The sequence below is a fragment of the Leucopleurus acutus genome (assembly GCF_964270905.1).
Source record: "Leucopleurus acutus genome assembly, chromosome: 21".
Lineage (NCBI taxonomy): Eukaryota > Metazoa > Chordata > Mammalia > Artiodactyla > Delphinidae > Leucopleurus > Leucopleurus acutus.
This window is the reverse complement of record NC_139163.1, coordinates 22,018,098-22,090,186: the sequence shown is the minus strand read 5'-3', so window position 1 is coordinate 22,090,186 and position 72,089 is coordinate 22,018,098. Positions and strand designations below refer to the sequence as shown.

Here is a 72,089-nt window from a genome sequence, read left to right as displayed (position 1 = left end):
GGATGGACCTAGAGGGTCTAAGTGAAATAAGTCAGACAAAGGCAAATACTGTATGATATCACTTATATGTGGAATCTAACAAATAAAGCAAACTGGTGAGTATAACAAGAAAGAAACAGACTCACAGATATAGAGAACAAACTAGTCGCTACCCAGTGGGGAGAGGGAAGCAGGGAGGGGCACGATAGGGGTAGGGGATCAAGAGTTACAAACTACTAAGTATAAAGTAAATAAGCTACAAGGATACCTTGTACAATAGGGAATATAGCCAATATTTTATAATAACTATAAATGGAATATAACCCTTAAAATTGTGAAGCACTACGTTGTACACCTGAAACTGATATAATATTGTACATCAGCTATGCCTCAATAAAAAAAGAAAACTGTATAAAGGAGGAGTCCAGGAGACACCACCTTAACCAAAGTGCACCTCACAAATAATGGGACATTTCTGATACATGTGCCAAAGATATACAACCTGAATCTCATCACAGGGAGCCATCAGGCAAACCCAAACTGAGGGATATTCCACAAAATAATTGGCCTGTGCTCTCCAGAGGCGTCAAGGCCATGAAAGACAAAGAAAGACGGAGGAAACATTGCAGATGAAAGGAAACTAAGGGGACAGGAAAATTAAGTTCCAGGTGAGATCCCTGATTGGATCTTGGACCAGAAAAAGAACATTAATGGGCCACGTGGCAAAGTTTGAATGTCTAAATATTAGATCTTAGTACTGTATCAAGCTTAATCTCCTGATTTTGATGGTTGTACTAACATACTCCCATAGCTGTGACTATGTCAGATGTTAAATTTGGGGACTCTGGGTGAAGGATATACAGTACGTTTTTGTATTTTTTAAACCCTGAAATTATTTCAAACTAAGAGTTTAAAAACGGGAAAAAAATGCTCCCAGCAATACTTCTCTGTGGATAAGCCATACATCCTTGCCTCTTGCCCTTTCCATGTGGTTTTGAACTTGGGAATTTGCTGGGCTGTGAGATCCCCGCACCTTACAGCAGTTATAACCATGTGTTTAGGCTCCCAGAGACTGAGTCCAGACGAAGTAATACACAGCACAGACGCAGTCTGGGACAAGCAAAATTCTTGTTTTTTTTTCCTCACTGTATTTTCTTCTTGCTTTCTGGCCACATCAGCTTTAGGCTGAAACTAAAACTAGATGAGGTCCAATCTCTTCAAAATACAGCTTGGGGGACTTCTCTGGTGGTCCAGCTGGTTAAGAGTATGCACCTCAAACGCAGGGGGCCTGGGTTCGATCCCTGGTCGGGGAACTAAGATCCCACATGCCACACGGTGTGGCCAAAATTTAAAAAAAAATTTTTTTTAAACTACAGCCTGACAAGACACTTATGGTAGTAAGTTCAGGCCACGAGCTGAGACTCCTGTGGGTGCTGGGCTGGGCTGGGGGACAGGATGTGGCTCCCAGTCACTCATCCCCCACTTGGAAAAGATTCTGCTGGCCTAAAGTCTGTATTCGGACAGATAAACGCTCAGGTGTTCTGTGACAGGAGACCAAGCATCTGCTTTCATTACAGGATAAAACTAATTCTCGTTCCTGGGCAGGTGCTCACCTCCATGGAGGCTTCAAAGACAGGAAAGGGTGCCTTCTCCCTCCGAGGGCGTCTGGTTACCGTCCACATTGTCCTGCAAGACTGCATTTCTGCTGGGATTTAGAGGTTTCCGAAGTTTATACTTTATATTCTCATTCCTCAGAGACAGAAGGCCTGGTCTTTCATTCCATTTAAATGAAAATAGTTTCCCTTAAACCCAATAGTTGCTTTTTCTTGATATGGGTTGTTTGGTTGTGGGCTCCTTTTGTACTAAACCTAATAGATTTAGTCTAATATCCTTGCCTACATGAAAAAAATGCAGTGTACATTAATTCCTCCCTGAATCATTGAGAGACTGTGGGTATGATGATGTATGGTAATTACCATACAGGTAACATTAGGAATAGTCATGTCTCATAAATGGGAAATAAGCAACCATGGATCACAGTGCCTATTTCTTGCATTTTTAATACACGCCAGAGCTGCAAAGTGGGTCTGGCGGAAGAAATCGCTGCTGGATTCGTTTTCTGCTGCAGATATGGAAAATCATTTGATTTTTGCTGGAGCAAGACATCCTATTTTCTGTGTAGACCTTCAGACACTGTGTGTGTGCCTGGATTCCCAAGTAAGTGAGGCCACGAGAGGGCTGCCCTAACCATCCAGGCACTTCGGCTCAGGCTTTCTACAACCTCCCAAGAAAAATATGCAAGACTCTTGAGAGATGCTAATGGAATGCCATTTGCACCGACTTTGAAATTATCTTGGAGGTGAGGAGTCACGATGGAAATTGGTGACTGTACATTTTAATTCTGAATCCTGCCCCTACCAACACTAAACCTTTCCTAGGGACAAGCTGCTTGGTCATCTGCATGTATGGCAAGTTCCCGCCTCCTGTTGCCAGTTCCTGCTTGCTGCCGGCTGAAAAATGTGTTTAAAATTGAACTTTTTCTTTTAAGAAAAGAGAAAAACCTAAGACCCCAAAATAGGGTACTTTTTCCTTCTGGGAAAAATTTGCTCAAATGGAGAGTTTTTAATGAATACTGATAAGTCTGAATATGAAATGAATGATTAACAGCTCTGTAAGCCAGTGACAGATGTTCAACCCAATAAAACACAGCCTTGTATGCCATCGGCCGCCCTCCCAACAGAATTAAAGTACAGTTCTAATTAATACAGAAAACATCTCCTGTCTTTCTTCCACTTGGTTTCCTCAATACCAGACGGGTTGTTTTAAACACTCGTTATAATTTGTTGCCTTGGCACGGGCTTTATGGTGAGGAGTGTGATTGTTAAATTTCATTCATACAAATCTCATTACTTTTTAATTATTTTGCAGCGAAAACAAAAATTGAAGATAGCGCTAAAATACACAGGCAATTCTAACTTATATTCTAGCATATAGAACAATAACAGAAACCCATAGAGAGAGCATTTTTACAGGTTGGACTCATCTAAATCAGGCAACATGTATACAAATGAGACAAATTCGAGATAAGCAGACACGGAAGGTAAATGCTTTGCTGGTGTTCACCGATCCGTAGGAAAACCCAGATCAGAAGTGGGAGTTCCAGAAAACCAGGCCAGAACAAAGGACACAGGGTGGGGAACAGTGGAACAAGTTGTTCTTTCCATGGTGAAATCACAAAACTCTTTGTAAGTCCACAGTTTAGATGTTGGTTGATTTTATCTCTCATCTCTTCTTGCCAATGTTATTTCAGAAAATTAACATCATGAATTTGAATGGAGCTATGTCAAATATAAACCTTTTTTTTAAACTGTCTTGAACCGTAATTTTATACATATATCAAAAAAATTTTTTTAAATGACGATCCTGTGACTTTTAAAACATGGCCTACTTTGAAGATTCCCAAAATGCAAGAAAGGTACTAAGTAGGAGTGGTTAGGGAGGAGGACTGTTTATCTGCAACACCACAGAAACCGCTCCCTTAGGCATCTTCTTGCTTGTTCTCTGATCATTAGTTACTTGAACTTGAGTTAGGGAACTCTTGGTCTGGAGGAACAATGGGAAAGTAAGTAGAGAATCAGAAAACCAAAGGGGTAAGCAAATTAGGATTTCAGTGATTTCTAGCTTGACTATTAATCTTATACCATGTTAATTGCTTTGTGGCATTTATCAAAATCTGTTATTCTTCAATTCATTTACTAGTCGGTTTATAACCCTCCTCTCAAATGCAAGCCCTGTGAAGTCAGAGAGCTTCCTTGCCTTGTTCAGCGCTCTAATTAATGCCAGAGCTTCATCCACAGTCTGACACATGGCAGGTAGAATTCAGGGAGGATTTTTGAATGAATAAGTACAGGAATGAATGAAATTCATAATCAATAAATCAATACAGAATCAACAAGGAATCATTAACAAATAGTGGGTTGGCCAAAAACTGCCTTCGGTTTTTTGGTGGGTTTTTTAAACATTTTTATTGGAGTCTAATTGCTTTACGGTGGTGTGTTAGTTTCTGCTTTATAACAAAGTGAATCAGTTATAGCCTTCGGTTTTTAAGTAAAAATTAAAAATACATTTTTCATTTTCACCAAGAACTTTATTGAACAACGTATTCACCTTTTTGTTCCACTAACTTCTGCCATTTTTCAGGCAACTTCATAATTCCATCTTCCCAAAACTTTTCATCTTTTTGAGCAAAGAACTGTTCCAGGTGCCTTTTACAGTCTTCCAGGGAATTGAAATTTTTTCTGTTAAGAGAATTTTGTAAAGACAGAAATAAATGGAAATGCGAAGGTGCAATGTCTGGTGGATACAGGGGATGAATCAGAACTTCCCAGCCAAGCTGTAACAGTTTTTGTCCGGTCATCAAAGAAACATGGGGTCTTGAGTTATCCTGATGGAAGATTATGTGTTTTTTGTTGACGGATTCTGGACGCTTTTCGTCGAGTGCTGCTTTCAGTTGGTCTAACTGGGAGCAGTACTTGTTGGAATTAATCGTTTGGTTTTCTGGAAGGAGCTCATAACAGAGGACTCCCTTGCAATCCCACTATATACACAACATCACCTTCTTTGGATGAAGACCGGCCTTTGGTGTGGTTGGCGGTGGTTCATTTCACTTGCCCCACGATCTCTTCCATTCCACATTGTTGCACAGTATCCACTTTTCATTGCCTGTCACAATGTTTTTAAAATGGAATGCTTTCATTACGTTTAAGTAGAGAATCGCATGTGGAAATACGGTCAAGAAGGTTTTTTTCACTTAACTTATGTGGAACCCAAACATCAAAGCGATGAACATAACCAAGCTGGTGCAAATGATTTTCAGTGCTTGATCTGGATATTTTGAGTATGTCGGCTATCTCCCGCCTGGTATAACATTGGTTGTTCTCAGTTAATGTCCTGATTCGATCGCTATCAACTTCAACTGGTCTACCCGACCGTGGAGCATCCTCCAGCGAGAAATCTCCAGCACAAAACTTCACAAACCACTTTTGAGACATTTGATCCGTCACAGCACCTTCTCCATACACTGCACAAATCTTTTTTTGCATTTTTACCTTTCTTGAAATAATAAAGCATAACAGGCCAAAAATGTTGCTTTTTTTCTTCCATCTTCAATATTAAAATGGCTACACAAAAATTCACCGATTTTGATAAGCCTCTTTAAATGCACGCTGATACGACAGCTGTCACAACCTAACAAAATTGTTTCGAATGAAGTTAAAGACAACTAAGTGTTACTAGAGCCACCTTACGGGAAAAAACTGAACGAAACTCTTGGCCAACCCAATACATTAATGGAAAAAAAGATTGCTTTAAAAATGTATGCTCTGTCATTGCAAGCACTCCCATCATATAAAGGCTGAGTGGTCTCTAATATTCCATGACTGAGAAGGGACACACTCCTGAGTCTCTCCCATGGATCATGGTACCCATGACATAGCTACACCCATCACCAACTTTACTGGCATCTTTAAAGATGTTGGTTCTGACTGTTTTCAGTTTTGACTACTATGGAATGATCCTGCAGACTTTTTTATATGTTGTCATTTTTCTGAAACTTTCATCTGAATTACAAAAGTTTCTAAACTAACACTTTGGAATGAGTCATGGAGATAGTGAGTGACAACATTTTATATACCTTCTTATTCTCAATTTGCTGAGGAAGCATTTCTTAAAACTCTGTGAGGGGGGAAAAAGCCCTACTCCTCAAAACCAGCTGGAACTGAAGAAAAGTTGTTTAAGGAAAGTATTGGTTGTCAGCAAAAGATAGAAGTTATTGAGGGTAAGTTTAAGTTTTCATAGTATTATCGTAACCTCATTTTACAAGTAGGGACTTGCAAAGGAATGTGAATAAGGACACTGGGGCAGCGTGTATCTTTAGGGCTCCTCTGATACCAGTCACTGTGAGGTCAGTACTGGACTATGCTGAACTCTGATTCAGTCATTCTGAGCCATTTCCTAAAACAAAGCTCCAGCCTCCACCTGCATCAAGAAGAATCAAGTCATCTTGGCCCCAGAGGCCGGGAGGTGCCAGAGTGTCTTTGGAGTCCTGGTAGGAGAAGCCAAGGGTGGGCTGTGTCAACACTGCCTGTTCTCTGTTACCAGAGCTCCAAGTAAAGAGAGGCATTCCAGGGGTGATAAACTTGGGAATAGAGAGAAAAATTAGTGCAATCCTGGAATGCTCAGGCTAGAAGGGACCTTCATTTAATAAATGAGTAAGTGGGACCCAGAGAGGTAAAGTGACTTATAAAAGATGAAATCATGGTAGAAAAACAGATGGCAGGCAGGATACAGGTCCTAAGTGGATAGAAACAGAAGGTCAAGTTTGATGGTGAGCACAGACTTGTCAAATCCTTCTGTCCAATGGAATAGATTCTCCAGGAAGCCCTCATCCTAAAAGTTGTTCTCTTTTATTGGTGGGAGTGGGCGGGGGGTTGTCAAAGAGAAAGGAGACAAAAAGAGACTCATATTGCAGCAAATACACAGGAGAAGTTCCAGCAATGGCACAGGGCTGAGTAGGCATAATTAGGGAAGGCAGTCCCTAGAGTCATTGAAATATAGTTAATGAAACCAGGACATTAAATTCTAAACTTGATGCCGCTGCGCTCAGAGGAACGGAAGCTTTTGCAAATAGTAGGAAAGCTCTGATCTGTCAATGAGAGCATTCTGATTCTGACCTGCAGGGGACAGAGAGGAGGGGTGGCAGTGACAGAAAACCATGACAAGGGAGTGAAGGTCCCGATGGGACATGACAGAGACATTGCCTTCAGCCACTGTGGGCTAAGGGTTTCCCAGTGGTACCCAGAGCCTGAAGCTATCACCGGACTACAGCGAATCCCAGGGAGCTTTGGTGGGCATTGGTTATCCACCCAGGACTGGTCAAGGGGATTGGTGAACTGTACGTACATCATTCCAAACTGGGGCTTCTGTCATTCTCAACTCATCCCTTTAGAGAGTCCCTCATAGCTAAAGAAGTGTTAAAGGTAAGCCTTAAACTTTCCTAGTTTGCCAACATTAAATCTTACCAGCTCACAAGATTGGGGAACCCAAAGTGGACATCCACTGGAGAAGCTCACTGCACAGAGATGTGTCTGAAGAAGGTCCCCTCCAGCCTAGGTGTGCTGCACAGGACTCATGCTTCTCTGAAGCTCCAGAAAGAGTCAGGGAACCTAGGGAAGGGCAGAAGTTTACAACCAGAAAGAGCATGAGTGTGGAGGTGGGCAGAGCTGGGCAGAACCCTGGGCTTTACATCTGAGTGACCCTGGCCTTTGTGTTCAGTGACCTTCTATTTCCTTACCTGTGTAATTGGGACAGGGTCATTTAAAGACTAAAATAATAAACTGAAAAAGTAGATAAGGTCTTAACACAGTGCCTGGCCAAATCAGAGGTACACATGTTCATTTTCTGTCCTTTATCTGGACAATAAACCTGTGTTCACTTCCCCAAAACTTTTTTTAATTGTGGTAAAAAACCCCACATAACATAAAATGTACCATCTTAACCATTTTTAAGTGTACATTTCAGTAGTGTTAAGTATATTCACATTGTTGTACAATCAATCTCCAGAACTATTTTCATCTTGGAAAACTGAACCCCTATAGCAATGAAACAACTTCCCATTTTCTCCCTTCCCCCCAATTTTTAATTGAAAAGAACATCAATCACTACTTTGAACAGCTGCCTTAGCAGGTTTTTCTGATGAACTAAATTTCCGATTAAAAAACCAAAAACAGAAGCGAAGACATCAGAGTTGTTTAACAACTCGAAGTTCATAAAGGAGCGAGCAGTGAATTAAACGTGTCAAGAAGACTGATCTGGTAAAACTCCATTTTAAAAAAATCACAAGGGCTCAAAATCGCCATGTTATGTTCACGCTGCCAAACAGAAGTGTGCAGCTTCTTTACAAAGACAACATGCAAATATTTCGCAGGTCTGTGTGATTGGGGTGGGAGAGAGAACAGGAAGGTCGAGTATACAATAAAGCAGTGTTTTCCGGGCTTCTCTGATGATAAGAATCACCCAAGATACTTGTTAAAACTACCAATTCCTGGGCCCCATCCCAGATTCACTGAATCAGAATCTCCAGGTTGGATTCCAAGTATGAAGTTCTAAAACAATGATCTTCTAGAGGGTAAGCGATCTGTATCTAAGCACATGTCCATCTTCCAAACAAGCTGCCTGGTCATGCTGATGACAATATAAAACAAGAAACTGAGTACAGCAGCTCCAATCTGTCAGCCCCTGAAAAGTGAACTGAAATGTTTATTCCAAGCACTGAGCTGCAATTAGCCACAAATGCAGCTAATTGTTAGGGAACACTGTTAGGGGCACTTGGAACAGAATCAGGGACACAGTGCCTGTAGGATTCGGGTAGAAATGAACTAACAGCACAGGTTCTAAATATAACATGGGGAGGGGAACACCCCCCATGCACACCCATGTCCCAGTCACCCTTCAAACTTCCAGAAGAAAAAAGTGTAACTTTTCAAAACATGTTAGAACATGGAACCTGTCTATAACACATGGCTCTAGGTGTTCTTTGATAGTGAAAACATTACTAGCTTTTCATCAAGAGGTGACTGAAAACAAAGAAAAGCTAAGCACCACCTCCTAGAAAGACCTGCCACTCCCACCTGGGGCAGCTGGTCCCGGGCGCCGGACCCGCTGCACGCAACCAAGCCAATAAGAAGGGACGATCCTGTGGGTACCAGCGGGAACTGGGCATGGGCACTGAAATGTAAAACCAAACCACACGAAGAAGTTAACTCTGATTCCGAGCTGGGGCGTAGCTCTGTGGTTTTGTGCCTATAAAGCCCCCAGCCCTGTGCCCCCAGCCTAGCTCCCATTAGGATGGATTCTAAGAGAACCACCCCCCATAGGCTTCTACCCTGATTATTCCACACTCAGTTACAAGAAAGACTTTTTTTTTTTTTTTTTTTTTTTTTTTTGCTGTACGCGGGCCTCTCACTGTTGTGGCCTCTCCCGTTGCAGAGAACAGGCTCCGGACACGCAGGCTCAGCGGCCATGGCTCACGGGCCTAGCTGCTCCGCGGCATGTGGGATCTTCCCGGACCGGGGCACGAACCCGTGTCCCCTGCATCAGCAGGCGGACTCCCAACCACTGCGCCACCACGGAAGCCCCAAGTAAGACTTTTAATGCCACCATCCATAACCATCATCCTTGCTCAATGTTTTTAATTTATTCTCTTGATTTCAATACCTCTGACATTTATCAAAAAAGAAGAATACAAAAGAAACACTTCCTTGCAAAGTTCAATCAATGCTCTCAATTTGCTGAAAGGGTTTTTTTAAATTTCTGGACATGTCTTTCACTTCCAGCAGTCCAAGCATTGACTCATATTCAATTCATCTTGCCAGATTTTCCATTGCTTTCCTTTCTTCTTGTTGAAGGAACAGTAGACTGTGCTTAACCGAAGTCATTTAGAAGGCCATGGCGTGGATGGAGGAGAAAGTGAGGATTGTATCAAACCACGTGCGCCACATTTAAAGAAATCCCGTGTGTGTCTAAATTCTAGACAGAGCCACCTGGCCTCAGATAAAACTGCCTGTTTCAGTTCCTGCTTCCTCCAGATCTGCATTACTGAATTTTGGTGTATCCTTATGAATGAATGCTGTTCAAGTCACTGATAAAGAGCACAAACCAGGGTTTCCCTGGTGGTGCAGTGGTTGAGAATCTGCCTGCCAATGCAGGGGACACGGGTTCGAGCCCTGGTCTGGGAAGATCCCACATGCCGCGGAGCAGCTAGGCCCGTGAGCCACAACTACTGGGCCTGCGCGTCTGGAGCCTGTGCTCCGCAACAAGAGAGGCCGCAATCGTGAGAGGCCCGCGCACTGCGATGAAGAGTGGCCCCTGCTTGCCGCAACTAGAGAAAGCCCTCGCACAGAAACAAGGACCCAACACAGCCATAAATAAATAAATAAACAAAGGAATTCCTTTAAAAAAAAAAAAAGACACTGACATCCTTAAAGAGTAAAGCTCACTGTGTTGCTGCACGTATCTGATTAAAAAATTAAAAAAAGCACAAACCATTGTAAATCCCTTTTGCTATTGCAACATTTCATACATCTGCTGCTGCTGGATCGTGGGTCAACTGTAAAGGAAGAACTATTCAAGGTCAGAGTATGCAGGGCCGGGAAATCCAGAAAGCGTTGAATATGTCTTTGAGGGTCCTTAAGTTCTGAATACAATTCGATTCTCAAAACTGCTCACACTTACAGCATGTTTGCAGTTCCTTAAAATGTACATACTTGATTAAAAATTGTGCCACATTTTCCACAAATACATAGGAAGTGGTCTCTCCAGAATAAAGTAGAGTTTTAAGAGTGCTGCACTTCTCTGATAGGACGATCTTAGAAATCACTTGCGGTAGAAGTAAAAAATTAAAGGAACACATTTAAAGCCCAAATTAACCTTTCAAACAACCTAAAAGTAACATTTGTACTTGGGGGAGGGAAGGCAGATACAGGTATAACTCTATCCTTAGTGCCAAGGAGAAAAGTGATGACAAAAATAATTTTAAACAGCAGAAAGTACGTTATTTTTCCAAGCCTTCCCAGTTGTTCTAATTATTCATTGGTCATTGTGTCAAAACAATAGAGATAGAAACCCATAGTATTCATCAGGATAGAACTACATATACCAATATTTTATCTGGATTCCACACAGGAAATGCCTAGGTACAATAATACGAGAGAAAATACTGGGGAAATATGAACCTAAATCAGTAACTCCTAGAAACAGGGGGAAAAGCTAAGCCAGTGCAAGCATCTGCTCCCGAATTAATCCCATGGAAATTTCCTAAGCTGATATTATGGGAACTTCGACTCCCCAGAGAGGGCTGCAGTGACTGGGAAAGTTGTGAGCTGGCCCTAGGGGCAAGGAGCCTGGTGACTCACAGGGTCCCTGGAGCTCCGAAGGGATAAAGACAATGAGAATTCAGCAATGAATATTTATAAAACTTTGCTACATTCCAGGCACTACGCTAAAAGTTTAACCTACATCATCTAACTTAATCCACAATATTCCAATGAGGTACATACCATTAGTATCCCATTTTACAGACTAAGAAACCAGGTTTTACGAGGTAGAGAGAGTTGTTCAAGTTCACACAGCTAGTTAGTAGCACTTCCGTTCATGGTAGAACTTGCTGGGTCTTCTTAACATTACACAGCGTCCACTATCTTGTATACTCTAGATTACCCACAAGGACGTACTATATAGCACAGGGAGCTATACTCAATATCCTGTACACACTCCAGAGCGCCAGAGCTCTGTGCTTCTACCATTTTGAACTTCATGTTCCTGTCAAACAGGAGTGTTGCTCCCGGGTTCAGAAGACCCTTCCCCCAACCCTTCCCCCCAGGTTGCTACCCAACCTCTACCTACATTTCAATCTCAGCTCTAATGCCTCCTCCTCTGGGAGGCTTCTCTCCCTAGTATTCCCATGGTATCTTAACTGTTCTCAGTCACGGGACTTAACTCCCAGTAAACTGAGCGCCTGATGACTTGTCATTTTACCCCAGAAGGTATGACTTGTCATTCATACCCCAGGCATGAATCAATGGTGCTCACTCTTGTACCCCTGGTGCTTAGCACGGTGTCTGATACACAGCAGGTGCTCAAAAAATATCCCTTGAATGAATGAATCACCTAACTACTCCATTTACTGTTGAGGAGACAAAAATTCAGAAGGGTCTGTAGCTTGCCCCATGCAACATAGGATGCTGGAGCACAGACGTGGAGTACAGGTGAAAAGCCAGGTCTCCTAACCCCTGGCTGGGGCTCCTTCTACTTTGCTGCTGCCACCCTCTTACCCAGAATGTCTCAGTTCCCCCTTCACCATCTCAGTCCTCCCATCCTTGGGGCCCCAGCTCTGTCCCCTCCTTGCTGACACTGACCTCGGAAGGCCTGTTCAAGGTCACATTTTTCAGATAATTGATCACAGGCTACTTTGCGTTAGAAATTCCGCTGTGGTTACCAATTGCTTCTAAACCTCTTCTACCCAGAGCTAGTTCTCGTCTGCCCTGCTAGATGCACCTCCACTTCACTTGTAGCCTGTAACAGGGCTCAGGTCAATGTTAATTTGATTTTGCAGCACCAGGCAAAACACAGACAACACTTCCTCTTTCCAAGGGTAATAACAGTGAAACAATAAATGGAGAGCTCTCCACCCACAAGACGGCCTGGGACGGCGACATGGATTCTCATTCCCTCTTCTTGCCTCAGTTCTAAGAATGGCAACACTTAATACCCAGCAACATTAGTCCTAGCGGCCCCGTGTTTCCTGACACCTCCCTCACTGTATATATTGATTTAAGGAGGGGCCTCCGCCATCTCTGTTATTCATACCCATCACTTCCCTTGCCTGTTAGCTATTCTCCAAATTGAGCTATTCAAGCCAATTCATCAGATAACCTCCGGAAACACTGCAGGCTGGTCAAGGGATGAGAACAAATAACAGAGATTTCAAAGCCATTACCAAGTGATCTGCTAAAGGAAGGAAACTGAACAAAAAGGAGAGGAAGAACTTCAACGAAGCCATTGAAACGTCCCCAGGAGTAATGTAACACAGATGCCAGCAGACAGGAAAGGGCACAGAAAGCCAAGTAGCCGAGGTTGGTGACCCTGTTCATGAGTTGTCCCTCTGACCCTAAGTCAAGAAAAATAAAAGAGTAAAGCACAGTCTGCCATATATACATTGTCCCAAAGAAGAGGAAATATTAAAATATATTATTGGAGGGTAAAAAAGCCTGGTTTCAGGAGAAAAATCTTGGCCCATTTCATTCCTCTGTTACATGGTAAATACGTTCATTCATCATCTAGCCACCCTATCTCTTTGAAATTCCATGAAACACTGCCTACTTCATCTTCAAATATCTGTGCTTGGAGCAGAATGTGCAGTTTAAGCACAAAAGCTTTAAAATGCCACAGGAGTAATATCAAAAATCAGCTTAAGGACTTAATGCAATCGGAAAAAAGACCAATAAATCTCAGGTCTGAGTGCATGTGCATTTTAATAAGAGAATTCTTGCGTACAGTATTACAGTTTTGCTTGCCAAACATAAGACACAGTCCCGTGTCCTATGCTCATAATTGTAATAAAAGGTCTTACTGTAAACGGTACAGGCAGGAGCAGAAGGGGCATTTCGGATTAAGGAGTTTTATGAAGGAGGCTGACTTACGGTTGCCAGGAAAACTTACCATTGATTTTCCAGCTCAAATCCTGGATTTGAAGCTAGGCAGGTGAGTCTCACTTTCTTATATTTTTTTTTCAAACAGTTTTTGGTTTTTTAAAATGTTTATTACATGGAAAGATGTTCTCATCTTTTACTCCCCTGCCCTTATTTTTTACTTGTTCGGAGACGTGGTATTTACATTGATATTCATCCACACAATTATCTCAAAGTGCTTAGGACAGCTCAGATGGTCTTTTCAGGGTTGGAGAAAATAACATTTTCTTCCAAACCGTCACTTCAAAAATAACATTTTCTTCCAAACCGTCACTTCAAAAACACATTCCCATTCGACATTGCAGCAGGTGATGGGAAAACACTGTAGCATCTTGGATCCTGGAGGCGTGGAAGAAGGCAGACTGCCCTTGGCTCCCAAGGTCAAAGGCAAGCTGAAAGCAGGGCATTGGGCCAGGAGGCTCTTCTGGGATAGGAGTTGGCTCTCCTGCATCCCCACGTGGATGGGACAGGGGCAGAGCAAAAGTTATTTACATACCATTGCAACTGAAATGTCCTATCAGATGGCAACATGGTCCATGGACAGAGGAGGGAAATAGACAAAGGATTTTCTGCTCCTGATCATGAGCAAATGACCTTTACTTTAGGAGGAAGTCAAGGTGAGTTACTTAGTGTCTACTTTCTGTGATTGGAAAAGCACACAGGTACACACACACACACACACACACACACACACACACACACACACACACACACTCTTAACTGTTAAAAGAATAAAACAGTACTTCGAACACTTGCCTTCCACCCCTAGAAAGTCCAGGCAACATGGCCATCACAGGCACCCAGGGCAAAGCACTGGGAAAGTCACACTATTGAAACCTTGCATAGGTCCCTAGGATGTCATTAAAGGCAGAAAGTTTGAAATGGAATCAGAACCTTATACAGGAGAGGGGAATAAGGTCCAGCACCCCATGGGCTGAGGAGTTAGCCCCAGTGACCCTGCCCAAGGGCCTGAGTGGCAGTTTTGAAATAAATAAAACTCGTCTTCTTTCACATCATCACTGTTGGTGTGTGGGTATGGGGAGCGCGGGTGGTGTATGTTGAGAGAACACAATACTTCCTATCAATCCCCTCTGGACTCATAAGCAAGCCGCTTTTTACAGGAAAAGAAAAAGTGGCTTTTTAAAATCACCTTCTATTGACAAAATGAAACATACAAAGTATATATCATTGATCAACTGTCTGACAGCTCAAAGTCAAAAGGGGAAAACCAGAGAGGAGAAGAACACTGGCTGGGGAAAAGCCAGCAGAATTGGCCAAAATGCCAAGTGCTAAGTCATTATCTCTTCTGATCCCCAGAGGTGAGGGAGCAGAATCCCATTTGTTAGCTCTATTGCATTGATTTCCAGACCCATAGAAGTTTGTCTCCAGAAGGACCCTGAACAGTGCCAAGTCCCTCCCTCTCATTTATTATTGAGAAAGCTGAGCCCCAGTAGGTCTTGGAGTTTTAGGAATTTCTCAGTCTTAAGGTGGTACCGAAGCGACAGAGCCCCAGGTTCCTGGCTCTACGTCTGTGATATGTGACAACAGCGAGAGCTGGGGTGTGAGGGCAAGAACCCACTCCCAGTCTTGTCCTGTGGAAGTTATGGAGATATGTCCTGTCTCTATTTAGTGGTGAACAACACTGCTGTAGGACTTTGACCTTTTTTTGTTTTTGCGGTACGCGGGCCTCTCACTGTTGTGGCCTCTCCCTTTGTGGAGCACAGGCTCCGGACGCGCAGGCTCAGCGGCCATGGCTCATGGGCCCAGCCGCTCTGCGGCATGTGGGATCCTCCCGGACCGGGGCACGAACCCGTGTCCCCTGCATTGGCAGGCGGACTCTCAACCACTGCGCCACCAGGGAAGCCCCCTGACCTTTTAATACTTTTGATAACCTGCATCCTTATTTTAGAGATGCAGAAACTGCATTCAAGAGCTGACGTGACTCATCACAGTCACCTGACTCATAAGTGACACTAAATTTTACTCTGCTGCTTCCTCTTTCTGCCTTGTCAAATGCTTGAAAAATAGACCCAAGGCACAGGTCTGCTCACTACACAGACACGTAAACCTTACAAAGATAGAAACATACAGAAAGCTCCTTATAACCCTTGACAAGCTGTAGTGAGGCTGACCCACCACACACACACACACACACACACACACACACACACACACACACACACACCACACTTCACTATTAAAACAATTGAACAGTACTCAGAATGCTTCTCTTACATCAATTTTCTATGTGAAGGCCAACATTTATTCTTGCAGTGCAAATTGAATTAAAATTGAAGTTCTTCAAAGAACTACATGACGCCATTCTGATTCACAGACTATTGTTACTGCCATGGGTTTCTTTAACTTTTAGGAAAGTCTGAAACTCACACTCCTTAGTGGAAAAGGAAGATGAAGTAGCTATCATTACAGTCTACTGGCAAGTGTCCATAATTTAACGTTCCCATTAAGTCATGACTCATCTCTATTTCCCTGGCATTTCTTGGTTGAAAATGCGTCTGACCCCAGGTAAGCACCAAGCCCTTGTCCGCACGCTTGTAGCCTTTCTGCTCCAAGCAGAGGATTCAAGGTCCGCTCCCAGATGCCAGCTGGGACAGCGGCAGTAACCCCCACCAGGGCCTCTGGTCTCCAAGCTGTGCTCAGAGCTGATTTATATCATGTAAATGGATGTTTCAATAAAGAGATTGGTACATTAGCCAAAACTCAGGGACACGTAAAACATATTAGGTGATTTATCGTCCAACAAGTTTCTTGTGGCGAAGGCAGCTAGAGAAACACTTCCAAAATAAATGTCATTTCAATTCTTAATCTGAAAAGAATCATCATAACCACCACTAGTTTTCCCCTTTACAATTCTGCATTAGCATCTCTAATGGAGCAGGACACTCTAAAACTGGAACGACCTCTGCCCTTGCCAATACCAGTTTTAGGGAAAGTTCTGCACTGTTCAGCATTACAGTCACATCTCTCAAAGGTACAAAAGTCCCATCAATTCCCTGGAATTACAGAAACCTGAATATTTGGCATTATTGTATTAGTACACTTTCAGTCAATAATAATTGCCATTGCTAAAAACGATATTTAATGGGGGTATATTTTTTGTCACGTTTAAAGTACCCATGACATTGCATTTTGGAAATAAAAGGGAATGGAAAAATCTCTCATTCCCTGCAGAACCATGATTCTGAGTAACTAGCTCTAGGGGAAAAAATGGTGCAATCGAATTAGTAGTAAAAAAATCAATTGCAGTAATATGAACTTTTAATTTTTTTCATTTGAAAAAAGAGGTACAGATGTTCATGCAGGTGATAGAAAGTTCTGCTGGGAGCAATTGCCAATAGCAGATAATACTTGAGAACTTTCTGTATTCAATTCAGCAGAGTATTATCTACCATCAAGGCTGCCGCTGGCCTCTTGCAGCCTTTGTGCTAATTAGAAAAAGATGTTCTCTGTTTGTTGGAAGATTTTAAATCACAATTTCAATTTCAGTGCTTGTGATCGGTCTGTTCATATTTTCTATGTACCAAAATGTTCATTGCAGCTCTATTTACAATAGCCAGGAGATGGAAGCAACCTAAGTGTCCATCATCGGATGAATGGATAAAGAAGATGTGGCACATATATACAATGGAGTATCACTCAGCCATAAAAAGAAACGAAATTGAGTTATTTGTAGTGAGGTGGATGGACCTAGAGTCTGTCATACAGAGTGAAGTAAGTCAGAAAGAGAAAGACAAATACCATATGCTAACACATATATATGGAATCTAAGAAAAAAAAAAAGGTCATGAAAAACCCAGGGGTAAGACGGGAATAAAGACACAGACCTACTAGAGAATGGACTTGAGGATATGGGGAGGGGGAAGGGTAAGCTGTGACAAAGTGAGAGAGTGGCACGGACATATATACACTACCAAACATAAAATAGCTAGCTAGTGGGAAGCAGCCGCATAGCACAGGGAGATCATCTCGGTGCTTTGTGACCACCTAGAGGGGTGGGATAGGGAGGGTGGGAGGGAGGGAGACGCAAGAGGGAGGAGATATGGGGATATATGTATATGTGCAACTGATTCACTTTGTTAAAAAGCAGAAACTAACACACCATTGTAAAGCAATTATACTCCAATAAAGATATTTTTAAATATTAATTAATTAATTAAAAAAAAAGAAAAAAGATGTTCTCTGGCCTCATTCCCCCTCCTCCACCCGACCCTGCAGTCTGTGCAGGTACACGCCCTCGGGAGCTGAAGGCTAGCTGGATTCTGGCCTCCCCCAACCTCAGACAGAAACCCTGGTGCAAAACCAAAATGTATACTCCTCTATCAAGGCCTTGGCCCTAGAAGTAAAAAAATTAAGGAACAGATCAATCAATTATGGTCTATCCATATGATGGAATATTAGGAAGTCATCAAAATGGTGTTTTAATATTTAAATATTCAAACTATTCTTTATTGATATATCAGGGTAATATTTATGATACAATGTTAAGTTAGAAAAAAATGCAATAGGATATCAACTTAATGAACAAATTATCAGATGTAAATAAGATGAGGTATACACCAAAATGTTAATAATTATTACCTCCAATTATGGCTACCTAATTATTTTTGTATTAATAAATTTCTGCATTTGAAAGATTTTCTTCAATGAGCATGAATGGCTTCTTCAGTAGAAACCAATTGGAAATAACAAAGAAATATCTATAATCCCATCTGCTTTTCAATCCAGGAAATAATACCATCTAGTTACTTATTTTGATTCAAAACCTTTCAAATTAAGGACACATAGGGATGTTGAAGTAACAAGACAGCAATTGATTGTTTCTCCAAGGCTATGATCCCCCTTAAGGATAGAGAAGAAATCTATAGTGGTTTAAAAAAGAAGAAAAGTGCAGTTTAAACCAGGGGATAAAGGTTTGAATCCTACCTTCAGTAGCCATTACTATATGACCTTGGAAAAATTATTTAACCTCTTTGATTTTGTTTCTCCTTTTATATGATGGGGTTAATCATTTCTACCTTGAAGACTGCTCTGAGCATAAAATTAGCTGATGGTATAGTGAGCTGGTACTTAATAGATACATGTTATTTAGGTCTTGTTACAATGATCTCATATACCTCACCTGTCCCCTACCCCACAGCCCTGCACATAGTAGGAGCTCAGTAAATGCTACAATCAATGTGTTGCACTAGGTTTAAAAGAAGCCTGATCGTCTCGGAGAGGAAATCTCAAATGTTATATGGCTGGGTGAGACCTATAGGAATTGCCTTGATAGAACAGACCTTAGGCTGTGTTGCCAAGAACAGAGATTCTCTGAAAGACCACCACCTCCACTCCTGACCATTTGTTTGGACTGTTTGTTCTGTGTGTTAATATATGGTGTCAGCCTCTGGGGCTCTGCACCCTTCGTGGATGGACATTTAAAAGCATAGTTCTCACTTCGTAGGAAAGAAAACTCAGAGCCGATGGATGAATGTGGAATCCACTGAAAGCCCTTTTTATGAATCACTAAGCCCCGCCACCCTTGGACTATTAGTAAGAATAATGACAAACACATGTACTTCCTAGGTGCCGGGCACTGTTACAAGCACCTCACTTATACCAGACCATTTAATACCTGCGGATCTCAGCAGAAACTCACCTGAAGGGACAGAACCTCTGTAAAGTTTAAATCCATAGATGTTCTGAGTTCTAACAGGAAAAGGAATTTGCAGTGATGCCAGGAAAGGACAAGACAGCAGGCCAACTCCTCCCTCAGACCACGGAGTTAGGGGCTACTCATCACGTAGGTTCAGGCAGCCCAGGGGACAAGACATTAAAAGTTAGATAAGCTCTTTGGGGCCATAATGTAGCTTTTGTAGTTTAAGAGGTTTCAGGGCTAATTTTAAACTCCTCCCATGCTTCAACTCCTCTATGTACATTTAGACTTTTAACTTAGAATCCTAACCATTTTCACGTCATCTTAGTTTTCTCTAACTCTTCCTGGCATTTTTGCTTATGTTCACTTTGAAAATACCAGCCTATCTGCGGGGAAGTGTTCAGGGCTAAGGGCCAGGACCAGGCATGTTCTCCCACCCGACCCTGACCCCCTGTCACTTGGGGCAAATTAGGGAAGAGAAGGTCACCTCCCCCCGGGCAGAGCTGCGGAGGTGACAGCCAGGGAAGCGTTCGCTGTGAAACTAATGAAATTAAGTGGGAGGCCCTCACTTGCCTGGGGTCTTTCCAAAACCGTGCACCAAATTCGACAGTATTCACTATTTGCCTTTCTATATTTGTGCTCCCAGACTGCACAAGCTCCAGGCCGCACAAACCTGAGTCCACTGCGGGTGACCGGGTAACTCAGGTGAGAACACACGGGAAGACAAACTCTGGGCGGAGGCATCGGGGTCCGCCTCCTGGAAGGCTCTGGACGCTCCCGCAAAGGGTCTGGTGTTGTTTTAAGGGTTGGACTTGGTCCCGTCCACCCCAACAGCAAGAAGTTATTTTTAGCCTTTTGTTGTTTTACTTATTGACGATTGATATCTGAACAAGGTGGTAACGGCTTCTTTAGCAGAGGCAGCTTGCCTCCTGGTCATCCTGAAAGATATGATGGAGCAGGGCTGGTGCCTCCGAGGACAAGCTCTCCCTGAGCAGCACTAAAGAAGCCTTAAGGAAAAAGAAGAGGAAGGCAGTGCTTCCAACAGATGGGTGCTCTTTGCCTGTAACCCAGCAAGGGCCCCTGTGCCCTGAGGAGGGGGCGGGTGCTTAGCCGGGCGGCTGAGTCCTTAGAAACCGTCTCTAAGGGGTGGTGTAAGCCTCTAAATTATTAGCATCTCCTCAGTTCGGACACCCTGGACAATACTGCTTTGGGTGTATGTTGCAGAGAATGAGGGAGAGGGGTGGCGAACATCTTAGAATAACAAACAAACAAAACCCTGAAGGGGATTTCGCAGAACACCCAAGGCCCTCATTTGCATTCGTTTATCCACCTGCTCCTGACTCTGGAATGTTCCTAGAAACTCCTCCCTCTGCCTTTTAGCATCCTAGTTGCTAGCGTTAATAAAATGGTCTTTTTCAGAAAAAGGAGGATGACATTTTTTATATTCAGTATTATTACAACCACATACATATTTTATGTACCCAGGAAGAAAATACATCAACGTTCTAACAGCAATTATATTAGAATGGGGATTTTTTTCCCAAATTTTCTTTAATATACATGTGTTATTTTATAATATAAAAGGGACATAATAAACTTGGGAGGGGAGAACATTTTATTAGTGGTTCCATCCCCAGTACTTGGCCTGCTGGAAAGCATTCAAATATGCTGTTTGAGGATAAATCAGGAGCTTGGGATCAACATACACACACTACTGCCTATAAGATAGACAACCAACAAGGACCTACTGTATAGCACAGGGAACTCTACTCAATACTCTATAATGACCTATATGAGAAAAGAATCTGAAAAAGAATGAATATATGGATATGTATAACTGAATCACTTTGCTGTACACCTAAAACTAACAGAACATTGTAAATCAACTATACTCCAACAAAATGTTTTTAAAAATATGCTGATTGAAATGAATAATCCATAGGAAGAGATAAGGATACCAGGCTTGTCAACAGCACTTTGATGAATCAACCCAACTTGGTAGAAGACTGCTCCTCCTTTTCTAAAACTATTTTCATTAGCTTCTTTCTCTATATAATTCTTTTCCTGGCCATTTGTCCAGTAAAAAGGTAAAACCTGACGAACACACCATGATGCTACTTAAAGTGACAACATAGAAATTAATTCTTTCCTAAAATCCTTCAGGAATTTTGAACCACCTAAGTTTGTATGCAAAGTTGATTTTTGATTCTTCAGCTTTTTTGTTATGATTATTCATTTGCACAACAGAAAACATTTGCCTCTCATTTCAACCAGATGTGGCAAATATCAACTCAAGCCAAGTCAGCAACAAAAATTCTGATTTAATTCCAACCACCCGAGGTTCCCCTCCATGGGAGAAGTTGGCTTGGCAAACCTTGTGTATTTATGTGAAATACTATACCCTAGAAGAGGGGGAAACACCTGTCTTGGGGGGAAAAAAGAAAGAGAGACAAGCTGAAGCCATGTTTATTAAAGTTTCCTTATCTTGCTACCGAGACCAGCTGAGGTCACCTGCCCTGGTGATGCGAAGCCAAGGCCAATTTCAACAACCTTGTCATCAGTCTGCCTGTTCCCTGTATCTTTCCTCTCCCTCCAGTGGCTCCTCTCCTTGGGTTGGTTTCTCCCTGTCTCTGCCTAGGCCAGGCATCCATGGTTAGCAGGCCTCTGGTTCCTTCGGTTCCCACAAGGAAAGAAGGGCATATACAATCCAGGTCAAGAGTGGAAAAGGTCTCTGTGATAACTGCTGGGACTTGGTAGAATCACGTTTATACCGATCAAACCACAGATTGGTTCCAGGCGGGATGTAGGTCAGGCTCCGGTTTTTACATGAGGAATCCACAACCCACGGGCTGCCCAATGCCATAGAGTTGCTTTGTGGCAAAATCCACTGGGAACCCAAATGCCTCCCTAATTCTTTCAGTTCCAAGTGGTGAGCAACTGAATAGCATCCATGGGTGACTCTGAAAATCTCAGGCTCTCTGGTGGTTCAGCAGTTATTCAGGTATCTCACAGGGACTCTGGATGGCATTTTCCAGCATCAAAGTCCATCAGTCATAGATACGCACAAGGGTTAGTGACTAGGGTGTTTGTTCAAAGGAAATCCGACCACGAAGAGCTCGCAGTAGGATGAAGTCTTGTTAACAGAGTGTGGTAGATGGTACTTTCCAAAAATGCTGACAACAGTATTTCCAGACCCATGTGCTCTTCCAGAATCTTGCCATCCTCCCATCAAGAGATGGAGCCTCTGTCATCTCCCCTTTCCATGGGCAGGTCTTCGTGATGGCTTGGACCAAGGGAATGTTGCAGAAGTGATGCTGTGAGGCTTCTGAGGGTGGGTCATCAAAGGCTCACTGGCTTCTGCCTGGTTCTCTCTCTCTTTCTGTCTGTCTCCATACACCTTCTGAGTTCTGAGCTGTCGTGTAAGAAGTCACACTACTTTCCCACGGAGAAAAAGAGAGGAAGAGGCCTCCTGAGGAGCCCCAGCTGTTAGAGACCTTCCAGCCCACGTGCCAGACATGGGGGTGAGCGAGTCTTCAGATGGTTCCAGTCGCAGCCACTGTCTGAGTCCCATCACATGAGGACCCCCAGTACGTGCTGGAGACAAGAATGAGACACAGCGTGGCTTGTGGAGAAGAGGGTGGGCTGTGGTGAAGCTGGGTGAAGAGGTACAACTTGAGCTGCATCTTGAGGGATGAATAACAGCCCACCAGGCAGACAAAGGAGCAGGCTCTCCAGGCAGAGGCAGCAGCAGATGAGGCGAAGAGGTGTGAAACGGCCACAGGAAGATGCAAGACATTCCTGGGGTTGGAAATGAAGGATCCTGTCTGTGGGGCCAAGGAAGGACACAGCGAGAGGAGACCATGATCTGATTTTCTTCTGACAAAGCTCACTCTGACCAGTGGAGAGGATGGGGGTGTGTGTGTGTGGGGGGGCAAGGTCAAGGTCAATCAGTACTGGGGAAAGAGCTCAGCTGAGGGATGATGAGAGCGCACAAAGCAAGGCAGGAGCAGCTGACATGGAGAGAAAACAGCAGTGGGAAGAAGGCAAGTGGCTCAGAAAGGACCCGGTCACCGGTTAGAGGTTAAGAGAGAAGAAGGCTGAGGTGTATTCAGGTTTCTAGGTCACAAAACAGGAAGGCTGGGTGGTGCCGTTCACAGAGCTTAGATTTCAGGTTGTGTGGAGGGCAGGTGAACTCATGCTTTTCCACTTGTGTTCCCGGTGGGGATGCTTGGGGACCAGGAGGATGTACAGGTCTCATCAGCAACACGGGCATTTTAAGTCCATAAAATGAGTGAGTCTTGGAAGAGTAACACCGTAATGAAGGAAGAGGGCGATGACAGAATCCTAAGGAACCAGCCTTTGAGGGATGGCCAGAGGAAGCAGACCCTAGGAACAAGAATGCAAAGAGAGGGCAGAGAAGCAGAAGACAAGTCCAAGGACCAGGAGCCGAGAGCTCACCTCTCCCTGGGCTAAGGCACAGCTCTGAAGGAAGCGCATCTCTGGAGGAAGTCTAGATGCTTCCCTTCTTTCCTTGCTCTGGATCCTTTCACAGTGATTCATAGCACAGGATTCAAAGAAATGCGTGGGCCAGCAGGAAACCCTGACATCTGATTTATCATTAACAACAATATAATACCCTGTTCTTTCATTTAAGTTTACCCAATGACTTTAATGGTTTTGGCCAGGGGTTTAATTCTTTAGGTATTCATCAACATTTTGTGTAAGAACACACTTGAATTTCAGGCAGCAGAGCATTGTGGCCTTTGGATGTGGCCCAATTGATACAGTAACCAGATCTGCAGTTATATCCAAATTCCTCGTGCGTACACAGATGAGTGAGCTTGCCCATATTTTAGAATACTAAGGAATCCTGAGAATCCAGCACTTAATTAATATGGATGGTCCCTTCCTAGAAATGTCAGACTTTGAAAGCACCTTAGATGTCATCAACTCTGACCTCTAAAATTGCAGACTTTGGGTGGTGTCTTCAGATGGCAGAGGACAGGGGGTTTTATTTCAACCGAAAGCAGAACAAGGCAGAGAAACTTGATAATGCAGAGCTGACCTGCAGGTGTGTATAAATTATTGATGAGGACTCCACCAGATGAATTTGCGGGTAAAGGTGGGTTGGCCAGAGATGAATCATAGTCTTTCTCTGAACTAGAGTGCCTGGGGCCGGGACTCTCATTTTCTAGATGAAGAAACAAAGGACTACAGAGGTGAAGCAACTGGCCCAAGGTCAAACCTAGATTAGAGCCACAGCTGGGATGATTCCTGGGGCTGAGTCCCTTATTCGTTTTCTCCTGCGAGCCATCTCCACGTCGTCTCTGGTTTTATCTTCTGTGTTTTATGTCAAATGTCATAAGTATAGAAAGCAGAAGATATCGTTGACAAATGCTCTTCCCACATCAGCAGCCACTAGGGTTTTTTTTTAAACCCTTTCCAACATCCACCCAATGCGATCATGGAACATGCAAGCAAAATGCATACAGCTTATGGGCCAATCTAATGTCTCTGAGAAATAAGGGGTGTATTGTATTCTTAAAACAGGCTTGGAAAATTAAGTAAAATTTTATCCAGACAGAAGATGTAATTGTTAACTGCTTCCTGAAATCTAATTGTTTTTATTTCTCGAGATAAAGAATAGAGCATCGCAGTGGGTTACTAGGAACTCGATGATTTCCTGCTCCGAGGGCAGTGCTCCCTTGCGCAGAGAACAGATGGAAATGCCAGCGTCTGCTTGAGTCCTGAACTTAGGCTGCTGTCCTGCTGCTCCTAGAACTGTTCTCCAGTCTCAGGGCCTCCACGTCACTTAGCTGGCTTTTTTCAGGCTTTGTTCTCATCTGCCGCTCTAGTGCTGGACATGGCTCCCAAGCACCCTCTTCTTTGGGCAAGCCTTTCTTCTCTTGGCTTCCATGATGTCCAGGATAGCATAGAGTCTTTCTCTCAAGGGTCAATTCTGATCGATTAGTGCTGCTTCCTGGTGTTGGGAAGGATGCTGGGGCAAACCCAAGCTCTCTGGAGAAAATCCTGGTGATCGACGAGTGATGTCTGCAGTAGGTGGAGCAAGAAAGAGTGGAGGTTGGTGGAGCTGCCGTTTTGCCATCACTGAGTGCTATTCTCAACTGTCTGCCTCCTTTTTTTTAATCTTGTAGATGTTGGACTTTTCTACGGATCTGCACTTTGCCCGGGTATAGCGTCTGGTACGTTGTATACGCTCAGAGATTGTTAGTTGGTTTCTCTATGTCTATACTCTCTCCCTTAACAATATCTTCCATTGTTTCAACCACCACTGCCACGTACCCAACTCTTCTGTTTATCTCTTTCGACCTGAATATCTACTCGCCTGATAAACAACGCTGCTCAGACAGTACACCAGCCGCTGCTCGAGTGCAAAATTTCCAAAACCAAATTAACTTCTCTCATCTGCACACCATTCCTTTCTTTGCATACTTTATTTTCACTGAGCCAGTTTCACTTTCACTGAGCTTATTTCCCTTAGGCATCCTCTTAATGTAATCCCCCTCACATGGATGACTGATGTCATCTTTCCTCTGGTCCATGTAGGCAGTCTCTCAGCCCTCCAACCTATTTTACACACTGCTACCAGATTGGGTTTCGGAAACAAATGTGCACCTCCTACGATTCCTGTCTTTGTTTGGGTTTCCCTCAAAGCAGACCCTGAGACATGAATCTGGGTGCAGGTGGTTGATTTGGGAGACGACCTCAGGATGGTGAGAGAGTGAGACGAAAGGCAGGGAAGGGAGGACACCGGACATAGTGGGCGCTGTGGCTCCCTGCCCAGATCCCCCCTCAGGCCTGAGACGCTCAGCCTCCCAGCTACGAGGGGGATTGGTAGCTGATGGCTCTTAGCTGAGTCCCTCCCTGGGAACTGCTCTGGGCAGAGGAGAGCAGCTGCACCCCAATCCTCCCCTGGGGGCAGCCTACATCCACTGACTAGTCAGTGTGAGGATGTAATGGCCCACCCCCCATCCTGATCTCAAGTGGGTCAACTCTGAAGGGCTCTCTTCGCTCTGGAGCTGACTATGGGATCTTCTGAGGCTGTAGGTGCCCTGCAGTTCAACACCCCCTTCTACCCAATCCTGCCTCCTCTCTTCCTCGTAGGTGTTGGTCTCAAGGGAATTCCCCAATAAACTTCCTGCAGGCAGATCTCCACTTCCGGGTCTGTCTTCCAGGTAACCCCCCCTGAAACAGCCAATGAAGTGGCATTAATGAGTGAAGTACTGCTATGGGCAATTGAGACTAAGTCCTGCTGGGGACCCTTTGAGAAACTGTGTAGACTTCAGCACTGGCCCATCAAGGAGCAAGGCATTGGGGGGTGCTTATCTAGCTACTCCTGTCCTTCACTGGTTGAAGGTTGTTCATGGGGCAGTAACGCCCTGACACTTCTCGCTGGCCCCGTATGTGGCCAGGTATGCTTCCCTGGCCAGGGGATGCTCTCAGGCAGAAAGACGCAGGAAGCCATCAGCTTGGAGGGAGCTATCTGCAGACGACCCCCAGGGTGAACCAATGGGCTCTGAGCAGAGAGTGCCCACAGCATCTGCTACAGTTCCCCTCGTGAAAAGCCATCTCCGACGCCCCATTCTCCACAGCAGGGATCACAGGCTCACAAAGTCACATCACCACTCATGTGATTGGTTCGGCAAAGCGCATTCTTGACATTTTGAATTTGAATTCTTTAGACAGAACAATCAAACCCAGAGACGTCACACATGCATTATTACCTGGTCTCTGAAGGTACTGGAGATCTGGATGCTTGGTCTAGATTCCTCTGGCCGAGCATCTCTCATGACCTGTTATCAAGCCAACTTCCCATTTCTGTGTTCGTCTAGACACTTTCTTCCACCCAGATTTGTCTATGTGTGTGTAAAACAACCCAAAATCCAGTCATGCAGTTCTTTTCCAGAGACTTCCCAATGACCAGAAGATGGGACTCAAGCTTCCTGGCGAGGCACACGAGGGCTCCCACTGCCAGGTCAACCCCTAGTGCAGTCCCCCACTCCCCCGACCCCACACAGCTCTCCTCCATGCCTCACATCTCATCCACATGACACGTCTGTGCATCCCTCAACATTCCAGATTCTCCCACATCTAGCTGCTTTTCTTCCTCTGTCTAAAAGTATCCACCCCATGTTCTCCACCTGGAAAACTCCACATCCTCTTTCAAGGATCAGCTCAAATTCCACCTCTTTGGCACAGGTGGGGAGAGAGGAGCTTGCTCCTCTGTGTTCCCAGTTCCCGGTACAGATTCTGTTACAGCGCAGATCACCGTGTTGTATTTATCTGTTTAAATGCCTGTTTCCCCCACTGGACCATGAACTCCTCAAAGGCAACATCGAGTTGCCTCTCTCTCCCCACGGTCTGGCATAATGCTGTGGGTCCATCACAATACACCAACTGGATAACAGATGGTTGGACGGATGGATGGATGGATGGATATTAATCTAGTTGCTGGACCTGCTGCTTTTCTGAGGGTATGAAAATATTTGCTCATCTGTAGCTGCTGATTCTCTGTCCTCCACTCTTAAGCTCACATCTCTTCCTTACCTTTAGCTAAATGTGGCCAACTGGATGTTCTCGGCTAGAGGACCTTAACCATTTCTCTTAGTTCCTGCCACTTGGGCCCCAGAAGATGCCCAGATGCTACTCTCGGGACCAAGAATCTTTAAGACGGTGTGTGGCATTCTGCTTTCTGCTACCTGCCCTTAAACTCTCACAGACTTCCTGACCCCTGCCTGCCTGCCTTGCAGACAGACTACCCTCAGCTCTGGGCCCCTCTCGATTCTGGTGACACTACTGTCAGCTACTATTTTTTAAAAAATACATTCCATCCCTGACTCTCTATTGACACCTAGTTCAGCACAGCAAAGTGGAAGGCGCTCCCTGAAATAGATGTGCCCACCTGGCTCTGGTTGGCACTCAGGAGCCCAGATGGCTGTCTTTGCTTCAGACTGCCCAACATTTTGATCCAGTTACCGCCAGAAGTTGTCAGTTGTTTGATAAGAGAGGACAAAAATACATGAGCGTCCGTGAACAAAACCAGCAGGGAATCTTCCTTTTGCTTTTCCATACAAAATTGTCTCTGATAGTTTTGTCTCATTATTCTTTTTTATCCAGTCAACAGGCCCTGTCTGTGCTCTGGGAAAGGCAGAGGTGAGGTGAGGAGACACGGTTTTCCCTTCTAAGGCTCGCTTTCTAGTTGGAGAGGACAGAGCACCAACAAGAAAATAAATAGAAGAGAAATAATTACACATGGTGAGAACTGCTGTGAAGGGTACAGGCAAGAAGGATCTAGGGTGTCAGGTGGTCCGGGGACCTCTCTGAGCTTGCGACATTTCAGTTGAATGCAGGAGGGTAAGGAAGACACTATCAGAGGAAGGAAAAGTGTGGGGAAGGCTGCCAGGCTCTGTGCACAGCTTTTGTCGGTACATTCACGCTAAACTAGAGTAGACACTTCATCTGGGTCCTTCAGAAACAGGCTGGGGTTCAGCTCCCAAAGTGTTAATGGCAGTACCATCAAGAGGTGGATGGATGGAAATGGCGACCTTTGAAGCTGCAGTTCCCAGGGATTGCTGGTGGCTGCTGGATGGCGAGGTGCCTTGGTGACGCTCAGGCTGCTTCTCGTTGTCTGCAGGTCCCCAGGGTAGCATGCACACTCAGAGGACTTTATGGTTGCGGAATAGCTTATTGTCTGTTTTAGAGGATGAGGCTGAGTGGTGGTGGTGGGATTGACTCAAGTGCCCTGCCCATTACTGCAATTAATGCTGTATTAAAACGGACAGTATTTGTGTAGAGAACCTTCACAGGCTAAAATGCAGCCAATTAAAATGTGGCCGGGAACAAGGAGACTATATATGTTCCCTTTCTAAAGGGGTCGAATTCCCCAAACACATCTTTGGCTGACACAGGTAACTTGATAGAAATCTTCCTTCACCAGAAAGGGGTTTCGTGAGTAGTTTTCTATTTTCCTATTTATGTAATAAGCAATTGAAAGCCATTTGTCATTCCGGCCAGTGCTCCTGTGATCCACGCAAACAACCTCGGCATCTGACATATTTGACAGAAGTTAAGAAGCAGGGCAGTGCCAAAGCTACACCCCAACGTTCATAGCAGCACTATTCACAATAGTCAAGAAGTGGAAGCAAACTGAATGTCCATTGACAATAGATAAAGAAGATGTGGTATATACAACACACACACACACACACACACACACACACACACACTGGAATATTACTCAGCCATAAAAAAGAATGAAATAATGCCACTGTGGCAATATAGATGGACCTAGAGATTATCATACTAAGTGAAGTAAGTCAGAGAAAGACACATATCATATGATATCACTTATATGTGGAATCTAAAAAAATGATACAAATGAACTTATTTACAAAACAGAAATAGACACAGAAAACAAACTTATGGTTTACCAAAGGGGAAAGTGGGGGACGGATAAATTGGGAATGTGGGGTTAATATATACTCACTACTATTTATAAAATACATAAACAACAAGGACCTACTGTATAGCACAAGGAGCTACACTTAGTACCTTGTCATAACCTATAATGGAAAAGAATCTGGAAAAGACTACACATATATGTATAACCGAATCACTTTGCTGTATACCTGAAACGTAAATCAACTATACTTCAATTTTTTTTTAATTAAAAAAAAACAAAACTGAAATCCTAATTTCCACATTTTATCTTTGGATGTTTTTTAGCATCTTCCAGAGTGTTGTCTGATATCTGCTTCCAGGGCCTGTAGCAGAAGAGATATATTACCAAGCGCAGTAGTTAATGTTTGGTTTTACAACCAACCAACCATGTGTTGGGTTCTTTCAGCCACTAAGAAAGCACCATTTAACTGCTCTAGGGATCAAAGTGGATATGCTGGGTTCAATTAAAATTGCATCCTGGATTCAGTCCAGCAGCCCTAGTCATCACGTTATCAAAGAACCCATCCCACTGGCCTGTAGTCGTTTCCATCTCTCCTCTGCCCAATGGTGAAAGCCAACACAGCAGGGAGCCCGACTCGCTCACCCTGCATCCTCAGCCCTGACTGACACGTACAGGCAATCAATCAATTGTACTGAATGAATGAATGGATGAATGAGTGAACTTTGATCCTACAAAGATAAAAACTACCCTATTTTTCTTTTTTGGCTTCAAGCAATAGAAATTTATTTTCTCACAGTTCTGGAGGCTAGAGTCCAAAATGAAGGTGTCGGCTGTTATACGCTCCCTCTGAAGGCTCTAGGGGAGGACACTTCCCTGCCTCTTCCAGCTTCTGGTGGCTTTAGGCGTTCCCGAACTTGTGGCTGCATCACTCCAATATCTGCCTCTGTCTTTACATGGGCTTCTCTTCTATGTTTCTGTCCACCCTCCTCTATTTTTAAAAGAAGTAAGAGATTTTCCTTTCAAACCCACACAAAACATTAACGTGGGTGGGTGTATTTCTAGGACTAGGGCTGATCTCAAGTGAAGCACTGCATCTCGTCTTTTTTCTTTTTTGGGGCTGCTCTTCGTTGCTGCACGCGGGCTTTCTCTAGTTGCGGAGAGGGGGACTACTCTTAGTTGCGGTGCGCAGGCTTCTCATTGGGGTGGCTTCTCTTGCTGCGGAGCACGGGCTCTAGAGCGCAGGCTCAGCAGTTGTGACGCACGGGCTTAGTTGCTCCGCGGCATGTGGGATCTTCCCGGGCCAGAGATTGAACCTGTGTCCCCTGCATTGGTAGGTGGATTCTTATCCACTGTGCCACCAGGGAAGCCCGCGTCCCGTCGTTATGTGTCTGCATTGTAAGCCTTCATTCCTTACCGATAAGCCTTGAACTGGTCGATTTAATCTCTTCTATCTGGTTCTGTTTCTGGCACTGTCACTTGATTCTGTGCTTGGGTGAAAGAAGGCATCCTGATTGTCCTGTTCTAGGAACAGGGGTTCAGTGCATGTCTGTTGGAACTATTCCCGTCTTTGCTCCAGATGGAGGGCTAACATTACATAGAATTAAATCACGCATAATACATGTTCCCATTCCGTTAGAATTTCTTTCTAAAGTTTCAGTTATGCTCACTTATGTTCATTTTTTTTTGTCTTTACTGCTTTCCATACAGTAAAATACAACTTTGCAGGAAACACGAGTTCTCAGGGCAGTTCGGGAAGTGCCGGGTTAAATAAACAGCCAGATTTCCTCACTGCGGGATTTGTCAGCCTTCAATATGCTCCCACGCACGGTGAATCTCCGAAGAGGGTGACACTTTGTCAAAATCTCCGGATTTGTTTGATCCCAGAAACCTTTTAGTGATGAATTTCTCTTGGGACTAGTGTTTCACCCAAGGCACTTTGGAGAACAATAGCATATATCTTCTTTGTTGTTTTTCCTTTGTTTCTTTTTTTCTTTTTTTTTTTTTTTGCGTTACGCGGGCCTCTAACTGTTGTGGCCTCTCCCTTTGCGGAGCACAGGCTCTGGACGCGCAGGCTCAGCCGCCATGGCTCACGGGCCCAGCCGCTCCGCGGCATGTGGGATCTTCCCGGACCGGGGCACGAACCCGTGTCCCCTGCATTGGCAGGTGGACTCTCAACCACTGCGCCACCAGGGAAGCCCTGTTTCTTTACATTATCACATTTTTTCTCCAATGTTTCCCTAAATATAAAATGATTTTCTTTTCCTGGTTTTTCCTCTATCCAATTTTGTCTGTCCCTTAATCAAAAAGTCTGATTTAAACAAACAGGTATTGAACACATTTGCAATTAAAATTAAATTAAATACCTTTAAGTGTTTGGCAAACAGAGAAAGCGGCTTGGGAAATCTCAGGCCCCTGAGCGCTGTTGTAAGGAGGGTGATCACAGTTGGTGTTCTACCTTCCCCAGGAAAGGGTGAGGTGGGCTTCCCTGCCAGGAGGCAGCAGGAGTGTAGGGTCTGGAAGTGCCTCTGTGACGTTGTTCCACAGCCGGCAGTGATCAGAAAAGCACTAGAAACACTTATCCCAGTGAAGGTTTTTTCAGAATCCTTATAGCCCTAACGTATAACTGCCCAGTGTGTTTTGGCGCCTTGAAATTTTCATTACTTGCTTCTACCACGTTTCTTCTTATTCATAAAAATGCCAGATGGCACACATTCATGTTTTAAACTGGAGTGAATTCGAATTAAAGTTCATTTTTGTTTTGGCAGGGTGTCTTTAAGGCTATGTGACCACCTTGAGAAAAGGGTCCATTTTCAGATCTCAGGAGTCCTCAAGGCACAAAGGTCGGGAGAACATAAAACTCATGTCCAAGACGACCCACTGGCAAACTGTCCCCCTCCCCAGTGACCACCCCTCTCTTGACGTCTTGCAAGGGTCACTCACTTCAGATGCAGTGTGACAAGTGCCAATCCTGGCGGGAGCCACGGAAGGGGGCCCAGAGATGAGAGGGTGGGGTCAGTCACCCGGAGCCTCCTCTCCCGACCACACACCACAGACCCAAGTGTGACACCCCTTTCACCCACTGCAGCCCTGTGTCCCCAGGTTGTGACAAAGCCAGAAAAGCTGTTAGATTTCTAGCTGCCCTGCCCCAAGGTAGTCACCCAGCCTGAACAACTGTCACAAAGCCGGGTTGAATAGATAGATTAACTCCTTCGAGGTTACTATGGAATTTTCTACCTTCAGTGCATTTCTAGCAGGTTGTTTCGTTTACTTATTTTTGTATGCTGTCTCAGGATGTGGGGTGGACTTGAGAATTGTTTGGGGTAGGAGAACTTTGTTCTGTGTCTGGCTTTTTCCCAAAAACAGGGATTTTTGGCATCTGTTCCTCCATTGTGTGGCCTTTCCCTTTTACCCCGCATAAGCCTCCGAAACCTTCCTCCCCATGTGTCCCCTCTCTTCCTCTCTTTTCTCCAGCCCTACGGTTTCCTGCCCCACCTCCCCAGATTTCCTTCCTGCCCCTGTGCTGTAGCTGGCCAGGGGGATTGCAATCCTCTCCTCCTCCAGCCACAGTAATCCAATCATCCTTTCCTCACTGCCTGCCTGTGAATGAGGGAGTTGTCCTGGCGGCCAAATTAAATTAAGGGCTATGCTTGCAAAATTCACAATTTATTCCGCTGGGGCCCCGGTGAAGACCCTAAAATTCAATTTAGCAAACTGGGGGATCAAGACAAGAAATCCCTGAGGTGGGGCTCTCAGCCTCTTTCATCTGGTTGCTCTGAGCTGCAGCCTGGTGTGCTGGAAAGAGCCTGGACTTTGGAAGTTAGACAGATTTGACTTTGAATCAAGACTCGGCTATTGTCTGCTGTGTGATCTTAGGCAAGTTACTTAACTTCTCTGAGCCTCTTACCTATAAAAAGGGGATAACAGAACTACCTACCTTTTGGGACACTGGTACAAAGTATGTAAGTGCCTGGTACTGAGGGAATGCTCAATGAAGGAAAGTCCTTACTGTTTAGATTGGGCCTGTGGTGTATAAGAAACAGAAATGAAGCCGAGGAGCTGGCGAGAAGGCTTTCCCCTGTGGAGGTCACAGCTGTCACTTTGCTAGAGTTGCACCAGCCAGCTGGACGGTGATGGAGCCAAGGGTTAACCTGGGTCACCGGGACTGCACCACCACCCACACAGGGCAGAAGGACATCATCTCGGAAACTCCAGCGTGGATGTCTCTGCCTTGTCTGAAACGACCCCACGTTGAGTCTGTTTCTTGCCTGGCACCAAGTAAACCTGTTCTCCTGCTCTCCCTGCTGGTGAATATCTTATCTGGGGCAGGGGAGAGAGCGTCACCAAGACCCCTGGAAGTGGCTCTTGCTAGAGGATAGAAATCCTCCCCAAAGCCCTGCAGACTCTCATTACCCAGCACAGGTGCTGAGCTCCTGCGCTCTTCAGCAGCGCTTCCTGACCGGGAGACAGCATCCCGTACCTTCCCGAAGCGCGCTTGGGGATGGTGGTGAAGGGGATGACAAAGGAAGGGAATTACTCATTTCTTTCTTTCCTTCTTGGAAATCCAAGGTGGCAGTAACATCAGAAAGACAGCGCATGCTATCTTCTCCACATTCTCAAACCCTCTACAGGTAATGACAGAAACAATGGCTATTGTTTACATCAGCCTTGTACCTATTTCCGGCCCGTTCTCTTTAATTTAGTGACAGAAAATGCTCCTCCACAGAGAAGTGGGCATGGAGCTGGGCTGGGCCACCTCTCTGACTACAGTTGTTGGTCCTCCAGTGTACAGTTGTATGCTGGCATCAGGTGAGATTCCCTCCTTCCTTTCCGTACTCTAAGTGCGGTTGGCGTTAGCCCCCAGAAGCCAGCAGGCATGTTCCCCATGATGCCGAGTTTATCCTAGAAACAAGCCCACCCCTGCCTTCCTGGTATTTGGTTATATGAACCAATTTACTTCTTCTTTTTGTTTGTTTGATTAAGCTAGTTGGAGTGGGGCTTCCCACTTGTACAGTCTAATGAGTTCCTGACTCACCCAAGTACCAAATCGAAAGGCTATGGGATCCACAAGTGCAGGCTCTGATCCTGACCCTTGACTTTGGTCAGTGTTTGAAGATAGGATGTCAGGTACCATGAGCCAAGTCTGCTTGTTTAGAAAGGAAACGTTCTTGTTACCACAGCCCTTGAAAGTTAAGACTTGGAAGAACTCGGAGAACCGGCTGGAGGCATGTCGCCTGTGTCCTCAGATTCTTCCGTACTGAATACCTTTGGGTTTTGGTTACTTCAAGGTGCCATGTTGAAGGTGTGTCTCCACTGATTGTTGGAAACTCACTGGCCTTTTGAGTAGTGGTCATTAGCTTCACACTTGCCCATTCCGTGGGCTTTGACCACTGGCCTACAGGAGCCCCTCCCTCATTGTAAAGACTGGCTCACGTGAGCCCTTCAATAGATCTTGCCCATCAGTCTGCCTGGAGGGGGATGCAGAGAGACCAGGAGCCTAGTTTGCCCAAGTCAAACAGAAGATGAATGTATGAATTTACACAAGCGATGGCACCTTTCTGGTTTTTCGCTTTCTCACCTGTAAACAGAGGGTGCTGAACTAGAAAACACAAAGTCCTTTTAACTCCAGTAGTCTACGATTTTTCAATATAATTTATAAATGAAAGTCTTGGCATTTGGAGTGAAATTAAGGAGCCAAGACTTATGTGAAGCTCTTCCACCTGAGCAAACACTACGCCCACAGAGTGTAAATTCCCACTGGTAAGGAAAACAATAGACCACCCTCGGAGTGGGAGAGGGAAGGTTCAACACGTCACTGGGAGACAGACCTCTTTTCTCAGCAGCAAATAACACTCCCACTGCCAGATAAGATGATTATTAAAACCAAGGAGAAGTGAGGGGTACAAAATAGACTTTTACCTGTAGTGTGAGAACCTCACCAAGGAAATAAATCAGCATGGTGGATAAGCTAGAACTCTTTCTGAGTACTACTCAGTCCCATTGGTATATTTTGTAATGTCAGGGAAAATCTGGTAAGAAAATTGGGAAGTGTTAGGAAGAGAGGTCATGTACACATATAAAAATGTATATGAGTATAAAATTCTTTTAGATGCTTCGCCATGGTTTTCTGGCAGTTAGTATTGTTACTACAAAGAGGTCAGAAGTCAGTCTGGTGTTTTTTCTTCCATCAATAATTTGTTTTCCAGGGGGTGTTATTTCCTACCTGGATACTTGTAGCACCTTTTTTTTTTTTTGTCCTTGGAATTCAAAAATGTTTTAAGTATGTGTCTAGATGTGGGTCTTTTAAAATTGATTTATCTGAAATATGTGAGCCCATTCAATCTATATATACTCTGGTCTCTTTCCAGCTTGGAAACGTTTTCTTCAATAAAAATTTTTATAACTTCTTTTTCTACTGTTCTGGGGTTTTTGTTAATAGTGCTATAATTCTTCAGTTGGATTCCCATTCTCTTTCATAGTATCTATTTCTTTTTTCAACAATTCTTCCTTTTTCTGTTATCATTTCTTTCTAACTCAATGTTCTTTTCCTATACGTTCTGGTAGACTCGTCAAGATTAACCTCCAAATCACTGATTCGATTTTCCTTTTTCTTTCTTTTCTTTGGCTGAGCCGCATGGCTTGTGGGATCTTAGTTCCCCAATCAAGGATCAAACCCAGGCCGTCGGCAGTGAAAGCGCAGAGTCCTAACCACTGGCCTGCCGGGGAAGTCCCTCACTGATTCCATCTTCTACACTGTCAGTTTTGCTTATTTCCACTTCCACAATGGAGTTTAACTGTTTGATTGCATTTTCCCCATCCATTCGTATCTCATCTCTCTTCATATCTCATGTTATTAACTTTTTTAAAAACCTTATTTTTTTTAAAGAACTTTTAGGTGTACAACAAAATTGAGACGAAAGTACAGAGAACTCCCATACACCCCCGCCCCACACATGCACAGCTTCCCCCATTATCAACATCACTCCATCAGAATGGTACATTTTTTACCAAGGATGAAAAAATGTCCCATTTTTGGTACACTTGACACAGTACAGTCAATGTTGACATAGTACAATCAACCAGAATGAATAGGGTGTTTAACTTAGGGTTCACTCTTAGTGTTGTACATTCTATGGGTTTAGACAAATGTGTTATCACATACCACCATTATTATAATATCATACGGGGTATTTTTACTGCCCTAAAAATGCTCTGTGCTCTGTCTATTCATCTCACCGGATCCACCCACAGCAACCACTGACCTTTCTACTGTCTCCATAGTCTTCTCCTTTCTAGAATGTCATATAGTTGGAACCATCTAGTATGTAGCCTTTTCAGATTGGCTTCTTTCACTAGTAACGTGCATTTGAGTTTCCACTATGTCTTTTCATGGCTTGACAGCTCATTTCTTTTAAGTGCTGAATAATATTCCATTACCTGGATGTACCATAGTTTATTTACCTGCTTACCTACTACACGACATGTTGGTTGCTTCCAAGTTTGGGCAATTATGAATAAAGCTGCTATAAAAATCGTGTGCAGGTTTTTGTGTGGACATAATTTTTCAACTTTTTTGGTAAATACCAAGAAGCATGATTGCTGGATTGCATGATAAAAGTATGTTTAGCTTTGTAAGAAACCATCTTGCTATGGTGTTAGAAATCAGTATAATTCTTACCCCTGTGGGGAAGAGTGACAAGAATTGGGAATAAAAGGGGTTTCTGTGGTGCTAGTGGATGGATATAATGAGAATTCATTAATCTATACACTTCAAATTTGTTGACTGTTCAAAGTGTATGCTATACTTTACTAAGGGTTTACTACAAAAATTATTATATGGCAGAACTATCTAAGAAAGCAATGAACCATACAGGATAAATGCACATTAAAAAAAAATCAGCTTGTAACTTTTCATCTGAGTTTTTTATGTAATTTACAAAGACCATGTCTTTTTGTAATCAAAGATACCTTAAATTTTTCTTTTGTTTCCTGTAGTAAGCCTGTTTCAGAGGTCTGCTCCTTTCCCAAGTCTTCAGGGATATCCCTTTCCCCTTTTCCTAAGCTATATCTTAGTTGTTTCTGTTCACCTACCCTCAAATGAGGGAGTATTTGGCAAACCAGTGATGTCCTTGGAATATCTACCACGTGCTTGGTAGTTTACAAATATGTCAGCATATACGTGTGTGCCTTATTCTCACATATCCCAACACCTTACACCAGAGAAAAGGGTAGGTCTTTTTTTCCCTAAAGTCTTGACTCTTAGCCCTAACAAGGTGCTAACAGTTCCTTCGAGTTTCAGGAGCATCTGCAGAAATAGCCCCCACACAACCCTTTGTTTGGGAATTCTGGCTCCTACAGAAAGGGTTCAGAACTGTCTAAGTCTGGGAGGGCATAGTGCCTGGGGCTTCTATGGGTTTGCAGAAAGATCCACCCTGAAGAGGAGGTGAATCCCAGAGCCTGGGATCTGTGGGATCTGAAGTTTCCACAGGTGATGGAAGCTGACATCCTGCTCCCAGGGAAAAAGCTGAGATCCGGGAGTGCAGGACCTTCACGCCAGGCCTGCAAGGGGGCCTCACCGAAGCCTGCCTGAACAGCAGCTGCAGTGGGTGGGTGGTGAGGATGTGACCTCCACAGCAGGTGGGCTGCAAAAGGAGCAGGCAGTGACCGCAGAGCCTAAGAACAAAGGGCCTGTTCCCAGTTTTGAGGAGCTGCACACAACAACCGATAGTTAAGCTTCTTACTGGACTTGGTAAGTAGAGAGTTCAGATCCAGATTTTACTGTATTTAGAATAATCCAGAAATGTGACTTTCATTGCACTTGGGTTTTGTGCAACGAGTCATCCTGGTTACACAGAAAGTGTTCTGGGAAATCTTCCGAGTAACCCTGCCAGGCAGGCATTAGTATTCCCATTTTACAGATGGGAAAACAGAAGCACGAAGTTGGGTAGTAATTTTTCCAAGGTCCACGGCTCATTGTGGCAGAGTCAGTATTCAAATCCAGGACCGCCAGATGACCGAGCTCTTAACCAACTACATTTTACTGTGTCTAGGGCATGAGAGTTATATGAGTTTTTATATTTTTATGTGTCTTCCTAGGAATCTTTACAGGAAGTTAAACCAGAAACCTTCTCTTATATTTTGTAATATGTTCCTTCTTCTCATCACCTATGACTTTGGATTGTTCCTGAAAGTTGATGGATAATGCTGCTTTGTAAGAAAGAGAAATGCTTCTTGACTAATCTTAGGAGAGATAAATTTCTAGATTTTTACAAACTAAAAAGTAATACCAAAAAAGAAAGAAAGAAGGAAGGAAAAAGACCCAGGGTCAAAATCAGGGAAGAAAGCTTAAGTTATTACACCTTTTGGATTAATAAGAAAAATAGGAGACAACAGACCCTACTTATCAGGGGCTCTGCATTTGAAGACGACCAAAGTATTAACAGAAGAAAATAGGAATCATGCCAGATATCTTTGCTAAGGTTTACTATATGGTCATATCAATTTCCAAGGCTTAGATGTCAAAGTTTGGCTTTGTATATTTTATGGTCCTGGCTGCTTGCCAAGTAAGACATACAAATAGTTATCAGGTTGTTGTTTTTGGTGAACTGTAATTTTATAACAAGCTTGAGCAGCCTTTACAACAAATGCACTATTGTCCCCTGCATTTTATTATGCAGTAGGTGAACTAACAACGTTAGACGATGGCTCTCCCACTGCTCCCTGAGATTTGTGCCTCCTTGGGAACGCACGCAAGGCAGAGGGCAGAGACAGAATATTCTCAACATGTGGTGACTTCCTAGCTTTAACTGCCCCGACAGCCTGTGGCTCTGTGTGGAGAGAGCGTTACCATGAGTTTCGAGAAGGAAGAATGCAGTCTTTAAGTTGTAATTCTCTAGAGGATATCAAATGATCAGAAGGAAAACCATGAAGTCAGTTCAGCTTCTGACTCTAAATTTCAAACAAAAAGAGGAGTGATAGGAATGGAAAGTTGTGGGAAAACATAGTGTGTACATTTAGAAATTATTGCACCTAAATAGTCTTTTTTCCTCATCCCTCTAGTGAGTCACTGTTTTCTCTATACAAATTATATCATTGCCTGTTTCTAAGAGGACAATCCAGGCAGTTTTGTCAAGATCAGGATGGAACCAGCCAAAATACAATTATCTACACAAAAGCCCCAAGTGCTTGCAGTATCTGAGGCAGAGGCGTGCAGCCGAACAGGCCGAAGATCCAAGGCACACAAGGCCAAGCGGCCTGTCGTAACCCTCGAAGCAGCGTGACATGTCATTCTCACAAAAGCGCATGCCACTTGTCATGACATTCCGGATGGTACAGGTTGCATCACATGTATATAGTTATATGTTCAAACATAATTTATGATCACACCAGTCACAAACGGGGGATGAATCAGCAAAGAATATAAATACATACTGGGTTCTGCCTAATTCCTTTTAAGCCTGTGGCAAAGTGGTACCCCATGTTCTCAGCCTCTGCCTTTCTCTCTGACCAGCCACCACTTAATATCATTTAAGTTAATAATATGGGTTATGAAGTCCCCATTCATAACACAAATTGGCTGTGTATTTTGAGACTCAAAGCTACAAGTGTGTAGCTATTTTCACCCAAGGCACAGAGTATATGATTCATTAGTGAAAATTCTCATATGGCTTTTTTGTAAGATGAGGTATAATTTGTCCAAAGTCCACAAACCAAGACCTAATTAGGATTACTTAACTCTTAAACTGCTCCAGTAGTGAATAAAAAGTTAATACTGATCTTCCTAAAAATGATCTGACAATACAAATCAAGAGTCTGAAGAACATCTGTACCCTGTCGGAAACAGACTTATAAGAAATAATCAGGGCTGTGGACAAAGATTTAAATATGAAGATTCTTATCAAAGTTTATTTACAGTAGAGAAAATTTGGAAAAAAATCTAAGTATCCCACAATAAGAAAATAAATTATAGTCTCTTTATATGAAGGAATATTATGCAGTCATTAAAAAGCATGTCAGAAAAATTATAATAATACTAATACACTCAAAATTAGCAGTCATGATTAAAAAGTTAAGATATTAAATTTTATATATATCAATACTATGATCCTATACTATACTACTATGCACAGAATAAATACTGAAAGAAAAGACAGTGAGTTACATTGGTAGTTATGGCTGGGTGGTACTGATTCTGTTTTCACCTCTGTATTTTTCTGTATTTTCCACAAAATACAGTGTCTACAGTGATCTTGTATTCGTTTTATATTCATAAGAATAATACACAATACAAATTAAAGATATATCTGGATCATACAAAGCACTGCACAAGATATAAAGCTAGGGAATAAAAGCTGCTCTGTATATGTAACTTTTAAAGGAGTGGTCCCTACATCAGCATCATATAGAAACTCAGAAGCCCTCAACCGTGTAAATCACTGATGGGCTCTAGGAGCTTTGACATGTAAATTACTCAAGCTCTTCTCCCCACGCTAAGGACACATTCTCCATAGACAGAGGCTTACAGAATCCCTTGGCTCGTATTCCTCTGCCTGTCCCATAAAACATGACCTAGCAAGTCCCTTTCAGTCAAGTCTGAAAGAGGAGCAGAGGGCCCCAGGTAACATGATGCACCCAGAGCACGTCTGCAGCCCTGACAGGTGCAAACAACTCCACTCGTCTAAATATAAATGGATTTAAGCAGTTTGGAAACAGTCTTCCCCACTTTCTATTCTGATCTAGCAAAAGAATGTTCTCTTCTTTAGTTCTGACTCGATGCTGGTTATTTTTATTTAGATTCACTTTGCAATCACTTTCATTCAAAGAGAAGCAATGTTAGAATTTGAAGAAGAAAAAAAGAAAGAAAAAGATTTCTCTTCCAGAATCTTGCATGATTTGAGCTGTTTTTGAAATGTTTTCAGTTGAGGAGCAGATAAGGCATTAACAATATATTTTCAAACTTTCTGGATGAGCAAAAAAGCTGCTGTTTACACATGCAGAAGGAAGCAGCGTCCAATATTTAAGCCAGAAAGAGGATCTAATTTTTAATCAATGGCATGGAAATTCTTTGGGGGAACGTATAGAACTCTGTGCCATTTCCAATTCCTGCCATGCTCTCTTCCCATTACCCCTAAACTCTAACTCCCCCTTCAGGATCCTGCTCAACGGTCACTTCTCAAAGGTCAGCCTTCTCAGACTTTCCCCTCCCCTGCCCCACTGCCAGACATGCACAGTCTTCCTCTTAGCTCCCCTAAGAAAGATTTGCCTTTCACACATTCATCCCACATCATTATATATTACCTTAAGAGCTTCTCGAGAGTAAGATAATATTTCACTCATTTTTCCATTTCCAGCACCCAGGTTTACGGTAGTTAATAGTGTGCTGTTGAATGAATGAACAAATGTGTAAGAGAGAACTGAAAAAGTCACAGATGAGCCCAAGTGCAAGAAGAAGACAGTGCTACTAACAGCCATGAAAAACAACAGCTTATGGTAAAATGATCATTAGCTATGCTTAGCCACTGTTAGGCTTCCTGGTTTTTGCGGGGAGGAGGGTTGGCTTATTAAATGAAACTAAGGCTACAATTCAAAGCCAGATATTAGAAAAGGAACTTGGTATGCATTGACTAACAGGTTGAAATTTTCCATTTTCAGTTTCCCTCTTTGTGGCTATAACATGAAAGGGTGAAGCAAGACTGTGTCTAACGGCCAGTCCAGCTCTCAGGTTCTGGAACTCGGGACTGCTGTGAATTCTACTGGAACAGTTCTCCAGAGCTTGCATCCCAGCTCTATCCTGATCGCAAAGACTGTGCTCTTTGTAAACTCATAGACGCTACACTCCTACCTACCAAGACTGGGGTGTGCCACAACTAAGTTTAGCCCCACTCTCCCGGACTGAAATAGTCACCTAAACCACAGGGATGATTTCCTAGATCTATGTAAGGAAGATGCTTCCAAAACCTAACACTATAAAATTGTATTTACTTGTCCCAACTCCTTCCCAGTTTGGTTCAGATCGCCCTTTGCCTGCATACATTTTGCAATACCTGTTGGTTTTTTATCTCTGCCCACTCCTCCAGCATGCTCCCTCCACTTGAGAAACGTAGCCAGCACTTGGCATCGTAAATCTTCAACCTACTCATCAGCTAATAAAAGGGGGTTTAGAGTTGGCAAAGGGAATATTGCACAGAAACTTTATTTGCCAATTGCCTACCAATAGCTAATTTCACAGGTGGTCCTTTATCAGATTTGTCCATTGAAAGAGAAGGAAGAGGACTAATGATCACCCTTCAGACAGGAAGACTGAGTCTGGGGAAGCTCTCTATGGAGCTGAAGGCTTCAACTGGATTATTGTAGTGGACTAGCGTTTTTGTCTTACATTCCTAGTAAAATTAGAAGCTGCTTTAAAATCTCTTACAGCAGAAATTCCCATATGCCATAGTCAATGTAATGAATTTTCATAAAGCTAAACATATGCAACGTGAAGGACTAGCCTCTACTCTGAGATTATGCCCTTCCTGCATTTTATTGTTATTGCTGTTAAAGAGTACTTCTTTTAAAAATAAAAGATGGTAACAGAAGATGGTAGGATTTGTTTGTTTTAGTGTCTTTACCTGGACACTAAAAAGAAAGCTGGCAATAGAAAGCTGGCAATCCTATATTAATTTCCAAAATTCACTAAAACTGGAAAACTGGGATTCTCATCCCTAAAGTGGCTAGCGCAGAGCTGATCACCAAGGAGATGATATATATGACTATATACATGCATATTTAAATTGATCTCATATGGGAGGAGGGGCTTCTAAGCTCTCTTCTAAGCTCCTCATTCTCTACAGATCTCAAGGCATAGCACAGAGATCACCGAGGCCCTGTGGTACAGGCTGAATCTGTTCATGCAGATTCAATTCAGGTAGTTTCCTCGAAAATATACCTACCTGAGAAACCCTCAACTATATATGCGGTATTCTGTGAGATGGGTATTGGTCCTTTGTCCCAATAACAACTTCATAAAAAGGATTTTACTGTATTCCTTTCACAGTAACACCTGGACCGTGATGGGCACAAAGCACGCGTTCAGTAATTACTTACTTTCGACACTATCGCTGGAGCTGGGGATACTGATCCCGAAAAGGCTCCACCCAAAACGGAGGGGAACGCATTTGGCATTCTCTTGGGGCTCCTCTGGGCTCCACGTGTGATGGGGGAAGTAACTGTCATCTGCGAACCCCCGGTAGCTGAAGTGTAAGACAAAGGCGGGGCGGGCGGGACGGCTGAATACAACTGCAACCAGGTCCGCGGGTGTAGAATGACTTTGCCCGGCTAGGACTTTGCCTAGGGAGAGGGAACTCTGCCAGCCGCCGGCGTCCAGCCCTCTTGCTGTAACGGGATGCTAGGCTGTAGGAAAGTGCCTCTGCCCCCTGGCGCCGGTCCTCGGGCTTCTGACGAAATTATGACCCACCGCCCTCTTCGCAGGCCCTGGACGCCAGCCCTATCATTCCGGGCGCGCAGCCGATCACGTGGCGCGTCGGTGCTCTGGGGGACCGCGGCTCCACGGCCATTGGTCGACGGCGCGCGTCCCGGGCGCGCCCATTGGCTATGGGGGGCGTTCACGTGAAAGGGGGTCTAGGATAACATCCCGAGTGGGGAGAAGTGGTCGCAAAGTTAAAGGGAGCCGTGCGGCGGCTGGGAGACCGAGTCCCGTGTGAGGGGCCGCAGGGAGGAGGCGGGCGGGCAGCTCTCGCGCACGGACGGATGCGGCTGCCCGCGAAGGGTGCCGACCTGAGCCCCGGCCCCCGCTCCTGCTGTCGCCGCCGCTGCCCCTGCCACCCCGGCGCGGATGCTGCCGCGGGCTGGCGCCTCCGCACCTCGGGGCTTATGAGCTGTACCAGGTACGTCCCTCCCAAGCCCGCAAGGCCGGCTGCCCGGCCGCGGAGACAGCGGCGAGGGCGCGTAGCGGGGGCCGTCTTTGGTCGTGCCACCTACACTTTCTCCGTCCAACTTGCAATTACACTCTGGGAGTGGGACACTTTAGAAGGGCTCAAGGAGGCTGTTGCTTCCACGTGGGGAGGGCAATCCAGGGACCAGAGGTGGGATGGAGCGTGGCCGGACCCACGTGATGCACCGAGGTGGGGGTCCCGGCCGCGACGGGCGGCCCGGGGGCTTGGGGCTGGGACTTCAGATACTCTTAATCCCTATTGTAACGAGTTCGAACCTGACACAAGGCTTTTCCACCTGGGACCCGACACTTCTAGAGAGTGTCCCCGGAGTTGAGCGATGGGGTCTCAGCACAGGGGAAAGTCGCTTCGTCTCTCCCCCGGCCTCGATTTCCCGGTACAACGTAGGGAAACACACTTGGTGATCTCTCAGGCCGCCGAGGGCGACGGGACACAGGACGCTGCGGCGGCCGGGGCCTCCCGGAGCAGAGCCACCTCCGGTTCCCGGTCCCCAGACAGGCTGTCCCGGGCCAGCGGGGGCGAGGTGGCCGCGCGGGGACGCTCTCGTGGCGCCGCTCCGCCTCGGGTGGCCCTGCTGCCCCGCCCTGGTGTGATAACTAGGGCTCCTCCTCCTCGTCGTCTTCCTCCCCCTGCCGGTCACAACTCCGGGAACCCAGCCCAAGGCCTGCCTCCCGGACACACCGAGGCTCACGTAGTCTGGTGGCGGCAGCCTCCCCTGCCACCTCCCTCCGGGCATTCCGATGCAGCGAGCCAGCTGGAAAGGGGGCTTCCCCGCGGCCCAACAGGTGGGTTCCGGACAGGCGAAGGACCTCGGGGAGGGGTTGGGGGCGGGGTGCAGCCCGGGCCTGGCGGGACCAGGACACAGAGGGCAGGACGCTCTGGCCTGTGTCCTGTTCGTGCCACCCTTTTGAATCCAGAGAAAGGGGTGTGGAAGGGACTCAGTGCAAAAGAGGGGTTAGGGGGCCCAGAACATACTAGAAGATTTGGGCTCTGTCCTGATACTGTTTCCCGCAGAGGAGGAGAAAGTTGAGGACAGACTTGAGGACTTGGAGAGTTGCTAGAAGATGTTGGAGCCTGTGGTCTGCGTGGTCAGGCCTCCTTGGGAGACCCAGGGTCCAGGAGAAGAGAGTGTTAGGGCTTTGGGGGCTGGGGTGCAGAGAAGAGGAAATAGTTCACTTGGCAGGGTTATCCAGGAGCCAAGACTAAAGTGAAGACAGCTGGAGGACTGACTACAAAAGTGAAGTTGAGGTATTTAGGGAAAAGTTAGGGAGAAGAGAACCATCAGGCAGTATTAGCAACCTGGAATGTCAGAGCTGGAAGGGATCTCAGAGGAGAAAGCTCAAGCCCAGAGAGGTTGAGTGACTTGCCCCAAGTGGCACAGCCATGTGCAGGTATTCCTAGGCCAGTGCACTGTGTTTCACATTGAACATTTTTAGATGGCAGACACTGCCATTTTAACTTATCTCTTTCCTATAATATGCCACCTCATCCACAGATATTTATCTCAAAGATGCTTTGGATGATGGTGACAGAATAGAGGAGTCCAAGTGGCTTCTAGGGCTGTGAATAAGGGCCCCATGGTCTGAATACCAAGGGAAAGATGCCAATTTTACTCATACTGTGGCAGCCAAGCCTTTTGGGAGGGAATAAAGAAATGCCGAAGGGGTAAGTGGCCACGTCTTTTAAAAAATTATACCTGGTAACCTGGTTGCGAATGCTTACTTAATGCTGTTTCAGTGTTCCTGTTGGGTTCTTGGTGCGTCTGATTTTTCTGTCTTTTCTTATCAGAGTACAAGAGAATGGAGGAGGCAATGTGTTGGCCTCAATACAAAAGAAAGCTTTGCTTCCTATAAAAGGCACAGCCGACAGTCAGTAGCTCAGCCGCCTGAAACTGTGAAGGTCGTGGGGTTATTTTCTGTACAAGTCGATAGTTTTTAGAGAAGAATCACCACAATATCTAACCCTGGCTGAGAGGGTCTGTTGTTTGTCACCAGAGGAACACGGAAAGCATTTATGCAAAACTATCCATGTTCTGTCTTTGCATGGCGTGTTAGGGTTTGCCCTCTTTTGACCAGAAACACTGAAATCTACCCTTGGTGCATGTCCGGTCTCTCATGGGGCAAAATTGATCTCCTAGGCATCTATTTGGAAGCAAAGGTTTTGAGAATCCGTTCTGGTCTGAGTAACAGCTGCTCACATTCTTATGACCCTGTCCTGCAACAAACTGGTATCTAGGTCCCATGTCATGCTGTGCTGGTTCAACTGTGTGTCCACATCTCGTTCTGGTTTTTCTCCAGACCAACCTTGGTGACTCACATTCCCTGGCATGGGCATGAGAAAGGCAGAGCGGCCTAAGAGTCTGTCATAAGAGGGGCCCTGAGGTACAGCCTTATGCGTGCTGTGTTGGAACTGATAATTTTCATGCCATTTGAGGACAAAACACTTGTCCAGGTGCCGTCCTTTCAGGGATTTAGGAAACTGTTACCTTGCATGTCTCCGTGGCTACGAGTACGTCTGGGTGTTGGTCATCCCTGTCACGGTCCATGTGGGAAGTTCTGAGCAGATGATCAGGAAGGCTTACACCAAACCAGCACTTCGGTGCACCAGTTCTTGGAGACCGATCTGGTTAATAAAAGCTGGAATCTACCTGTGAGGATAGGCAAGGGAGCCAAGAGTCAGATTGCACCCTCTACTGAAGCCACCGGGGTTAGTGACCTCCCTTCCAGTGCTGGTGACACCAAAAAAGTGAAGGGATTCTGGGTAGGGGTGCTTGTGCAATGGGCCTGGAGCAGGAGCCTGGGAAGAATGCCTGGGCCGCCAGGTGGTTCACCTTCCTTTTGCCCTCCATGGAGAATGCTGCAAAACCAATTCGGCTCCAGAAAGTGCCAGTGGAATTGTTTAATTACCTCTGGCTCCGACTCCAGCTTCACCTCCTCACCCCCAGTTCTTAAAGCTTGGTGATAAAAGGGATCTCAGGGGCATGTTTATACTGCTGGGTCCAAACACTGAAACTTTACCAAGGCCTTCAACTAAGCCTTTCTAACCTGCAGGATCAGACCCTGAGAGTGACTGCAGTCCACTGCAAGTGTGCAGATTCTTTGCCTGATCTCCTTGTTTTAGAATTGTTTCCACAATAGCTTGAGAGTTTCCCAGTCATTTTCTAATGAGCTGTTTTAAGGTGGTTCTGGAAAGCATGCCTGAGGATGGTTTGTAGGCCTGTGGGACACTCAGAGAGAGCTTGCAGTTGACCTTGTGCTGACTCAGGCAGGGAGGAAGCGGCTACAACAGAGGAGGAACCCCTCCTTCCTCAGTTCACACCCAGGTTGTCAGGGGTGGGCAGAGTCGGGGGGGTTGGGATGCAAGACTTTGCCCGCTGTTTGGTTATTTTTAATTAACATTTAATTTAAAAAGCAAAAACTACCTGTATTAAAAGTAGAACTGAACATGTGATTCCAGTGCATTCTAACAAAGTTTTGCAATGAACAGGGGAAAAGAAAAATTCAAGTACTTTGTAAGTATAGGGTTTTTGTTTTGTTTTTTTATGTTGAACCCTCTGACTTTTTTTTAAAAAAGCTGTCTTGCCCAATTCAGTCAGAACTTTCCTTTCCAGAACAATTGAATGGGTATAAGAAAAGATAATAGGGACTTCCTTCGTGGCGCAGTGGTTAAGAATCCACCTGCCAACGCAGGGGACACGGGTTTGAGCGGTGGTCCGGGAAGATCCCACATGCCGTGGAGCAACTGGGCCCGTGCACCACAACTACTGAGCCTGCGCTCTAGAGCCCACGAACCACAACTACTGAGCCCATGTGCCACAACTACTGAAGCACACGCACCTATAGCCCATGCTCTGCAACAAGAGAAGCCACCGAAATGAGAAGCCCACGCACCACAACGAAGAGTAGCCCCCGCTCGGGGCAACTAGAGAAAGCCCGCGCGCAGCAACGAAGACCCAACGCAGCCAAAAATAAATAAATAAAAGAATAGATAAATTTAAAAAACGAAAGAAAAGATAATAGCCAATTTGCTCCTAAAATTTTTACTTGTTTAACTTTGTTAGAGGAGAAACTATAAGGCTATTTAAGGATATTTAAAGGATAAGATGTTTAAAGGATATTTAAATATCCTTATTTAAAGGATAAAATATCCTTTAAATGCATGTTTAGATAACTACATTATGGCTATAAATTAAGATAAGAACATTTAGAAAGGTTGGGCCTTTTCAGACTAATACAGGTATTTGTATTAGTATTGTTTTGTCTCTGAATGTCTGTGTTTCCCCACTTGGTCACCACTAAGTGATTCCTGCATCCTAGGGAAGTGCTGGGTTTTTTGGTGGTTGTTTTTGAAAATGGGATCAAGCCCAATACATCTTCATCCTTTCTCATTTTTAAAATATATTTGATTAAACGAAATCAGAAATTGAAAATGAGATATTATTTATTGGACTGATACTATTTGTTGGACCAGTGGTCCCCACTCTTGTCAGATGATGAGCAGCATTTTGCCTGTCCTTCTCCTGAACTACCGCCATCACCCCACAGCACCTCCCGGGGCGGGGGTGGGGGGGTAGGCATCGGGAGGCCTGAGAGCTGGTACCCCAGCACACCACCACACACCGACACCTCTGCCGTAGTGAGGGGAGATGTGTTTCGCAACTAATCCAGATCTGTGTTCTGTGATTCTCAGGCTAGAGAATTTAATCCTGATTTCATCGCCGACTTCTTCAATAAGCCCATTGGAACTGTCAAATCAGAATATCAATTTGCCATGGTAATTAGAATAAAAATGGCTTGGCTTTAGGGAGGCAATAGCGTTGGGTGGGTTTTGGGCCCTACAAGAATCTTAAGATATTTGAGGTGTTTTATTAGATTCATTTTGTTTTCTTGATTAGAGAAGTTCTATTATTTTAGAAAATATTAGAAAGTACAAAGCAGGAAGACAGAAATTTCCTGAAATCCCATCACCTGGAAAATTCTGACAGTTTTAATTATATCACTAGTCTTTTTTCTGTGCATATACGTAATATTTTTCCCTACAAGTCTAGTCTCTATGTACAATTTATCTTCTCCATTTTCTCCATTAATCATATATTATAAATTTTTATGCCATTTAAATCTTTTTCCACATAATGGTTTTAATGATGATATTAAATTGTATCACATGGACGTGGTGCACTTGAGTTAACTGGATACCTGTTATTGGTCATTTAGTTTACTTTCTCACCCCTTTTCCCTCCATAATGTTGCACTGAACATTTTAGTACATTAACCTTCGCGCATTTTTAATTATTTCCAAGATTAATACCTGTATGTGATATTAGAACCGAAAATGATGATTTAGAAAGGTTGTGCCCATTAAGACTAATACAGGTATTTGTATCATCTTTTAAAATTCTTTCCTAACTCACTAGGTAAAAACAGGCATTGTCTTCTAATCTAAATTTCTTAAGTTACTTGTAATGCTGGACACTCTGCATATTTATGGGCCACTTTGAAATTTCTCTCATGAATTGTCTGTTCATTTTTCTACATGGAATATTTGACTTTGTTATTGTTTTATGAGAACTCTTTATGAAAGTATTAAAGCTTCGCTGCGTGCTTTTTGGAAAATGTTTTCTCAGTCTTCGGTTTTTTGGTTTTACTTATTTTTTTTCACTTATAGAAAAACATTGTTTTTATGAAGTCAGATTTAATTTAATCTTTAGCATGATTCTCTTTGCTTTTTATTCTTATAGAGGCTACTTTCACTGTAGAAAAACACAATTCTTCACTGATACGAAAGATTTAAAAACACTAAATTGCTGGCACTTTTTAAAAGTAAGATATACTAGAATATAAAAATCTGTACATTGAATGAAAGCAAGTGTGGGTCGGTCTTCACTCCTGATTCCCAGTCTCTGGCACCATGCCTGGCACATAGCAAACACCAATCAATATTTGTGGGAGGAATTAATTTCTTTTTATCGGAGGAAAGCAGTATTTACCAAACTGCATTCAGCAAGGTGCTCCACCAAAAAAAAAAAAAGACTTTCCTTGTTTGGGATAAGTTTAGGAAATTCGGCAAACAGCACGCTGTTTTCATTATTCTCCGTGGCCCATCAGTATACTGACGGCCCCAACAAGCCCTGACAGGGAAACCCATGAACTAGTTTTAAAACCAGTGGTTCCGTACTTCTGTGTTTGTTTTAACCTTGGGCCTCTTCCCCCCGCCCCCCCACTTTACACTCTTAATCTCCTCTGAAACCAAGGTCACACTGGACCACACTTGAGGTAATATTGAGCTGTAGCCACGTGGGCAAAGATGAAGGCAAACGTAGTTCGCTGGTCTCTGTCGGAGGGATGAGCCTGACCATCTGTCTGACCTCCTTGCTGTTTCTTTCCTTCCCCTTGGACAGGGTTCTAGCCTGCTCTAGCCCCGTGATGGCTGTGGACATTGAGTGCAGGTACAGCTGCATGGCCCCCTCCTTGCGCAGAGAGCGGTTTGCCTTCCAGATCTCCCCGAAGTCAAGCAAACCCCTGAGGCCTTGTATTCAGCTGAGCGGCAAGAATGAAGCCAGCGGGACGGTGGCCCCGACCGTCCAGGAGAAGAAGGTGAAGAAGCGGGTGTCCTTTGCAGACAACCAAGGGCTGGCCCTGACAATGGTCAAAGTGTTCTCCGAGTTTGATGACCCGTTAGATATTCCACTGAACATCACCGAGCTCCTGGACAGCATTGTGAGTCTGACAACAGCGGAGAGCGAGAGCTTTGTGCTGGATTTCTCGCAGCCCTCTGCAGACTACCTGGACTTCAGAAATCGGCTTCGGACCGACCACGTCTGCCTGGAGAACTGCGTCTTGAAGGACAGAGCCATTGCAGGCACGGTGAAGGTGCAGAACCTCGCATTTGAGAAGATGGTGAAAGTCAGAATGACATTCGACACCTGGAAAAGCTTCACAGACTTTCCCTGTTGGTACGTGAAGGACACGTACGCAGGTTCAGACACGGACACATTCTCCTTTGAAATCAGCTTGCCTGAAAAAATTCAGTCTTATGAGAGGATGGAGTTTGCCGTGTGCTATGAGTGCAATGGACAGACATACTGGGACAGCAATAAAGGCAAAAACTATAGGATCATCCGGGCAGAGTTGAAATCCACCCAGGGAACAGCCCAGCCACCAAATGGACCAGATTTTGGAATAGCTTTTGACCAGTTTGGAAGCCCTCGGTGTTCCTATGGTCTGTTTCCGGAGTGGCCTAGTTATTTAGGATACGAGAAGCTTGGGCCCTACTATTAGTGACGGCCTGGGATGGAGCCGGGCTGAGTGGGTGCAGAGGAGCCGAGCTGCATCACCCCAGGATGGAGATGGAAGCCCAGAGAAAAGCTGAACTGCCATCAGGCACAGTTTTCAAAAAGAAAGGATCCTAGTCACTTTTTTTCTTCAAGCAGGCAAGCCAGCCAGGCTTAGATCACAGAACTGGGTTCACACTCAGAGGAGATGGGGGTGCGGTCTGTTTGGCACCCGCGTGGTGGCAATGAGGGTCCGAGCAGGATGGTGCTGGAAACAGTCTGGACAGGACCCAGGCCTGCAGGGAGCGCTGGCCAGGCCGGAGGATGGTGGCTCAGTGACGAGGAGCCCCTCTCCCCTCGGGTGTGGGAAGTCAGTCCCCCCGGCCCCCTCTTCCTGTGGTCTTCCCCGCCCACCCAGGGCCTCCCCGCCTGTTGCAGCTGCCTCGTGTCTACGTGGGCTTCACACTTTATCTCTTTGTGTTTGATTTTCTTCCACAGTTCATCTGCAGTTCAGGAAAAGATAATAAAGGCAGATCAGCTCATGACGGAGACAGGCATTTCCTTTTTCTGACCCCACTTAGATATCCCAGCAGAGGACGACACACCAGCTATGAAAAGTCAACCGGCTGCTGTGCGGTGTCACCACCCATGGCAGGCTGGTGCCAGGCAGGACAGTCAGGAGGGGGACACTTTTAGCTCCACCTCTTGGCGCTGGGGGGAACTTTCTAAGCACTCTTACCCTGAGTCACCCGAGGGCTCAATTACAAGACTTGCTGTAAGTTGCCAAGCTGGTTTGCCCGTGTCTCTTTCTTCACGAAAGGATTTCAGGATCTCTTTTCCTGGAGAGTCATCTTTTATGCTGTGCTCAGGACGTTTGGATTTGCAGATTAAGTGTATCCTCGGCACCTTCAGGAAGTGCTTAGTTGTATCTTGACTGTGATTTACAACCTCCACGTTGTAAACAGCACCTTACAAGCCCCCACGGACTTTGACTTGGCTGTTCTTACCTATGGTGTGTGGGTACGTAAAGGGATGGGGAGAAGAACCTCACCGAGTTCTCAGATGTCGTTTTCGCTGTTTGCCAACTCTGAAATATCAGATATTATTTGTTCTTAACCACATTGGACTAAAGCATTAAAAGTCTGTTGGTTCATACTGTTGTGAGACTCCTGGGACTTTCCTTGTCAGATGGACCCCCAAACCCTGTGATTTTTCTTGGGCAAAATTGTTTGGTCCTTGGGGGTGTTTAAAAATATTTTTACATGTGTATTTGTAGAAGGTTGGGGTCTTTTTCTGTTCTGTTTTTGTTTTTGGAGCTTAGCTAAATGACTGCCTCGTTTTTCTTTTGCCTGACCTTACTAAAGTGAGGTCTTCCTCAGGGAGGAAGGAAGAGGGATGCCCCACTGCCTGGATTTGGGGGCACAGCTCCTGGACTCTGCAAGCAAAGAGTCTTCTTTCACTTGCATTATCCAGATCAGTTGGAAGAGACCTCCCAGCTTCTGTGGCTTTGTAAATTAGCATCAAGCAGGTCTGGAGTGTCTTGGCTCCTAGAGTTTTGTGGTTGGGTTTTTTTTTTTTTTGAACTTTAAAAAGTTTTCACTTTTTAAATGCTCTTAAGTGGTGTTCCACGGAGTTCTTGTTCCTAAGACTGGCTGTGACTAGTCTGCAATCTACTGCTTTATTTTTTATGTCTCTCCTAGGTGGGCAGCACTGGGGGTTACATGATAATTTATGGGACAGTCACATTTTTTACTTTATGCTGACATTGGGCAGAACTGGGATTTATCTAAGCATGTCTTACATCAGGTACACAGACAGTACTCCCTGTGTTATAAATCAGGTGATCAGAACTATTATGTAACAGTGTAAATATACACCATGGGAAGCAAAACTGATCTTATATAGGTCATGAATTTATTTTGCTTTAGGAAGTCCCACCCTCCTCCTCCAGTTTATGAAGGGTACAAGGTGTACTGTCCTTTCCCTATTAACAGACCGAAGGTATCAAGATCGTTCCCTGTTCGTAAGAAAAATGCCTCAAGTGACTTCTGTATGGTTTTCAGTAATAAGGATCTTAAGGCATTCCCGTGTCAGAATTTGAAATATGGTAATGCAGTGATAAGTATGTCTTTTAAAACACCACAAACGCTCCCCCACTCCTCTTTCCTCCCAGCTGACCCCTGCTTTCCTGCCAGGGGCACTGCTTGCAAGCCCCCTGCCGGTGCACCTGGGTTGCTCACCCCACCAGGCAAGTCCTCACCTGCTGGCAAAGACGCTTCTCTGACTAAAGCAAGTGCCCGCCCGAGGTCCCTGTCAGCACGGTCATGCAGTGAGGTTGCAGCATCTGAAAAATAGTCTCCTCTTTACCAATCAGTCTGTCTCCTTTTGGGGCGGTTCTGTCCCAGGAAATCAACAGATGGCCTCAGGACCTGCTCCTTCTATGGGCCTTCTCCTTGTTCATAGCTCACAGGCAGTAGACAGGTGACACATTGCAGAAAGTGACCGGTTTCTTTTTTTTTTTCTCATTTGCAAGGTCATAATGTCACCATTTTAATTAAGAAAAACAGCTTTTTTTTTCTTCCAGTGGAAACAGCTTGAAACTCAATTGATAATTCTTAAAACTGGTACTAAACAAAGGTGGGGAAAAAAACCCAATCAGAACTGATAACAGCAGGTCAACAGCAGACAGAGAGCAGGAGAAAGGGAATTTTCCCCGCAAAGGAGACTGTGCACGTGGATAATTCAAGGCCACAGTCATTTTCTACCCCCAAGTTTGTGTGTTGTATGCTTTCTTTCAACTGAATTACTTTAATATTGTTTGTGTCCATGATTCATTTACCTAGCCAAAAATAGGCTCACCAATGAGTTTTGCAGCTGTCCTTTTTTTTTTTAACATCTTTATTGGAGTATAATTGCTTTACAATGATGTGTTAGTTTTTGCTGTATAACAAAGTGAATCAGCTATACATGTACATACATCCCCGTATGTCCTCCCTCTTGTGTCTCCCTCCCACCCTCCCTATCCCACCCCTCTAGGTAGACACAAAGCACCGAGCTGATCTCCCTGTGCTATGCAGCTGCTTCCCACTAGCTAGCTATTTTACATTTGGTAGTGTATACATGTCCATGCCACTCTCTCACTTCGTCCCAGCTTACCCTTCCCCCTCCCCTTGGAAAGTGACAGGTTTCTTAGTTGGAGATATGAATGCAGCCTGACCCGTAGGTTTGGCCCTCAGACAGCTCTTGGTTATGATGACACGTGGCCCCCTTCCCAACTTGCCCCCAAAGGACCAGCCTTCTGCCGCTGGTGCAGCTGTCCATGGATGGGGAGGCAGCTCCATTTCTGTTTCATATTTATTCCCCGCTATGTCCTGGGGAGCATTTGCAAATTAGGTGCAATAAATAAGCTAGACTATCTAAAGACAGATTTTAAACAATAAGCTTTCAGTGTTTCTCGGAAGATGTGAAGCATTTGGGCGAGTTTGTTTGCTTTTTCTAAGTATTCTTGTTATAGGAGAGCTGGTGAGAAACAATGGAGTTATGTAGTTCTCCAGAAATTAAAACAATTTCAGAGTCAAGGTAGAGTTTATTTCTCTCTAAGATTTAATTTTAATGGTGGCAAAACATTACTCTCTCAATGTTTCTTAAAGATGTAAATCTTGAACTGCTAAAAGAATGTTTTGTGGTTTTGATCTTTGCATATAATTTGCTTTTTTTAAAAGAAGCGTTACTTGTAGTCACTGGGACATTAAATGACTTGTATATATATGTTTATAAACCAAAAAAGTGTTTGCTTACTTTTCAGAAGTGTCGTTGGCTAGGTCTTCCCTCTCAATGGACAGTGAGTGAAAACCTCGGTGTCTTTCCTGTTTTCCACATGTTAAGTCCCTCGAATGGATGTGGTGTGCTGGAGAAAGCACATGGCTGTCGGCTCTGGGAGGTCCTGATGGCCTGTCTCTCCCGAAATGATCACTGACATTGGGGCTAAATTACACACACAGTGGGATCTCCCAGGGTCATCAAAGACGACTTGCCAGCGTATCTTCGCTTCCTGAAGTGGGACACCTCTGGACGGGGAAGGACAGCTGTGCTGACGGGCAGCTTTTCCTTGTTATGGTTGTAAAGCGTTGCAGCCCAGGTTGTAAGGTTGTGAATGTTTTTACAGTCTTGTTTATCAGTTCCTCGAGTCGGCTGGACCCATGAAGACTCCAAGAATGCAGCTGTGATGGTGGTGGTTCACTCTTCCTTCTATGTATGTGAATGTAGAAACGGAGACTCATCTTCATTTTCATGCCTAAAAGTGCCTTGTTGAGAAAGTTCCACAGGTTTTAAAAAAATACATATTTTTGTACACAAAGTTAAAGGGGAAATGCACTTTAAAATCACAAGAATGGATGCCTTTTGTGTGGTGTAAGAGAGTGGTTGGTTTGAATCAAATGCAAAAATGTAATAAAGGTTGAAAACAAAACTGAAAGTGTCCTGTTTTAAAACTGACTCTCTTCTTAGAGTCAGAGGCTGGGGAGGAACATTTTCAGTCTGTGTATTTCCACATCTGGAATGCCGGTTTCCAAAAGGGACAGGACACAATCAATGGCTAAGTAGAAGAGCTGTAAGGTTCAGAGGAAGGGGGGTAATTGCTTTCTAAGTTGTACAGCAGCCAAGGCTGGGTACACCTAAGAGAGTGATTGCCAGGGAAGTGGTACAGGGGCCCGTGTTGTTCTGAATCATTTTTAATGACCCAAGGGCAGGTCTCTTCCTACCCTGTTACTTGCTCTTGAAGCATATTTTTGACTTGGTGTATACGCACCAGTGGGAAAACTGTAAGCAGCTATCATAGCTTTGCACTGCTTGATCAGACAAACTCTGCAAGCGGCAAAACCACGCAGCTCCTGGTGGGGCCCTGTCTCCACTGGGTACAGGACATTCACCCTAAGTAAGATTTCAGAGATGTTTTATTTCCAAGTTCAGAAGATGGGATGCAGGGGAGGTAAACTGCTGCCAGGTGTTTCCTGCCAATCAGTCTCGGCCACGCCGGGAAAGGCAGTGGTGCTTCTGTCGTGGAACGTCAGAGCATTTAAAATCTTAGCACCCAGTCAGTAAGCGCCCAAAGTGAGCTACATGCATGACCGCCTTTCTCAAGCCTGGCAAACACTGCCCACGTTTTTGCCTCCACAGAAATGGGAAGGGGAAAAAAATAACACTGGTTTTATGAATGTCTACTTGTGATTCAATGTGGTTTTCATAATCATTACATAATTCTAACTTGTGAGACAGACATCCCAGAGATGTCTGGAGTAAAAAGGAAACAAAACAAAAAAACCACCAAACCACTTTTCTAGAGCAATGTCCCCAGAATAGCAAATATCCAAATAATTCAGTGGAACATTTATTGCTTGTGTGCAAGGCTGTTTCTAGGTGCTGTTTCTACCCAACCCTGTAAGAGACATGTTTCAGGTGAGTCCTCTGGGAGCCGTGTAAAGTGGTGGGTGGTGCTACCAGAGGTATCAGCAGTCAGAAAGCCTGGGTGCTGGCCTTGACCCTGCCGCCCCCTGTCAACTGCTCTGACAGGGCTCTGAGTGTTTTCAGCAGGAATAAGGTAACCAGGGGCTCTGGCGGTGGCCTGAGTACTTCTCAGAGTTGGCCAACGTGTTTGTTTTTAAAACGGTTCTAAATATAAACTTGGAAGAAGTACCACATACACTATTTGCATCTTTGTAAGGATCACAGGCACGAAGAGCATTCCAGACAACAGCTTGGACTTCACAAAACCATCAGTGTTCGCACTGTAAGCGCTGTCAGGGAGCTGTTTTTACGGGTGAAGAGTTGAAGGCCCTCAGTGTTTTCCCGAAAGTCACAGAGCCAGTCGGTGACAGCTGAGAGGACTGCGCACGCGGGTCTCTTTTTCTTTTTCCGAGAAGTGTCACCCCAAACTGGAGTCTCTCTCACAGAACTGAGACTAAAAGGGTGATTCTGAGAAGAAGTTCCTCAGGCTAGAAAGATGCGATCCCCAGGGGAGGGGTGAACACACGCATCTTTATACACAAAAGGCACATGGCAAGGACCACTGACCACACGAAAGCATAAAGGTCAACATTAAATGATTTGGGCATCCTAGGGCCCAGCTGGACAGCAGGATGTGATTGACGGAAGGAAACCACCAAAGGGCCCCGTAGCTCCCCATGTGTTCGAGGAGACGGGCTAGATTCAGGGCCAGCACTGCCTTTCACCTGTAGCACAGGACGCCCCAACCCTTGTTCCTCCCCCTTTGCCATCACCCACCCTTGGAGAGGAGACAGGGAATCGCAACAGAGGTCTTGCCCACGTGGGGTTCTCTGGTAGCTGACACTCATTCCACAGACACTGATGCACTTCCCTGGCACCAGGCCCTCTGCCGGACTTGAGTTTGGCCAAGGTAGGATGGGGATACACAATACTCTTTTCTTTGGAGCCAAAGACAATGATAATCCAGGCCCCTGGCCCTCTACGCCAAACTCAAGATCAGGCGGCTAGATCAGGGCTCGGCAACCTTTTTCTGTAAAGGGCCAGATAGTAAATATTTTAGGCTTTGAAGATCATATTTGATCTGTGTCACATATTCTTCTTTTTTTAAAAAAAAATGTTTAATGTAAAAACCGTTCTCTGCTGTGGGTCATACACAAACAGGCCAAGGGCTGGACTTGACCTGCTGGCCGTAGTTTGCTGGCCCCGATTGAAGAGTCACATAGAGTGAGACTTCAGAGGTGACTTATAGACCCTCAGCTGAGGCCTGAGTCAGCTTTTTAGTTTGTTTGTTTAAAGACCATATAATTTTATCGTCCAAACTGGGATGCTTTTGAGAATGAATAGGGGCGCTCTGAATGACCCTGGAGCGCTCGTGTAAACCAGCAGCTGGGCCAACCCTACTGTGCCAGGCCTGTCGGGCTTACCTATCCTGGGCCTTTGGGATCTTCTCAGACCCTCAGGGAGCTCAGAAAGCCCTGGCCAGTCATGGGCCAGAATCAGTTCTGGCTGCGTAGTGCTTTTGGGTGGATGGGTTATAACAGAGTGGTGATTTTGTCTGTGGTTTAGATGTGTTTTTGTTGGTTAGGTTTTGTTTCCTAATTGTAGTGCTGATGGCCAGAAGCCCTCTGGAAACTCCAGCCAATTCACTCTTAAGAGTAGAGAATTTAAAAGGAAAGGGGTTATTAATGGTTTGGGCTTATGTCCTACTACCTCTCCACCCCAACCCTTGTGCCCAAAAATAGGGCATCACCAAGCTCCCGGAGAAAGTTGTTCATTGTGGACTGAGACACAGGCTGAATCTCGCAGTATTCCAAGCCCCAGTCCCCAGAAAGTACCACTTAAGTGCTCCCAGGAATTCTGCAAACTACAGGGTCTCAGCTCCTCTCTCTCTGGCCCAGCAAGTTCAAGAGGCCTTAAGCACCACAGGAGACCAAAGAAGTAGAAATTCATCTCCAAAACGCTCCAGGCCTCAGCCCTGAAGATCCCCTCTTCCTCCCCGATGGCCATCTTTGTGATGTGGACACACATGCTCTTTGTTTTAAGTTTTGTCACCTCCTATGGCTGGCGTTTACCATCACCCAGTGCTGGAGGAGGGGCGGCAGTGTGGAGAGGACCCCAATGTTAGTGCTGCAGGGACTTGAAAAAGTTTTACGAAGCCCCGATACATCCAAGGGGAGCTCTCCACCACCAGATGTGGGTTAAGCTTCCCCGGGTTCATCCCTCTTCAGAGAACATAGCTACACCACACATCACAACCTGCACTGAAAACAGAAAATGACTCCCCACCTGCTGGGCTCACTCCCAGGGCCACCTAGTTAGTTGCCCTCTGGTGGACATATTGGTCCCATTTGAATGTGGAATTAGCCAAGTGACATTTTGCTGATCTTCTTATCACACCATTTTATTAAAGTTTATTTTAATATTAATTATTCACCATTAATCAATTACCTATTAAAACAAACACTGAAATATCCCCCACATATTTTCATAAATTCTTTTTTGCACACTGCTTTGCACATTCTGCATGCAATAAGCATTTGTTGGTTTGAATTCTCCAGTCCCCAGCTGCTTTTCTCATCAACTGATCGACGACCTCACACCTTGGGTCCTTCATGACTTACATTACTTGTGTGTTACTTCTTCTACTACTACTACTACTACACACACACACACACTCACACACACACACACACAACACACAGACTGAAAAGAAAAATCAAAAAGTATTTTCTCTGCAAACTTCCCTCTCACACTGGTTCATTTTTCTGCTTTGAAATGGGGAGCTTCTGCCTCAGAGCTTCTGCAGGTGGTGTGTTCTGTCCCAGCCAGGGAGGGCAAAGGCAACACTAAATGCACAACACTGCTGGCAGTGACTGCAGCAGGAGAGAAAGAGTGATGCCAGATGCCACTGGTGCTTTCACCCCTACACATCACTCTCATCCTTATCTGCTCAGCCTCTCCACAATCTCCCCAGAAGGGGGATTTGGAGACACTGGGTTCCAGCTGCAACCTCAGCCCTGCAAAACGGCGAACGACAGGGTTTTACGAAGCACTGGAATCTGTTCTTAAACCAAATCTTACAAGAACCCAATTTGCAAAATAGACAAGAGAGAGAGCTGCCTAAGGTGGATACTGCTGGAAGCAGGGAACCACAGCCATCTCCCCCCACCCCAGACTCCTGAGACGCTTCCTAAGAGCCCTGGGCTCCAGAAATAGAGGCGAGAACCTGTGCCTTAGAGCACAGTTCACTGCCCCTGCTTCCTATGCTAGGATATCTTGTAAAATAAAACGAAAGCAAGCTAACAAACAAGCAAACACCCTCTATGGGAGGAAAACACAACGATTTAACCCCATATTATGCAAAAGGACTTTAGTTATGTTTTGTTTACGTTATCAAGGTTAATTATCACCTTTCACAAAAAATCATCGGCTTATTCACACACAACCACATCTGAGTTGCTTATTACGGTACGTGCGTGTCTTACATTCACATACAAAAATTAAACTGTTTGACAAGGCAACTTCTACTCCATACTAACAGTGATACACAAAACAACATTACTGAGTGCTTCTATGGGTAAGCTGACGATTGGGGCCAAGTACTCCGGGGAATATAGAAAGAAAAAGATGTATCACTGTCACCAAGCGATTTATAATCAATCCCTCCAAGGGTTATTTTAGTCTTTTCTTTTCCCAAATTCTACATTTTTTAACTCCATTTACTTGTATCAAACTGAGCCCAGACAGAGAAGCCAATGTTTCTTTATTTTAAATTAAACTTTGTTATTTTGAGATAATTGTAGATTCACATGAAATTTTAAAAAATAATAAGAGAGAGCCCATGTACTTCTTACTGAGTTTCCCCCGGTGGGAACATCTGGCAAAACTGTAACACAATGTCCCACTCAGGATGCTGACATTGGTGCAGTCAAAACAGAACCTTTCCACCACCACAAGGATCTCTCATGTCCTTTTATAGGCATGCCGCCTCTTCCCTCTCCGTCCTCCCACCGCACCCAGGTCCTCGGCCCTGGCAACCACTCTTCGGTTCTCCCTCTCTATAATTTTGTCATTTCGAGAATGTTGTATAAATGGAATCATATAGTATGTAATCTTTGGGGACTGTCTTTTTCCACTCAGCATACTTCCCTGGAGATTCAGCCAACTTGTCCCACGGATCAAATGTGTTCCTTTTTATTGCTGAGTATTATCCCATGGTATAGATGTCCCACAGTTTGGTTAACCATTAATACACTGAAGAGCACTTCCGTTGTTTCTAATTTGGGGCTATTAGGAATAAAGCAGTCATGAATATTCATGTACAGGTTTTTCTGCAAACATAAATTTTCACTGATCTGGGGTAAATGCCCAGTGAAACTACAGGGTCAGATGGTAGTCCCGTGTTTAGTTTTGTGAGAAGCTGCCAGGGTGTCTCCCAGAGTGGCTGCCCCATTTTACAATGCCACTGGTGATGTATCCAGTTTCTCCACAACCTATCAGATTTTGGTGGTGTTACTATTTGTCAGATGTGTAGTTTGAAAATATCTTCTCTTAATCTATAGGTTGCCTTTTCACCCTCTTCACATGGACTCTCCCAGAGCAAAATTTTTTACTTTTTATCAGTTTATATCAGTTTTCCCCTTTATGGAATCATGCTTTTGGTGTCAAGTCTAAGAATTCTCTGACTAGCCCAAGATCCCAAAGATTTTTCCCTATGTTTTCCTTTAAAAATTTTATAGTTTCACATTTTAAATTTAAATATATGATTCATTTTGAGTTAACTGTTATAGAAGATGAAAGGCTTAGCTCAGAGTTCATTCTCTTTGCTTATAGATCCACTTGTTTCAGCACCAGTGGCTGAAGACGCTTTCTTCCCTCCATTAAATTAATTTGCAGCTTCATTGAAAAGCAGTTGGGCATATTTGTGTGGTTTATTTCTGGGTTCTTTATTCTGTTCCACTGATGGATTTGTCTATCCCTCCACCAATACCATACAGCCTTGATCGCTCTAGCTGTATGGTCAGACCTAATTGGTAGTGAGTCTTAGGTAGTGAGTCTTCCTACGTTATTCTTCTTTTTCACAATTGTTTTAGCTATTCTAGGGATTGGTTTTCCATATAAATTTAAAAATAATCTCCAGCAATAGCTGTAAGTGGCTTTCTATAGTTCTTCCTGTAATTGCAAGCAAATATACACACGCACACTGAGAAAAAGAGGTTTAGGTTTGAGTTTTCGGAGAATGGTCTTTCTAGTGTTATCATAAACTACACTTTTACTCTCAGTTTTCCTTGTCACTTTGCTACCTTTGTGCTATCGTTCAGGATGTGGCCATGAATCACAGTATTTCACAAGGCCCGAGTAAGACAACTGTAGAACCAGAGGCTGTAAAGAGATCATGAGAGCCAACCTCCAGTTTTACAGATGCAGACAATGAGGCCCAGGGAGGTTAGGAGACCTGATGAAAGCTGAACAAGAGAGTTCCCAGCAGAAGCCAGCCTACAACCAGGGCTCCGACTGCGGTCCCAAGCCTGGATGTCCTGCCACTCGGCCGGCTCTGAACTTGAAGAAGCACAATTCAGCAGCAGAGCCATTTTCTTACCTAGGTCAAGGTCATTCTTGCATCAACTTCTGCCAGCCTTTGAATCAGGGGCAGGGAGGGAGGCGAGGACGAAGGGAGGATGAGATGATGAAATTCAAAAGGGCTGACTTCCGCTTTTGCCTCCCTAATCAGTTCAGAAGGTTACAGATTTGAATAATTTCTAACATGTGAACAATGGAGGTGACGAAACTACTACAGGAAAATAGGTGTGAGTCTTTGCCCAGTATTACAGTTAATGGTCTGGCTGGGTGAACGGTGGGGAGAATCAAACCTTGAGTCATCAGCTACGAATCGGCCACTAACTGCAAGTCTCTGTGGGAGATTTCATAAGTAACCATCCTGCACCTTGCCCTCAAGGAGCTTGCAATCAACTTGGAAGGAATGGCAATTACTTATTGCCCAAGTGACAGGAAATGTGACCTCATAATTAGGTAACAGTCATTACCAACTATGGGAACACATTCATTTTTCTGGTGCTTATTTCAGCAGAGGTCAAGGCCACCTTGAAGGTGAAAAGTATAACCTCTTGGTGAGAACCACTGAAAAATCAATCGTTTTTTTTTCTTCTTTCATTAGGCATGATGCATGTCTAGACCAGCTGACAAGCATTCTATGCTGACAGCCCTATCCCTGCTATTACAGCCAAGGCCAAAATACAGCACAGAAGGCAGAAGCATCTGCCTCTTCCCTACCTCCTGCTCATAATTACAGTCCTGAAGTAGCCTTAGAGGCACTTAAGACCCTTTTATGTCAATAGTCATACCATAAAGGTAGATGGGCTGTCTTACGGCTTAAATCCTGGAGTGTACTAGTGAACAAAAAAGTAATCATTGCAGATAATTTCCATTTAGTCTTTGCTTACTTTTTCTTCTAATTAAGAGCCAAAAATTTGGGACTTCCCTGGTGGTCCAGTGGTTCAGACTCCATGCTCCCAATGCAGGGGCCACAGGTTCGATCTCTGGTCAGGGAATTAGATCCTGGGTGCCACAACTAAGAACCCACAGGCCGCAACTAAAGATCCCACATGCTGCAACTAAAGATCCCATACGCGGCAACGAAGATCCTGTGTGCTGCAACTAAAACCCAGTGCAGCCAAATAAATAAATAAATTTTTTTTAATTAAAAAGAAACAGAAACAAAAATTTTATTTTCTTCCCTTCCTTCCTAATTCAGTCCAACAGTCATTGGGCAGGCACAAGCAGGAGGTTAACAGGGCCTGGGCAAGGATGGTATTAAAGCAAGGTGACAGGGGTGGCTTGCAACAGCTAGGAATGATGACCTTTACAAGGATAGTATCGGAGCAGCGTGGAAAGGCAGCCTCATGTAGTTAGGGAGAATGGCTACATACAGTGGATTGAGCAAATAAGCATATTAAGGATAATGGCACCCAGAGAAACAGACAGAAGCAAAGAAGGAAAGGTATGCATGCATACATACATATGTGTGTATGCCTGAGTGTGTGTATAAAAATACATATATTTCCTAGCTCTGTCCACTGGGAGGGCCTGGGAGAAGCAACACTCCAGTAGCATTGCACACACTTAGCACCCAGATCTTGCCTTCTAAATATCATTCTGCATGAAAAGGAACCAACGTTCCTTAGAGAACTGGCTGATCCCGAGCTGGGGCAGGGAAAGTTCAAGAGAAGCCAGGAACAGCTTGTTGTGAAGGCAGTGCTCAAGAGTGATGGGCACATGTCAAAATGACACAGAAGCCTGTTTTGCAGAGCTCCTACTGTCAAAATCTGGGTCAATTTGAGCATCAAAGTAATTAATGAAAATAACAGATAATAACCCATTGAATACTAGATTATAATGAACAATAACTCATTTGTTTATAAACAGATACATTTACAAATGGGAGATGAGAATTCTTCCTTGCAATAGAATGCCAACTAGTAAATGTGTAAGAAAGATACAATTAGAAAATTACCATTTGGCAAACATCACGGTAATAAATTCAGGCACAGAAACATCAATGGGTGCTAAAACAAAAATGGAAGTGAAAGTGAATGTGTGAATGTGAAAAGTGAAAAAAAAGTAAAAGTGGAATGTGAAAGTGGAATGAGTAATGGGATATTTACATGATATGTATCAATTACAAAAGAAAAAAGTAACTTTCCGGTGGAGAAATGGGACAGACACTCTCTTAATCAAGTGATCAGAGATACCACTGGGACACAAAGTTAACAGGACAAAGTGACATCACCAGGCCATTTGACAGGGTACAATAAGAACACAATGTCACTTTCATGACAGTCCTGCTCTCAGTGCATAACCTGGGGCTAATCATGAAGCAGCACGGGGTAAACCTAAGCCAAGGGTCGTTCTAGGAAATGTAATCTTCATACAGGTCAAGGGCATGAAACTCAAGATCTAAACAGACTAGATCATGTGGTGGAGAACTGGTATGTTTGCTACCAAGCACATCATGAGTGAAACTTGGAAGGGTCTGTGTGAAAGACACACAGTTCTTTGTTCTATTCTTGCAACTTTTTTGAAGTTTGAAATTGTTACAAAATTTATTTTTTTTAAATTAAGACAGATTAATAGTTATAGGGAGTGAGAAGAATGGACTGGGAGTTTAGGATTAGCAGATGCAAACTATTACATTTAGAATGGATAAACTACAAGGTCCCACTGTACAGCACAGGGAACTATATCCAATCTCCTGGGATAAACCATAATGGAAAAGAATATTTAAAAAAAGAATGTATATACATGTATAACTGAGTCACTTTGCTGTACAGCAGAGAGTGGCACAACACTGTAAATCAACTATACTTCAAAAAAATCTATCAAGACAGATTAAGAGTTATAGATTAGAAAGATGACCTGGGACTTCCCTGGTGGCGCAGTGGTTAAGAATCTGCCTGCCAATGCAGAGGAGACGGGTTCAAGCCCTGGTCTGGGAAGATCCCACATGCTGTGGAGCAACTAAGCCCGTGGCCACAACTACTGAGCCTGAGCTCTAGAGCCCACGAGCCACAACTACTGAGCCCACGCGCCACAACTACTGAAGCCCGCGCACCTAGAGCCCCTGCTCTGCAACAAGAGAAGCCACCACAAAGATAAGCCTGTGCACGGCAACAAAGAGTAGCCCCCGCTCGATGCGACTAGAGAAAGCCCGCATGCAGCAATGAAGACCCAACGTAGCCAAAAATAAATAAATAAATTTATTTTTTTAAAAAATGGTGACCTAAGTGACAGTAATGTGTGTGTCAGCATGTGTCAAAGTGCAGTCTGCAGATTTCACCTCCCACATCAGAAGGGGCTTGCGCCACACTGCACATCAACCACCTCATGAAGCACACTGTGGTTCAGCTGATGGGTTTTTCAAAGCCTGACTTCCTCCTTGAAGGAAGTAGTACATTGATTTACATTCTGGACCCAGCCCCTCATGTCATCAGAGACTGTCACAGTGACAGTGAAACATGGATTAAAACTTCATAAAGCAGGCTGTTACCATGCAGTTCTCTCCTGTGAGTCACAGTTAAAAATAGTCATAAGCATATAATTCTCAAGTGTCCAGCTCAGAACATACTCCTCAAAACATTCTGGATGAAAGTGATCAGCACCCACGGGACCCAGCACAAGCTGCAAGTACCAACAACCTCATGGACGTTCTCTGTTCAAGATGGTTTCCATCTTGGCATCTATATGGCCCTCAAAGGAAGGGAACACCTCTCCATACTCCCATAGTTCATCATTAATTCTTCATTAAATGAACACTGGTTAGATTCTTGCAATGGAGAAGAAAAAATACTAATTAAGGAAACATGTCTAAGTGAAATAACGAAGGGAAAAAGTTTCATAAAACTTTAAGGAAAACCTCCCCTGTACCTAAAAGGGAGGTTTCTTACAAATATCATGCTTAGTGTTTGTGTCTAGCAAACTGGAAAACAAGCATCTGCATTCAATTTTAGAAGTTCTTGGTCGTCTATCTGTTAATAATTCTATTATTTGAACAAAATTTCTGTTGGCGTGTCTCTCTCCCATGATTGGAGACGGTTCTTCCTGCTAGTTTTACATTTCGCCTTTTTGGTGGATTCTACTGGCTCAGTCCAAACTGGTGTGAGCTTTTTTTTTTTTTTTTAAACTTCCTGTGTTTATGCACCAAACCATACTGCTCCACTTCTGCTGCTGAGAATGTGTGTTGCCAGGGTAAATATGATCACCTGACTGGTACACTGCAGTTCAGAGTGGGAGGGACTCCAGGGTCCAGCAGCTTGGGGGTGGTGCACCGTGCTGGGTCACATGGCCTAAGGGGCCATCCAAGTCCACCAACTGGAGGAACCATGGAAGAACCAGCAGGATCCTCAGTGCCAGCCCAGCACTATCCGCGACTGTGGCACATTCAGGAAGAACACAAACACCACTGCCTTGACCCAGTGAATCAATGGTCCTTCCTGCTCCAGTTCCTCTGTAGCACTTGGAGGTGACATCAGACATGGGGCTGTCTGCCCCGGGCTGGTTATTCCCTCCTGGTTAGCATTGCTTGTCCTGGATCTCCAGAAACAATCTCATCAGCACTGTTATGTCTGAAAATACGAGCAGCACGTATGTGAACAGTGCCCTGGAGCGGGTAGAGAGGGTTTTCAGGGATCATCAGAAACCCTGAAAACCAGATCACGTTGCTGCAAATGTGGTGGCTGCCGGAGCAGTGAGAGCCCTAGGGATGGAGCTCTATCTGAGGTACCATTTCATTTCCAAACTTAAAAAGCACTTTGCTTCTTGATGTAGGTTCTCCAGCATCTGGCTTCTGCCTACCTCCATAGCCACATTCCCTACTACCCACTCACTCACGTCCCACCGATGCCAAGTTGTCTGGCGGTCCCCACATTCCCCACACTACCTCTTACTTCTAGGTTTTGCTCATAAAATTCCTTCTGCCCTATTGAGTAAAAGCCAGTGTTTGGCTTGTAGTAGATACCCGGGCATGGTGTTGAATTGAGCTGATGAGACCCCACGCCCCTTTTCGTTATGTGGACACACAAGCTGCTGCCATTTACTTCTTGCCCATTCCTTAAGGCTTCTTCTTGGTCTATTTCCCATAAATAAAAGATCTGACACGTCTCAGCAATAGGTTAAGCCCATCTCAGAGACATAAATGCTGATCAGAATTTTAACCTGGAGAAAATAACCCTTTGCATTACCTTAACCAACAACACAATATAGCCTATACAAATATCTCAGGTAATGAAAGGAACTGCCTCATCCAAACTAAAAAGTGCCCAGGGTGTGACAGCGGCTTTCCCGTGTTAACAAAGCACTAATCTTCACGGTTCTCAGTTGCTTTGGTAGTCGTCTCTGTTGTTCTAACTCCCACGGGTGAGGATACCAAGGCCCTGTCATTCCCCAACATTAAGGCAAGCTTATAATTTTTCACCCAAACTAGGATGCTTCGGAAGGTCAGAGGGTTGATTAATAATTATCCTAATACATATATAAGTAGGACGGTTCCTGGAAAATTGAGATATATTGCCACACTACCCATCAGGCTTCATGTTTTCCCACACAAAGAGGCCCTCGACAAGCGTTTCCTGACTGGATGTACCTTAGTTTTTTCTCCCCAGTTTCAATTTAAGATCCTTAAGAGCAAGGGTGATGTCTAATGCACCTTCTAGGTTACTCATAATGTTGGATTTATAATAGCTGCTGAGAAATACCTGTTGATTGACTTAGAGTGACACGTTCTTCTCAAGTTAAAATTTCCTATGGGTAGCTGGAAATATAAGAATAGGACTCTGTTGAGAAGATAAAGCTAGAATATTTGGGTGGGTCTTTAGCATAGAGGAGACGTGTTAGCTAGAAATAAAAATTCTTCCATGATACTATATATACCAAGGAAAACTCAAGTCAGTGATGAGACCTGAAATAGTTCCCTAGGAGGATGAAATCCTCCTGTCTTCTGCTGACCTAGAACATGACAGAAGTCATGGGCTTGTACTAATCTTATTACTTTATAAAGTACTTTATAAAGTAAAGTGTGAGAAGGGGAAGGAGAGGAGCTTGGAGATGACTTTGTTTAGGGGGAAAAAAAGGTAATAAAATAAATAATTTTAAGTATACCAGCTTTGATAATGATAATTGAACACAATAATAGTAAAAAGACAGAATCAGACTGTTGAGATAGGAAAGAACCTTGGATCCCCTGTGCCTCCTATTGCCTCATTTTAAGGATGAGAAAATTAAGGCCTAGAGAAGTTAAATGGCATACCTTTTGCCCTTCTGGGAAATTCCTGCTGTGAGAATTTGACAGCATTTAATTATTCACCGATGGTTGCTTTAGCAGTCCTGGGAAAGCTTAAGTCTTCCTTCTAAGGCAAGAATATTTTCCCTCTTTAGATAAGGAAGTGGAAACTTTTCAAAAGTTTTGCCAAGATAAGGGCTTTCTCTTCTTGTTTGGCGACTCCAACCCCCAGCAGGTCTAGGTTAGCAACTGTGGATCAGAGCTGGGAAGCAGCAGAAGTGTGAAGAGGGAAAAGACACTTAGAAGTCATCAGCACAAGTGGCAACACCTGGCCCCTCATGTGGGAAAATCCGGTCCTTGCCATGTCTAGCACACAGACCGTAAAATGTCAACATCTGATTTAGACATCCCCAGAATGACCTGGAGAGTGCGCGCTCGGAGCAGTTGAGGCCATAAACCGATGACAAACCAGAAAGTCCTATTTAAATATTGTTATCATTTTAAGCAGTGACCAGAAATGTCACCCTTGTAAGGTCACTTTCTCTAAGACTCTCCTAATATCTGAAGGGTCTTCACTGTCACAAAATTATGAGAGGCAACACCTGGGCGCCTATCATTCACGCATGGACCACTGAAAGGTTGAATTCATTTCCCACAGTTACACAGTGAGTCAAAAGGAAAGTACAGTTTACACTCCACCTATGAGAACCATTTCTGGAAAGATCAGGAAGTCGAAGGCCTCCACCAGCTCTGGCCCAAACTGTCATTTTCCAGTGGTAAAGAATCTGCCTTCCAATGCAGAGGACACGGGTTCAATCCCTGGCCAGGGAACTAGGATCCCACATGCCGCGGGACAACTAAGCCCGCACGCCACAACTACCGAACTCGCGTGCCCCAACTAGAGAGCCTGTGTGCCACAAACTACAGAGCCCACGCACTCTGGAGCCTGCGCACCACCACTGGAGAGAGAAAACCCGCACGCCACAACTAGAGAGAAGCCGGTGAGCCGTAATGAAAGATCCCGCATGCTTCAGTGAAGATCCTGTGTGCCACAACTAAGACCCGACACAGCCCAAAGTAAGTATAAACAAATAAATAAATAAAACAAATAAATCTTAGAAAAAACAACAACAATGTGGGGGTGAGGAAGGGGGGAGATGGGCCTTATTGATTCCAGAAACTGACACAATGCTGGTGACAGGGAGTCATTTCAGTCAGGATTTTAATTCTTTGATGTACTTAATGAACACCTGTGGATTGATGAAGTCCTCAGAGAACAGGCCCACATCCAGCCTACTGTGTTGTGAGTCTAGGGCTGCAAGTGGTGACTGAAGTGCAGGCATGGAAACAGAGCCCCATGAGGGAACTGGAAAAGTAAACACCTTTTCTGCCCATCCTGAATAGGTTAAGCAGGTAGATTTTTTTCTGTTAGGTGGAAAGGTCAACCACTCAACTCCAGAGGGCAGGCTACCAAGATGGATGGCTACTGCACCCTTAAGTTTGCTTCATCTGTAAGAATTAGAGCTCGAAAACCAAAAAATGACCTGGCCAGGATCCTGGCTCTCCCAAGCAATGACAGATAGGCCAATAGCACTAAGTGGAACATGACAGATGTGGGGGGGAGGCAGGCTGTAGATGGAGTCAGAGATTGAAAAATCCTGTATTAAGAATGAGAGATCCTGGTTTTATGATTTAAGTTATTGGAAGATATCTGGGTATTAAAGATATCAAGGACAGTTACCATGGATACTGTTAAATTCATGGTCCACAAGCAAAACTTTGCCAAGAGTCTTCTTTCTAGTTCCTGGCACCAAAAATAAACCTGAGAATTAGGCTAAGTAGTTTAGGGAAAGATCTCAGAGTTCCTCCAGACTTACTGACGAGGAAGCAGAGGTAAAAAAAAAAAAATAAGGCACAATGACTTGCCCAACCTCATACCAGAAGTTGGCAACAATGAGGGCTGCAGTCAGACCCCCCTGTCTCTCAGATGAAAGCAAGTCTTCACCATCCACAGAGATTCTCCCCATTTTGGGCTCCTGGCACTGCAGGGGCCACTTGGACCTAGATATTCTCTCTACTTAGGAAGGAGACAAGGGAATCAGAAAAGTAAATATTCAGGGTATATATTTACATGGCTGTGAACTATGCTACCATGTTTTGTCTACAGGGAAGGATAAGTAAAACCCATATCCACTCTAAGCTTATAAGAAAAGAGGCCTTAAATTTAGGCACATCCAGACTTCAGTCCTTCTTCCACACACTTTCCGCTCTGGGACTGAGAGACAAATCACTTGACCATTTGAGGTCTCACGAATTCACTTGCATAATGAGAGAAATAGTTATACTGAATTTAAAGGTTTTGGAGAGGGCTAAATGAGATCATGCTTGCGGAACATTTAGCACTGTGCCTAGCAAAGAATGTATGAACTGCCATTATTACAGGCAGACCTCATTTTATTATGCTTCACTTCACTGTACTTTGCAAATATTGTGCTTTTTACAAATTGAAGGTTTGTGGCAACCCTGCATTGAGCAAGTCTACAGGTGTCATTTTTCCAACAGTATTTGCTCACTTTGTATCTCTGTGTCACATTTTGGTAATTCTTGCAATATTTCAAACTTTTTCATTATTATCATATTTCTTATAGTGATGTTATCGGTGATCTGTGATGTTATACTACGACTCACTGAAAGCTCAGATGATGGTTAGCATTTTTTAGCAATACAGTATTTTTTAAATGAATGTACATATATTGTTTTTTTAGACATAATGCTACTGCATACTTAATGGACTACAGTATAGTGTAAACTTAACCTTTATATCCACAAGCCAAAACTTTAGCGTGACTCACTTTATTATGATATTTGCTTTATTGCAGTGGTCTGGAACCCAACCCACAATATCTCTGAAGTATGCCTGTAGAAAATAGTAGGCCTAAATCCAACCAGAAGAAAAATTATATTAAGTATTCATGGACTAAACATCCCAATTAAAAGGCAGGGGTTGTCATAATGGATTTTAAAAGAACAAGACCTAAACACACACTGTCTACAAGAGATGCACTGTAACTGTAAAGATAGATAGGTTGCAAGCAAAAGTAAAGTAAAAGAATGGAAAAAGACACACCATGCAAAGAGTAAGCATAATAGGGCCAAGTGGCAGTAATATCAGATGAAGTTGACTTCATAATGATAAAAGTATCAATTTATCAGGAA

At 44.3% G+C, this 72,089-nt stretch overlaps 1 protein-coding gene across 6 annotated transcripts; it reads left to right on the top strand.

The window, feature by feature from the left end:
• Positions 1-43,996: 43,996 nt before the first annotated feature.
• On the top strand, positions 43,997-56,062 carry PPP1R3B (protein phosphatase 1 regulatory subunit 3B). Of its 6 annotated transcripts, XM_082863673.1 has the most exons (4): positions 44,253-45,095; positions 45,806-45,975; positions 49,000-49,083; positions 50,708-56,062. In XM_082863673.1, exons 2-4 carry the CDS (start codon positions 45,911-45,913, stop codon positions 51,585-51,587), a joined length of 1,029 nt encoding a protein of 342 aa, XP_082719799.1. In that variant the 5' UTR covers positions 44,253-45,095; positions 45,806-45,910; the 3' UTR covers positions 51,588-56,062. The 6 variants fall into 6 exon arrangements, with proteins under 6 accessions (XP_082719800.1, XP_082719799.1, XP_082719802.1 ...); XM_082863677.1 differs by lacking the exon at positions 45,806-45,975 and having other exon boundaries at positions 44,956-45,095; XM_082863672.1 differs by lacking the exon at positions 44,253-45,095 and having other exon boundaries at positions 45,175-45,975.
• The last annotated feature ends 16,027 nt before the right edge of the window (positions 56,063-72,089 follow it).

Excerpts from the sequence above, each read along its gene's own strand:
- PPP1R3B (XM_082863673.1), top strand. The coding sequence starts at position 45,911 with ATGCCAATTTTACTCATACTGTGGCAGCCAAGCCTTTTGGGAGGGAAT. Across the intron at positions 45,976-48,999 it reads AATAAAGAAATGCCGAAGGG|GCTAGAGAATTTAATCCTGA; the intron begins GTAAGTGGCCAC and ends TGTGATTCTCAG. Across the intron at positions 49,084-50,707 it reads CAGAATATCAATTTGCCATG|GGTTCTAGCCTGCTCTAGCC; the intron begins GTAATTAGAATA and ends CCCCTTGGACAG.